The sequence below is a fragment of the Acomys minous genome (genome assembly GCF_964271855.1).
Source record: "Acomys minous genome assembly, chromosome: 18".
Classification (NCBI taxonomy): Eukaryota; Metazoa; Chordata; class Mammalia; order Rodentia; family Muridae; genus Acomys; species Acomys minous.
This window is the reverse complement of record NC_140501.1, coordinates 34,954,926-35,027,014: the sequence shown is the minus strand read 5'-3', so window position 1 is coordinate 35,027,014 and position 72,089 is coordinate 34,954,926. Positions and strand designations below refer to the sequence as shown.

General features: G+C 36.0%; 2 long non-coding RNA genes across 5 annotated transcripts; one reads left to right on the top strand and one right to left on the bottom strand.

The window, feature by feature from the left end:
- Window positions 1–25,832: 25,832 nt before the first annotated feature.
- On the bottom strand, window positions 25,833–41,920 carry LOC311589094. 4 transcript variants are annotated; one of them, XR_014776418.1, is made up of 5 exons: window positions 41,834–41,915; window positions 33,187–33,282; window positions 30,503–30,653; window positions 28,365–28,510; window positions 25,833–26,052 (listed from the first exon to the last, which is right to left on the bottom strand). It is a non-coding gene; the product is annotated as an uncharacterized lncRNA (long non-coding RNA). The 4 variants fall into 4 exon arrangements; XR_014776419.1 differs by having other exon boundaries at window positions 28,365–28,498; window positions 41,834–41,911; XR_014776420.1 differs by lacking the exon at window positions 33,187–33,282 and having other exon boundaries at window positions 28,365–28,498; window positions 41,834–41,895.
- Window positions 28,385–43,200, top strand: LOC311589095. Its single transcript, XR_014776421.1, has 3 exons — window positions 28,385–28,517; window positions 41,841–42,182; window positions 43,078–43,200. It is a non-coding gene; the product is annotated as an uncharacterized lncRNA (long non-coding RNA).
- The last annotated feature ends 28,889 nt before the right edge of the window (window positions 43,201–72,089 follow it).

The window sequence follows — 72,089 nt, the reverse complement described above, 5'->3', positions numbered from 1 at the left end:
AGTGAAGGCTTTCGTGGGACATGCCCCTTGGGCTAATATGCAGATATAAGTGAGTATATACCATTTGAGTTTTTCTGCTTCTGGGTTAACTCACTCATTATGGTCATTTCTAGCTCAATCCATTTATCCACAAATTTCTGGAATTCCTTGTTTTTAATAGCTGAATAGTATTCCATAGTGTATATGTACCACAGTTTCTTTATCCATTCTTCTATTGAGGGACACTTAGGCTGTTTCCATGTTCTGGCTATTATGAATAAGGCTGCTATGAACATGGTTGAGCAAATTTTCTTGCTGTGTGCTGGAGCATCTTCTGGGTATATTCCAAGGAGTGGAATAGCTGGGTCTTGAGGAAGCCCTATTCCCATTTTTCTGAGATAGCACCAGATAGATTTCCAAAGTGGTTGTACTAGTTTGCATTCCCACCAGCAATGAAGGAGTGTTCCTCTCTCCCCACATCCTCGCCAGCATGTGGTGTCGCTTCCAGTATGCTTCGCAGTTACCTCATGGTCACGTTGTCTCTTCAGTGCCTTCTCCCATTTTCCTCAAAGATAGCTAGTGATTAGGTTTGTCTCACAGTTTGTGCCCTTACGAAATTTGCAGTTCAGTGCAGTCCTAGAAAAAGAAAATTGTGTGGTAAGTCAATTATAAGAAAAGATGAGTGTGCTTGGAGGTTATCACACTATTTATGTGACTTGTTCTTTCACATGACCCAGGTCTAGACCTAAATCTCACTTCTTCTGATAGCTCTCTCCTGAGCACTCTGTGTAAGAGCCATCTCTCCTCCTATGAAAAAGATCTTGTTTTAGTCTCTCCATAAAGAAGTTTGATGTTTTCTCCAGACACATTGAATTTCAGTGTCTTATGATTTACACTGGATGTACCACATCTTACAAGTCTAAACACAGTAAGCATTCTGCCAACAATCTAAATAGAAGAGTTAGATAATCAAATGAAGATAATGTTTCAGCAAAATAGAAGCCTACAAGCAAATGTATTCAATATTGTTTTACTTGTTCCAAAATGTTGTATTAGTGACTTCTGTTTAGGAAAAAGGGGGTAATTACTCTTTAAATGTTATTGTTAGTGAAAGAATTATTTGTAATGTAGCTCTAAAATAAAGTACAAATGAGATATGCATCACTTCTGATGCATGTTTTGATAATACGAAACAGGAAGGTCCACACCAGAGGCTGCCATGATGATATTAGATTTCCCAGCCTACATAAAATATTTTAGGAGATAGAAAGATGGCAAACAGAATCCATCCATATATTTAAGGGAATAAATAAGAAGTAAATGGAGAGCTGCTGTTGGTGGTAGGTACTTTTTAAAAAATCCTAGTTTCAGAAGAAAAGGGTGAAAGAAAAATTACAAAACCAGAACAAAATGAAAGTCAGAACATTTCAGAAACCTCAGCAGCAAGCAGAGGATTCTAATCACCAAAGTGTAGAGGAGAGCAATTAATGAGGTGGAAACCCTGACTGAAGCCAAAGAGAAGAGAAAGAACAGTGGTTACAGAACTAAGTAGTTAAGAGAGGAAGACAGAGGGGGATCCAGAAGATAGTACAAGGCAAAAGTCATATACTGCGGGAGGGCCAGAGACAGGGCTGAAAAGAAAACTCAGTAGATGAAGATGCTTGCTATCAAGTCTGATGACTAGAGTTCAGTCTTAGGGAAGCAACTCTGACAAAAACTTGCCTGGCCTCAACACTTAAACTTTTGGTGTGGTAAAACACAGAGAGAGAGAGAGGGGGGGGGAGGGAGGGAGGGAGGGAGAGAGAGAGAGAGAAGAAGGAGGAGGAGGAGGAAGATTAGTGGAGGAGAAAGAAGACAGAGGAAGATGGAAGAAGGGAGAAAGAGAGTGGGAAAGAAAGGGAGAGAGAGAGAGAAAGAAACAGATAGACACACCAGACAGACAGACAGACAGACAGAGAGGTTCAAAATGACAGCTTGGAGTCAACAGATAAGCACCTGTAGAGGCAAAGTACCTTCCTCAAAATTCTTTCTAGGAAATCATGGCAAAGGTCATCTGACTATACCACTTACATGACTGAGACTTGATCATGTAACTCTCTCCTGGAAGGACAAAGTCTTTGCATCAGAATTTTTGTAATTTTCGTGCAATGAAAAGTCACAGCTAACCCATCGAATCTTGCTAGCTCTGAGGAAGATAGATGATCTCTGGCAAGTTCTTGCAGACGACATGGCAGAAAGTAAATAAACAGAAAACTTCCTAGAAATCCCATGAGTTAAATCTAAATGGAAAATAGGAAGAAGAAAACACCCACTGTGTGGCAAGTGAATAAAACCCTCTGGTGGCAGGATAAATAACACAGATAAACATAGAAAGTAAAATGCCACAATGCTTCTGTTCTCAGCAGAACTCAAGAACTCAAATAGCCATGAATGAAAGGGCAAGGCCACACAGAAACAGAGTTAACATCTCATCAGGCAAACGACCACACACAGAGATGAAATGCATCTGTACCCAGGTGAGGGATAAGACAGAAACAAACCCTTCATGACAACCCACTTCTTTATCATTCCTTACATGTTATCTAATATCCTGGACCAGCTTTGTTCTTCTCTATTATATTTTATCTCTAAAAATAAAATGAAAACATGCTTTGTCACAGAGTACAAGTAAATCCTGGGTCTGGTGACCATTTATTCATCAAACAACAATAAAGATAAAGCACTAAGAAAACACAAGTAGAACATTTGACTCCTATGGGATATCATGAAAGACTAAATTTATGGATTATGGAATAGAATAATTGAAGGACATGCAAGCAGAAAGGCATAGATTATAGACTTAACAAAATTATAGCATTAAAAGCCACCCAAACTAGAGAGAAATCACCATGCAAATATAGGAATCCAGTTTTGATTTTGGGATCACTGTGGGACCTTCCTGATGAATAACCTTGGGGTTGTAATTTATGCCTACTGCTGTAACTTTCATTTAATAATTTATCTCTTCTAGATTTAGTATATATACCCTTTTGTTTTAAAATTATTTTTAATTAGATTAAAAACATGGAATGCATGATGAAAAGTAAATGTTAACCAAATGAAGTGTGTAATATAGGTTTCCATGAAATACCTTATATAAAAATAATTTGGAGAAATGTTTATTAATACCTGTTCCATTTCCTATAAAAATATAATAAAAGGGAGTACACGGACACACAGTATAAAAGAAAGGGAAGAAGAGAATACTGAAGGTCAGAAATTTAAATTTCATTTGGGCAGATTGATGCAGGAAAAAAGAGAGAAGGACAGACTGCTAAAACTACAGTTATATGTAGTCTATATGGACTATATAAATATGTTTTTGTTTTGATCCCAAGTGTGGGGTGTGAAACAGACTTATGTGAGAGTGTGGGGTATTTTTCTTCTGGAAACAGACTTGTGACATAACTGGTGATGTTTGTCCACTAGAAGAGGAACCACCATCTTTGCCAACTAATAAAAATCCTAGTACAGACTCTGCGACGGTGGATGGGTGGGTGTGTGCGCACGCGCACACGCACGCGCCCAAAACAAGACACTGGGCATTTTTGGGCTTTTGGGTTTAGCATCATTTCCTGTTGTTTGGCTGTTCATCGCTCCCCCTTTCAGATCCTCCCAGAGTGAATGCTTCTAAGTTCCAGATGCGGTTTTCAGGTTCCAGGGTCTGTGGTTGCAGTCATCTTTGCTGAACTGCTGTTTTGCTGTTTAAAAGGTGTTCTAGAATCCTGATGACTACACAGGTGCAATCACTCCAAGAAACTGAGTCTGAAAAGGTCTACTTCTTGTGTTTCCATTAACCTGCTTTCTCTCCTATCTTGGGTAGGTGGTTTAGAAGGGAGGTAAAAGTATTTTAAAAAACACCAAATAATGTAACTTAGAAAAAGTTCAACACCTACAGGTATATGAGAAGCTTTATGAAAGCCTGTTAATTTTTAACCAATTAAAAAGATAAAGGAATCAAATTGAAGATGCAGACAAAAATCCATACAGCCATCGTCAGAAAATTTCCCTTCTCTAGCAGATGGGAACAAGTACAGAGGGCCATGGGCAGAAGTGTTGCAGAGAATGAGAATTTGGAACACTCATCCCTAAAATGGATCAAAACCCTCCCCTCAGGGCTGAGGGAGTTGGTGTCCGTGTTTGGTTTGTTGTTGGTTTTTTGGTTTGTTTGTTTGTTTGTTTGTTTGTTTTTGTTTTTGGTAGTCTTCAAAGTACCTTCATACACCAAAGAGACTAGAACAAAGGGATGAGGGCTTCAACTTGACTTCTCCATGTTCAAAGAGTTATTTGTAGATTGTCCTCAGCAATGGGGCCCACTTTCAGTTAGCTGAAAGCCGCGTTTTGTGTTAGCAAAAACCTAAGTTGTTTATATTTCCACTTGAATTCCCAAATGACCCTTTTTTGTAGTTATTCTCTCCTTCCCACTTTATCCTACCATATTATTCCCCTCCTATCTTTCTATAGCTATATTTTCCATCCTTTTTTGGTAAAGTATGCTTGCCTGACACTAGTCTATACCTTCTATATCATCTGCTGAGGCTAAATCTATTTTAGCATGCTTAACAAAGGTTTAAATGCTGATATTAATATATATACAATATTTGTCTTTTTCTGGGTTAACTCATTCGGGTTGATTTTTTTATAGCTCCGTCCGTCACCTAAGAATTTCATGATTTAATTTTTTAACCACCAAGTAACATTTTATTGTATAAATATTTCATATTTTCATTATCCATCCACTGGTGAACATCTACACTGTTTTCAATTTCTGACTATTTGAGTAAGCAACAGTGAACTTGGAGAAGTAACTGTCTCTGCAGTAGGACATATAAGTCCTTTGAGTATATGTTTAAGATATAGCTGGCTCTTCAGGAAGATCTTCTCCAGCTTCCTGAGGTACAGTCATACTAATTTCTACAGTTGTTGTACAACTTTGTCGTCCCACCAGCAATGGATAAGTATTCCCTTTTCCCTACATCATATGTCATCTGTTTTACTGAACATACATTTTTTAAATGAAGAATACACTGAGAAAGTGATTTTATAGCATGTATGAGACTCTGGATTTCATCTCCAGAACTAGAAAACAGTAATTATGTTTTTAAAAGAATCTTGATATATACACATAATATAGTACATCTACTATAAGTATATTATATATCATAAATATATTTAATTTTATATATAGAGAGATAGGGAGGGAAAGGATAAAGGGGCAAGGAGGAGGAAGAGAGAAGTACAGGGGGACAGATGAGGACAGGAGCACATGCCCTGTACCTTCAAGTAAATTTCTAACAGGGACACGTTTACGACTTTACTTTTTCTTCTCAGATATTTATATTGCTTCTCATCTCTAATAAAGCTTTCATATGAAAAATGCCTCAGAAGCATTTTTGCTTTTACATGCTTTTACAAAATGAAAAATTCTGTTACCATGTACATCTATAGATTTAGAAATTTTGATTTGAAGTCTTTGTGAAATCGAAAGCCTGTTGAATTCATTGGTATTTTGTCTTGTGGTGTTCTATAGTTAATTATCCTGTTCTCCATTTATTTCTTTAATCAGTTTACAGTCTGAGCCCAGCCATTCTCCCCCCTTTCATCTCCCCTTCTCCTTCTTCTCAGAGAAAGGGAGACCTTCCCATGGTACCAACCCATCCTGGTACCTCAACTCACACCAGGACTAAGAGCAGCCCCTCCCATTAAGGCCAGATAAAACAGGCCAGCTAGGGGAAAAAGATCCAACGGCAGGCATCAGATTCAGAGACAGGATCTACTCCCATTATTAAGATATCACATAGTGACCAAATTGCATATCTGATACATATGTGTAGGGGGCCTAGGTCCAGCCCATGCATACTCTTCGGTTCGGAGTTCAGTTTCAACGCGTATAAATACCTTTCCCCCTCATTTGCTCACTACTCCTTTTCCTCTCCACCTTCTTTCTTCTCACCTTTCTTTTTTTCCCTCCCACCCATCTCCACCTCCCTGTTGGCACCTTCCCGTCTACATCTCTTGGCTTTCTGGCTGTCTAGTGATTTACTACTTCCCAACAACCCCTTAGTGGTAGCCTTGCAGAACTGTAGAGGGGGTTGTTCAGCTATTTACATGGTTTTCTGACAATATTGTGTATGCTGCGAGCCAAATGAGGGGCTTTATCTTCTTAGCCTCTTCTAATTATTCTGATTTGTACTGGTTTTAAGTCAATTAGGCAGAAGCAAACAAGAGGATCAGCTCCAGCTTGTACCATTTTTTTAAAACAGATTGATCGCTTCTTTTCGTCTTACAAGTACACTACTCATCTTATTCTCTTAATGTATCAACAATTAAATATTTAACAACCTTCTCACTGTACATAATCCCTCTTTTTTTTTTTTTTGAAGCTTCTATTCCGAAAGTACTTTATTTGCTGTTTGTGAATACGTGTAAGGCCTTGATCAATCAGGTTTCACGAGAGACACTGTCTTTTTCTTAGTCTTGGTCCCATTCTTTTGTGTGTTTTTCTGTGCTGCATCCCCAGGTATGAGTTTCATTCTTCAAATAAATAGATATAAAATCATAATAAGTGGAGATGGAAATATGTAAACCTAAATATCACCTACAAGGAAGGAAAAGACTCAAGACCATTCAGAAATCTCACATTAACTGTCTCTTTAATATTAAAATAAAAATTTACTTTAAGACTAAGTATGAAAGACAAAATAAATAATTCAAAATATGTATTTAGGAATAGATTGTTAGTTATTGTTCACCCAAAATTAGCATATGGATACTGTGAAAAAATGACAAAATATTTGGTTTTGAATTGTTTTCTTGATTAATTAGTGATTTGCTTTTATGCATTATTCTTTATTTTCTACCACTACCTCATATGTACTATTAGAAAAAGTTTAATAATCCCCTCAGAAGTGTACAGCACATAGTAACTGAGCATCACTACATGTCACTGACAAGGGAGAAAGCAATTGAGTAAGTAAATGGTCACATGTACTTTTGATTTCTCAGAAATATTATAGCATCATTTTATGGGAAAACAACATTAGGCACAAAACATGTATTATTTAAATGTTCCACTAGAAAGAAAAAAACTTCTCCCCTTCGACTAAGAACTACAAAAAAAAACTACAGGTAATACTCTTAAAGTCAATTACACATTGCTCCCGTTCTAATAGTACTTTATAATATATTTTAATCTAAAGATAGTCTTCAAATTTACTGCAGAAAACATTTCTTAAGGAGATTGTAATTGAAATAATGGTATTTAATCAGATATTCCCATTTGTAAATTATTTTGAAACATTTCTAACCTTGAGAGTGCCCAATGCCTCTTTTCACTTAAGCAACAACAAATAAAAAATATATTCAACTACAAATGAAACTCCTACATAATCTAAGTTTTAAAAGGAGGTCCACATTGTGACAATGAGAGAAACATAAATTCTTACCATAAAATATTGCATTAATGGAGGGGAATAAAGCAAATACATTAACAATAAAAGAAAAGAGAGAAAGCAGGTTCTTTGCTAAGGCAAATGAACAGTATTTCAAAAGTGTAGAGGATAGGACCTGGAACTCAGAACTCAGGAATCCCACCACAGGACCTTGATATTCAGAAACCAGGCTCCTGACCTGGTACCCAGGGACTCTGATTACTACAACACATGCCTAACTCCAAAGAAGTGCATAGTCATGTCTAAAATACTGCTATTAAAAAGTGTGACTTGATATCCATGTTACACATTGTCACCATGCAGCCAGCATGAACTTACTCCAAGAAATGTGTGGAGTGCCACACTTTTGTCCAACAATGCCTGTCTTCTCTTTTAGCCCTCCCAGTGTTCCTCTTTCTGAACTCTACATTCAGATCCCTGGCTGTGCTGAACATTGTCTTACTATGAGCACATATTGTCTCTCCTGAAAGATGTGACTAGATCTCTGGCTCCCACGAGTGGAAGCTGCCAGCACCAAAGGCTAGACACCTGCTCGCTCAAACAAGCTTCCTTGTCCACTTGGCCATGCGGAGGGCAGACCCAGCTGCCCTGGCAGAAAGTGTGAGTACTTGACTGCATTTTAGCAAGTGGATGAAAACTTGTGATGCTGATTCCAATCCTGCCCTGTGAAAACTCCCATGTGCATATTTATAAGACATCTTTCCCTGCCTTCCTCTTTTCCCAAGTGGTAATCTCAGGGAAGCTTTGAAAATTACCTGATAAGTTGGTAGTGTTTTCATAGCTGGGAAAATTAAGAAACATAAATCACTTTTTCTTGTGTGGGGGTGGTGGTGACGATCAGGACCACTGATGACTGGGATCATTACATAAGCACAAAATAAATATTTTTCATAACTGGGGTATTCACTCACCCACATTATACCCCCCACTCAAGACTAAAATAAACATTCTGAATATACTTTCATTTTTACTCTAATGTGTTTGGAAAGTTTTTACCTTTTTACCTCAAGTTCCACTTCCTCTTCTCTTTACTTTTTATTCTCAATGCTTCAAATGAAAATTTATTGTTATAAAGAATATTTCTTGCCTGAAGGTGTTAATTTAACCATCCAACTCTCCTTACTGCACCTCTGCCATGGTGTAGATGCTTAGCGGCCCACATTGGTTTATCTGTAAAGAGTTTATCCGTCAGTCTGCCGCTATTGGAAGATACAATAGGCTTTAAGAGTTGAAAACTAATGTGAAATCCTTGGCTATTTGTGGGATATTTCTTCAAAGGAATATTTCTTGCTACTGGTTGGTACTCGCAAAATGTCACACTGCGTGGTGTGCCATTATATATTCCAGTCACAAAACTAACACTCAACAAGCCTCTGCTAAGCCCTTTAGACTTTCTACCCCATTCATATGAACTGAATATGCCTTCTTTTCTTTTTTCTTATTTTTGCATATAGACTTTATTTATTTATAATAAACTATGTACAATAAGAACAATTACAAAACAACCAGAAAAAAAAACATAAGTAAAAGTTATATTCAAAATGTTTAGCACATTTGTATTTGGCAAACTTGAAGAAAATACTATATATCCCATCAAGGCAAGTCTCAAGTTTCGTACCGAAACATTCTGTCATATCTTGTATTTTTTAAAATTTTATTTCATTAATTTATTCATATTACATCTCAATAGTTATCCCCTCCCTTGTATCCTCCCATTCCTCCTTCCCTCCTATTTTCCCCTTACTCTCCTCCCCTATGACTGTTCCTGAGGGGGACCTCCTCCCCCTGTATATGCTCATAGGGTATCAAGTCTCTTCTTGGTAGCCTGCTATCCTTCCTCTGAGTGCCACTAACTTAATAAACAACTTTCTAGTCTTTAAAACATTTTGTTAAATCCTAAACAGCTTAAGCCTAACTATGAAACTATAGCTATATAGTCTTCAATCCCATCAAAGACCTGAAAAGGAATAAAATTGTTACTTAAGTAGGAAGTTCAGGCAAGCAGATTCTAAAACTAAGAGTTGACAGAGACAGTTTACAACCTGTCCTATCACCCATCCTCTCTCTATAATGTTGGAGCATCGTCTTCATCCTTCTGGTCCGTTATCTGGCAGATATAATTGTGAATTAGGAAATATGAAGGACTTGCGTACCTTGTCATGGAGGAGTTTGGCAGCCAACTCAACCTGTGAACAAGTCTTGTTTATTTTGTATTGCATAGTCTGTAGAGAGATCTGGGGCATTTTTGCTCATTGGCTAGCTTGCCATTAATGAAGCTATCTCTGAAAGGAGATTTTTATGATGTTCATCATCTTGATTGAGGTAGGCTGTGGGTATTGACAGGAGCTGACATGTATCAAGTCAAGAGTGCACAAGGGAGGCTGCTTGACTCCCACTCAGAAGGGTATGTAGAATAAACATCAGAAGTAGATTAAGAAGGGTAACAGGGTAGGATAAGGTGTATGGAGGGAAATCAGGTGGATATCAGGTATGGAGAATGGAGGGGTGGGAGGCAAGAGAGCTGGGAGAGAAAAGGCAAACAGAGGAGCTGGGGCATCTCTAGGACCAGCTAGAGACCTGTGACAGGACAGTTTCTGAGAAGAAGTAGGGGTGACTCTATCTGAGACACCTAGCAGCAAGGGACATGGAGAATGAAGTGGTCACCTCCTAGCCAGGTAGGACTTCCACTGGAAAGATGGTGACACTCACTCAGCCACAAAACCTTCGACCCAAAATTGACCCTGGCTACAAAGTGTGTAAGGATAACGATGAAGCAGAGATTAAGAGAATAGCCAACCAATGATAGGCCCAGCCTGTGTCCCATCCAAAGGGAGGGAATCTACCCCTGACACTATTAATGATTCTCTGCTGTGCTTGCAGAGAGGAGTCTTGTATAACTGTCCTCTGAAAGACTCCATCTAGCAGCATATTGTCTTCTTTTCTTAATAGGTAGTCTATTTCAAGGTTTTTATTGTATACAACATTGAAAAATGCACTTTCTTTTAGCATATGTATTCGTTGTCAAATAGTAGGCATGTTATTTGTATAGCATACTCATTTCTTTCACTCTTTAATTTCTTTTTGCTCCCTTAACTGCTCTATCTAGCTTAGATTATGGGTTTAGCACTTCCTTAATCCTCTTCTCACTATTGGCAGCTTCATTTGTCAATTGAACCTCCTCTGAAGATTAGTGACACAAACCTTCAGGGATTGGTACCTTTATCAATGCAAGGTCTCTGGTGTCAATGAAGTCCTCAATGTGTTTAGAAGTAATTCTAATAAACTCCTTCCCCTACTTACTAGAATGATTATTTTAAATCATCCATTTCTTTAATAGAATTCTTCAATTCTATGTCTCTGCCAGATCCAGTGACCTAATTCTGTGAAGGCGCGCACGCACGCACACACACACACACACACACACACACACACACACACAAACACACACTGATGTATACATATGAATATACTTCAAAATATCCTGCTTTCATACTTAAATTTAGGACACATTTTCTCATAATGGAATAAATGTGCTATTGTGACTTTTCTTTCACTTTTGATTGAGATCTCTTAGACTTACTACATAACATGCAGGATGACAAACTAAATTTGAAATTAAGAAAATAGGTTAAGATAATGTCATTCCTGTATTTAAAAGTTAATTGCAACATTAGGGATATTAATTCTAAAAGATTGATCATAGTTTTTGAAGTTCAATTTATGTAAACATCTGTTCTTGGTTTGTTTGTTTGTTTGTTTGTTTGTTTGTGGGATCACAGAGAGAGAGGATGCAGGATATCCAGGTAAGAGCTGATAGTCTGTAGTAAGGGGGTAGGGATGAGGACCCCATCTGTCAGAGGTCTAGGGGAGAGAAAAAGGGTGGAAGAGGAAATGAAGGTGGGAACAGGAAGATAAGAATGAGGGGATTACAATTGGGAAGTAATGTGAAGTAATTATAATTAAATTTTTTGGAAAAAAAGTTGTATATACACTTTCCCCTCTTCATTTTATATTCAGCAATATAGTTTCTGCATCCCCCAACCAACTGCATTTTCTATCATTGAGTTTACATTGATTTTGACAGATGTATGAACACTTAGATTTGACTTTATTATTTATCGCTCAAGATATATTCCTTATTTCTTGAATTGCATCTTTGTACATTCAAAACACTGGAGTCCCCTTCCTTGATTTTGCTCTTTTTATTTCTCTGATCTTGATGAATTTCGATGATTTTTCTGCCTATGTCTAAAAGACAAATGTTGACCAGGCCTTCTGTTTTATAGGTAATCTTCTTGCTATGTTCTCTCTAGGGACAAAGCCATCCTCAGACTTTCTGTAATTATTACCAGCACACTCGCATTTCCACTTCTTTCTTACAGGTTCAAATTATGTTCAACGAATAGTTATTTGTGTGTACTTGGATATTATCAAATAAAACAACACTTACCTGACCTTACTGTCTGTTGCCAAAATGTAACTACTCTCTTACTCTTTGTATCGTTACAAGGAAGCAAGGAACTACATTTTTTCTCTGAATACCTAAAAACCTTCATATTTCTACTGCAATATATTGCCAAATATTAAGACACTTATTCCCTACATATATTTCAATCAATCAAATACCTTTCTGTAACTCGCTGTCTCACCTAAAAGATGTGAATCTTTTTAGAGGTAATTTCTCCATGCAAAGCATTTCAGTAATGCCCAGGGATATAACTATGAGGCCAACTTCCTCATCAGTTTCACTCATCGGCTCCCAAATGGTGAATGGAAAGGCAGGTTTACAAGTTTAAAGAATGTTTGTTGGGGAGGCCCAATGGCACTTGTAGGAAGGATAGCAGACTACCAAGAAGAGACTTGATACCCTAGCACCATATTCAGGGGGAGGAGGTCCCCCTCAGTCACAGTCATAGGGAAGGGGGATTGGGGTAAAAGTGGGAGGGAGGGAGGAATGGGAGGACACATGGGATGGGATAAAAAATGAGATGTAATATGAATTATTTTATTTTTCAATAAAAATGTGTTAAAAAAAAAAAAAGAATGTGTTGTAGCCCTGCACAGCTGATCTGAAAGGGGTTCCCTGGCATGTATTTCTCACAAACTTGTGGAATAAAGCTGTCCTTGGCTCAGAGCCTACAGAATAGGCTGTTTATTCTCCCTCTTTCCTTCCCATGAGGTAGCAGTTTCTTCTAGTAACAGTCCATGCTACATTATCACTGGATGGCCTGTTTCTGATCATGTACTCAATTGGCAATGTGCTCAACTCTCTGCCAACATACAGTAACCGGAAGATCTTCATAAGCGCAGGGCTACTGCAGCACATTTCAGCACACTGGTGGTGTTTCTCAGACTTAAAATATCTTTCAACTAGTAAATTATTTGGTCTTTTTCTTTAAATTAATCCCACACAGGGAAACATTAATTTCCTATTCAATTCTTGGTGGTTGATCAAAACAGACACTTCAGCTTCTTCTAGCCTTTTTACCCAGTACACAAATGTGAGCAGAGAAAGTCCATGATGCTGTTTCTATAGGATGTGGGTATACGATCTAGGCAATGGTCAAAATGTTTATTCTTGAACATTTCTTGTTTTAAAACCTTCTTAAAATAGTCCTGCGTAGAATATATCCCACAGCTTTCTTTTTCTAAGACATGGGTAGTGCTTTCCAAAGATACTACAAACCTTTCCATTGCTAGGAATTTATTCAAATGCCAAAGTAAATTAAATTTAAAATCTAAGTATTTTGATTTTACATACACAGTTAAAAAATTCATTGGCTCAAAACTTTGAAGGAAACAACTTCTGAAGTAACATGTTTCATTAACTGCCCCCTCATTATTTGGGAAAAGGGTGAAGATAGCTGACTGTAATATATAAATGAACTCACAGAAATTTGGTAGAGATATATTATTATATCAAGTAAAATATGTGAAACATGAAGTTCTACCAAAACTTTACACATTTACTTCTATAAATGTGTGAGCGTATTTGTATATGAAATTTAAAAACTTGCCTTGGAACTTGCTTCAAGTGGTTAAGAGGATTCAAGCTGGTTGTCTACACTGTCAATTTTGGGGTCTTAGAAAGAGCAGTGACAAATTGCAGTTAACAAAAGAACTCCTTATTTTAAGCTTTCAGTTCTTCTATATATTAAACTCATGGATTATTTTAAAAATAACAAACAGTTCAATAATAAATGAAAAAGTTATAAAATAATCTTTCAAAGTTTTACAGCAAGATAGGAATAAAAATTCAAATAATCCCTAGATGTGTGTGTATATATATATATATATATGTGTGTGTGTGTGTGTGTGTGTGTGTATCCATGTGTATATGCAATGAATATATATATTCATTGTGCAATGTCAATATTTCTAGGTTTTATTTCATTGTCAAGGCTTCAAAGTATGGCATTTGACATATTAATGTTATCTGTTGTTGCTTGTATTGGTAGATAGAAATACCCTTCTCAGATGGGGTAAATATAACTCAAGGTAACTAACTCTGAAATATGCCTCCTCTCATTTTATGTCACACTTTTTAAAATATTGGAACTATTTGGCAGATATATATATATATATATGTGTGTGTGTGTGTGTGTATATATATATATATATATGAGTATTTGAGTTTCTCAGCACTTCTCTGCATGTCTGAAAAGTTGAGCATCTCCGTACTGTGACATTAGCATTATCCTTGGCCTCTACACACCATATCAAGGGGTAACAGCAGGAGATGGCTACAGACATTGTGAAATGTCCTCTGGAAGGCTACAAGGCCATATGAATTACTCCAGGTTGAGGAACACTGTTTGTGTGATAAGCATTAATGTGTGGAAATGTCCGATGTTCCTAAGGCAGAGCTGTCCTCGCATACTTCAGAAGATTTATGATTTTAGGGAAGAACTTACTTCTCTAGTAACTACTATATGCACCTCCAGATTGATTCTAGGCTTTTAACAATCTGCCACTAACAGAAAAGAACACCAAAGAATTCTGTTATTAATCCAGGGCTGCATCATTTCTCAGGGTAAACACATGGGGGTTATTATCTCTAGTCTTTCCAGGTGACTCTCAGTGCCTCTTTAGAAAAATTTCCACTGGCAGATAATATTATGCACATTCCCTTTATTAATCTCTAAACATAAACACATGCCTATTACAGCTATCAAAAACTTTTACTCACATTACAAACTGCCTAACAAAGGATCTTTAAAAAGCTAATATGTTAGTCCATATCTAAAGTGGTATTTTCTTCACAGAGTTCTTAAATTCCTGGAAAAATGTACCTTCATACTACCTTAATGAGCAGCATATCACATTTGGATGTCATTTTGTCCCAGCTTCAAATCCTGATGCTGTCTTTTAAACTAAAAAAGTATTGAATTTTTCTAAAAAAAATTGATTAGAAATTATTAAAAGTTAAGGTGTATCAAACTATGTATTTGTGTCACCATATCTGATCCTATTCATAGAGAAGTTAAAGAAAAATGTAAAGATATAGTGGTGAATTTTAACTGTAAGATGGACTGAGCTGAATTGCGCACTGGTGTCATAATTTCAGAGATATTTCCTGCTGCTGTTGTAGCGAGCTTAAGTGTTGCCAGTATTCACTTAGAATATCATGTGATGCTAATCAACTCTGCATGAGCAGTTTATCTCCTCAGCAAATTGCACATTACTGTAGGAAGGGCTCTTTCTTAAGTTCTCATGTTTGTATACATATAGTGTATTTATGAATACATATGTATAGACATAAATATGCATATATATGACATATAAAGCATAAGTATACTGTTTACATTATCAGTAAAGCTAGTGGCCAAGAGGAAGACACTTATAACTAGGTTTGAGGTAGTTAATGGTCATACTGATGTTTCATTGTCAGTAATAGCAGTCAAGGAATCCCATACAAAGTGCAGCCACCGCATGGCACTACTTTACTAGTCTTTAATAGATATTTGTAGGGCCAAACTGTTCTGCCAGCTCCAGCCATACTCCTCACACCCTAAGAAGCTATGGGTAAAAGAGTGCTACCTTTACATAATGTAGTATTCCTCAGCTGTTGAGATAATGAAATTTGTGGGTAAACTGATAGAACTAATAATAAATTATCCTAAGTGATGTAACTTAATTCCAGAAAGACAAATATGGTACACATTTGTTTATATGTTGATATCAACTCTTAGCCAACAACAAAAAGGCTACAGTTTGTAGAATCATAGAAGTTAGTTATAGAGTAAAGAACAAGGATAGAGTCATATAGATCTTTCTTGGATTTATAAATAAATTAGTTATGGATGAATGGGGAAGAATAGAAAAAGAGGATAAAGTTGGTAGAGGATGGAAAGAGGGTGATGAGGTAGAGATCATCAGGAGAGATATCTAAAATGAGGAACTATTTCAGTGGTAATGTGAAAATCTAATGAAATAGAAGCATTGTAAAACATACATAGCAGAAATGGTAAGGATATTTTTTAATTGAACAGGTAAACTAACATCTAGCATTGTAAACAGGTCTTGCTAGAAAATCAGACATAATTATAATTAAGCAGTCCCAGATGTGTGCTGTTATCTGGGTCTAAACACTGCTAATATCTCCCACTGCTTTTGTATCTAACTGCTTTCATTCTCTGGGTATCCTTAAGTGTATTTTAATTTTTCTTAATTTATTATTTTGTTGTATGTATATTGGTATTTTTCCTCCATGTATTCCTGTGCACCATATGCATGCCTGGTGCCCTCAGATCCCCGAAGACTCTAGATTCCATACACTAGATTGGCTAGATTGGCAGACAGTTCTGAGCCACTTATGTGAGTGCTGGAAATCAAATCTGGGTTCTCGGAAATATCATCCAGTGCTCTTAACTGAGGAGCCATTTCTCCAGCCTCACCCAAGAATATTTTGATTAAAAAGTTATAACATTTTGACTGTTGCATTGCATGGAAGAGATACATCATTACTAATTAACATACATTATTATTAATGGAACTATTTAGTAGGGTGCAGAATGTTACCATGAGACTAAAGTCTAGAAAAAATCATCAGCTTAAAGGCAGGTATCACTAAACCTGATAATGTGTTCTTGATCATGCATACATTCATAATGCTGGTGGGGCATTTTGAGATGGCCTAACTATAGTTATATTACAAATTGAAAATTGAAAAGTAGAGATAATTCTGGTCAGGATAGAGATAAAGATCAAAGCAGTTAAAGTATGTGTTAGAAGTGAGATTTTTTTTTTAAGGAAAATAATCTTTTAGAACTTGTACAATTATATGAAACTCATGAAGTGAAAAACTATCATGGAATTATCAATATAAGGCATGGTCACATCTCTACCGCCTGGGGATCTGCTAGAACTGCAGATGTATGAACCCCACCCACCCCAGATCTGTTGGATCTGAATATGTATGTGGGCAACAACCAAGTCCTCTTGTGCACACTAACATTGGAGAAGCAATGTTCTAAAGCACATCTCTAGAAGGTAAATGTAGAAAAAAAATGTCACCTTTATAAAAATTGCTGTATAGAATCAACTTTCTATCTCTACTTCAAGTCCACAAAATAACTTTCACGTCTCTATTATTTGTCATACACATACACACACAGTCATGTGCCCAAGCACACATGCATTTCATACACATCCGTACACACGTACATACATTTGCTCACATGTGTTTGCAAGTATGAACAAAATGAATAAATTAATATTCCATAAACATTGTTGTAAGACAAGCAAATCTGGGGATATACTTAATTGCACATCACTTGCCCACCGTATTCAAAACCTTTCTTTTTCAGCACTAAACAAAACAACCAATAACCTAAGGCACGATGACCTGCCATCTCTATCTCTGATATTTAAAGTTTCTACAATTGTTTTTTTCTTTTTTTTTTCCTCCTTTATTAATTTATTCTTGTTACATCTCAATGGTTATCTCATCCCTTGTATCCTTCCATTCTTCCCTCCCTCCCAATTTCCCCTTATTCCCCTCCCCTATGACTGTTCCTGAGGGGGATTACCTCCCCCTCTATATGCTCATAGGGTATCAAGTCTCTTCTTGGTAACTTGCTGTCCTTCCTCTGATTGCCACCAGGTCTCCCCGTCCAGGGGACATGGTCAAAGGTGAGGCACCAGAGTATGTGAGAAAGTCATATCCCACTCTACAATTGTAACCATTGGGTTTGCTTATCTTTACTGATGTGCCCCCTTGTTTAGATGGTAGATTTGGCAAACATGCATTGGAAGCAATAAAGACATTACTCCCACAGTGATTAAACATAATTTTTATGGCTTGTTTGTTTTTGTTTTGTTTGCCTGCTTGTTTTATATAGAGAGATAAAATATCTTAGAGCAGGGTGTTGGGAAGGTGCAGAGGATCTGCAAGAAGGTGGAGGAAGGGAAACCATGGATCAAATTTTTTTCCTTTATTTCTTTTGAGAATGTATTTTAATTAAAAACATTTATGCTTTCCCTTTCTTTTACCCAAACCCATCCAGATACCTTTCATTGTTCTCCTTCAAATTTGTGGCCCCTTTTTCCACTATTATTGCATTCCTATATGTATTAGTATATACATACACATTACCAAATACAACATGTGGCATCCATATAATGTTTTCAGTGCTGAATGTTTAGCATAAGACAACTAGGTGTGTTCTCTTCTCTCAGGAGGGCCACCTCTCCCTTCTCAGCTTTATTCCATTGCCTGTAGTTATTTGTGTAAGGTTAAAGCCTCTTCATGTAGGGCTCAGCTTTTCCTCATGTAGTTTGGCATGTATTTGTATTCTCATGTTTACCTCATATTCGAGTGATTATGTTGGTGGGACTTCTGGGGTGTAGCTCTGATGTTACTAGGAGATACAATCGCACAGCAAAATCTCAGGCTCCTGGTTTAATTTTGGTTTTTGTTTTGTTTGGTTGCTTACTGATCTGCAATTCCTTCTGAGCCTTATCATTGGGAGTGGTCTCCACAGCTCTTCTGTTTTATTCGTTATGGGTTTCAGTAGGGGTATCCATCCAGTGTGAAGACAAGCTTCCTTGATGAGAGCTGAAGATCATGAAGATAATGAAAATATGAAGACTAAGATTTCTGGAAGTGCTAGTCCAACAACAAGGTCATTACCAATGGCAAAGTTTCCAGATACCACCGATGGAGACTTGATGGCTTCTTACAACAGTGCCACATCCTGTGCAAAAGGAAGTGTGGTAGAGGGAGTTGTTAATAACCATGCAGAAGAGCAGACAGACCTGTGAGACAAAAGTATAATGGAGCCTTCTTCTATTATCATTCAAAGGTGCTTCTCATTAAAGACAATCTATAGATTTTTTTTAAATAGGGGAATGAAAATGAAGGCAAGACCCAAGATTGTAAGCCAGCTCAATGGCCATACATCAACCCTCCAATTGCAGATGTGTGTGCCCAGGAGACTCTAAACCACAAGTTGGCATGGACAAAGGTAGCCAACCTGCTAACAGAATTTATCTGCTCAGCATAGTAGGGTGACTATATGTCAACACAGTCACAACCATTATCAGACCACCCAACAAAAAGGTATAAATGTGAAATCCCAGTGATAATAAATAAACAAAAAGTTGGAGCAAGAAACTTACATATGGAACAAATACTTTGATTAACTGATCTCTCTAATTCCAAAGACAAATGTGTTTTAAGGTTTTAACCCCTAAATTTCATCAATATAACCTTTAATTTTTTAATGTTCTGTATCTGGTTGTTAATATTTTAAGGACATTTTAAACTTGAAATTTCCACTTAACAACTTATCTTTTTTCAAAACATGCTCAACTGTATGTTAATAAAGATATCGAATATTATTTTTAAATTGTTATATGAATTTCTTTTACTTTCAAAGCTGTAGGTATACAAAGTCTGGCAATGCTACCTCCATTGCTAGTTGAAGATCATCTGCAGTCTACTTTGCTATGTTTCCTTTATCTTATCCTTAATCATTGGCCTTAAAGACTGGAGTCCTTATTAAATACTCCCCAAAATAGCTGGGGTCCTACAGCTCTGCTTATGTCCACTCTGTTTTCATTTTTATACTTGTATCTCTTTGATAGGGAGTTTGGTTTTTTTCTCCTGGTTTATAACTTTTTTCAACTTTCATTCTGAAACACCTATTCCACCATCAGGAGCCTGACCAGTAAGTCTTATTGGAAAATGACTTGATGTAGTATCTACTGTCTACATGAGGACATTCACTAACAGTCAGGTGAGGAGTTATTCTTATTGTTGTTGTTGTGTTAAGGATGGAACAGAACAAACTACTGACCCTCACCCCAAATTTGGTGATGTCAGGATTAAAAGTGCTTCTTCGTTTTAAACTAGCACCTTAATTTTTCATAGAATTATATAGAATGTAGAAATATCCATATAAATTATGTTGAAAATTGAATATAAGTTCTAAAAATATTATTTCAAAAATTTAACTTAGCATCCTTTAGGTCTTAGTTTAGAATAGACTTATTTTGAAATAGCACTGGTTGAGTTCACTTTTTGCAACCCAGTAGGTCTGGCATGTCATATCTAAAGTGTTTTTCTTCTATGTGGCATTCCACCAGGCCTATACAAATCCACCATATAAGCAAACCACTGGCCTTTGCCAGCTGGGTGTACAGCCAAAACATAGAGTTCACAAAACACAACAAGGTATGTATATTTGCTGCCTTAAACTATCATAGTTCATAGGGAAATCACCAAAATACTGATGGGATAGTGTGCCTCTTTTATATTTACATTATTCCTGCTCCTTTGGATGTCCATGAAATAATTTATTCCTGAGATCTGAAGGAGCCATCTATAGCCAAGCTCCATGTATCCTTTCTCACATCATTTTCCATTCACGGTACTCTTCTTAGTCTCTTGCCTAACCATTATCTGATTACATCAAAATCATCATATCTTTCCACTGACTGCAATGAAGATTCACATTAAATATGATCTCTGGGTTTATCATTTATTCCCTGTACAAAGACCAGATGCTTTTTAATGTAAATTAGATTATGTCTTGTGAAAAAAAATCCCACATTTCCCATCACCTAAAATTAAGTCTAAGTTCTTTGGACAAATATGAGCATACTCACCTGGTGTTTCCCCACCATCCTTTTCTTAGTGCAATAGGTCCAGTGGCTTTCATTCTCTTCCAGAAGCATAGATGTCCTTTGCCTTTCTTCCTTTTCTTCTGAGCTTTACATAGATACATCCTCCCAAGTCAGGTCTCTACCCAAAGTCAACTTTTCAAAAGGCATCTGCCCAGGTGAATCTTTATCAAGTCCTCAAAATTTCCAGCATCATCCATCCCAGGGACTCTAACTTTCTGAGAGAAATTATTACTCTATGATTTGTTTAATCTGTATTAAGTCTCTAAGAAAAAAATATTGTGCCTTTCACCATGTATCTCTAACAACAGAGTAGTTGTTTAACATATGGCAGTGCTTCAATACATATTTATCAATTGAAGAAATGTCTGCCTCCCACTGTGAGTCTTATATTCCTTAAACTTGATGATAAAGCATTCCAAACTCCATGGTCTATATTAAAAAAAAAAGAAAGAAAGAAAGAAATGGAGAGCAATTTTAAATAAAAGGAGTAGGAATAAAATAAGAAGAGGGGAGGAATTTAAGAAGAGGGGATGGAGGGAAAGAGAGTGATGCAAGTTACATATTATACTGGTCACTGTGCAGTTGGGCTATTTATACAAAAATGATGTTCAGTCTCCTAGCCTATCTATAATGCTCTATATTTCAATGTTCTATTTTTGCTATTCTGTGATTTGTAATTGTACAAATAAGCAAACACACATACTCAAACACTAGTCTAAATTTTCTTGCTTGTATTTTATTTAATTCAAAGAAACGAGATTAGGATTATCCTCTGCACCTGTATGTCAGGTTCCATATGGATGTCAAATGTTGAATAAAGAACAAGAAGATCAGCTATAGCCACAATGTATATTAAAGTAACTGGATGAAAGTGGTGGTGAAATACTGCGAAATGGAGTAGAAGAGGAACAATGTGTGCTGTGTAGATGGGCAGGAAACTGATCATGTATGATTAATGCATTCTTAGTGCTTTACCTGAGAAACCAAGAAAATAGTTGGATTATTTCATGGTGGAAAAAGGGAAGGGTGAGACAAAAGGTTTTAAAGGTGTCGTTCAGATTTTATTATGTCTGTATAAATCCTAAGTGGGAATGTTAAGTAGGTGATTGAAAGTATGACTCTTGATTAGGTGTGGCAGCTAGAAATAGATTAATCAATAAAATATAGAACGTTTTGTGAGCTAATGTCATGTGAGATCATTTGTGGCTGTGACTTTCACCCATTATGCCCATTGCCCTCATATTATTATACATCCTTGAGATCTCTTTTTATTACCATAAAAGAATATTCATATATAAAATGGCCTATTGTATACATAATTTTAAAATATCTACAATGATCTAATTAATGTAAAGAAATAAAAACTTAATTTATGATACAATTAATCTTTCTTATCAATACCAGTTATTGAGGCAAACCTATACTAAATGTGCTTTATTATAAGTACCTTCATATTTCAGAAGTAAAACCATGTTTCAATTGATTTGCATATTGTGACTCAGTCAACAGAGTACTTCTTAACATGAAAGGAATCTTTGAATTGATTGTCAGCACTTAACCTATTGGACAGTTAACATATGATAAATGTGTACAATCACAGACTTTGTATTATAAAATCAAGATTATCACAAGTTCATGGTCATTCTTGTTTACATAAAAATATAGAGGCCAGTTTTGGCTATAAAGGCCAGTTTAGGCTACATGAACCCTTAAAACAAAACAAAAAAATAAATACCGCTTTGTTTTTTTTCCAATTTTTATCATTAAATAAGAACCAACAAGTAAAGTGTAATATGGTAATACTCTAAAATCACATTAATGGTAAGCACATAAATGTTTACCTCAAGAAATAATGGCATTGGACTCTGAAATTCTCAGGGAACCATTATCACTTATAATATGTTTGTTTGTTTTTCAGAAATTTTCAAAAGCAAAGCAAAGTAATAAACTGTCTTGTAAAAAGTAACTGTATTCCTAAATTGCTACTATGTACACTGTATAGTTTATTTGGATGCAGGATTATTCCCTCCCCTCCCCTCCCCTCACACCATATCCCAATCTCTCTCTCTCTCTCTCTCTCTCTCTCTCTCTCTCTCTCTCTCTCTCTCTCTCTCTCTCTCTCTCTCTCTCTCCCCCATGTCTCATTATCACCTTCACAGGAAATTGGAATTCCTGGTCAGGCCTACTTAAAGTCAAAAATACTTTTCTACTCACTGGCAATCTATGTCAATGCTTTCAAGAATACTCAACTTCTTTCCCATGTGGCCTCCTTGTGCTACAACTGTGCCCGAATCTAGTGATGAACAGTACAAAAATGAGTTGTTTTGATTTGCATTTCATTGATGACTAAGGGCTTTAACATTTCTTTAAGTGATTCTCAGGCATTTGACATTCCTCTCTTGATAATTCTCTGTTTAGCTCTGTACCCCATTTTAAATGGGTTGTTTTGTTTGTTGCTGTTTAATGTTTTGAGTTCTTTATATATTTTGGATATTAGCCCTTTGTCAGATATAGAATAGGTGAAGATATTCTCCCAATCTACTGTTCTGTACTGCTGTTCCATTCTATTGACAGTGTCCTTGCCCTTACGATGCTTATCAGTTTCAGGGGGTCCATTCTGTTAGTTATTGACCTTAGGGCCTGAGCTAGTGGTATTCTGTTCATTAAGTTTTCTTCTGTACCAATAAGTTCAAGGTTCTTTCGCAGTTTCTCTTCTAATAGATTTGGTGTATCTGGTTTTATGCTGGTTAAAGTTACACCAAGATACGTTATATTATTTGTGGCTGTTGTGAAGTGTGTAGTTGCCCTACTTTCTTTCTCAGCCCATTTGTCATTTGTAAAGAGAAGGGCTACTGACTTTTCTGCATTACTATTGTATTCAGCCACTTTGTCGAAAGTGTTTATTAGCTGTAAGAATTCTCTGGCAGATTCTTCCAGATCACTTATGTATATAACCATATCATCTCCATATAGCCAAAGGATACGGGGGAGAATTTAGCTGAGACTCCTAATAGCAGGGGCCATGTAGACTGAAAAGGACACCCTCTAACTAGATGAGAACTTACCCTGCCAACAAGACATACAGGAAAAAAGAACAGATAGAGCAGAGGTTTTCTTAAGGGGAGAGTATTTATTTTGGTTCATAGTTACAGAGGGCTTGTTCCATGGTGGCATGAATGTGGGCACTTGGGCTGAATGATACATTGGTATAGAATTCAGATTTAAGGTTATTTATCACACATATTATATGTATTTTTACTGTACTATGAAGTATTATACCCATACCACTCGAGCAGAGATTGAGTGAAGGTCCAACCAATGACTGGCCCAACCCAAAACCCACCTCATGGAAGAGATCCAACCCCTGACACTATTAACAACACTCTGCTATCCTTGCAGAAAGGAGCCTAGTAGAGTTGACCTCTGAGAGGCTCTACCCTGCAGCAGTTCTAAACAGGTGCTGAGACTCACAGCCAAATACTGGGCAAAGCATATGGGTCCTAGTGGAAAAGTGGGATGAAGGATAAAAGAATCTAGAGGGGACAAGAGCTCCACAAAAAGACCAAAAGAGCTAACGAGGTCCCAGAGGGGCATGTAGAATCTGAAGTACCAGCCAAGGACCATGAGTGGACTGGACCTAGGTCTTCCACAAAAATGTAGCCATGGGCAGCCCAGGTTTCATGTGGGTCCACAAGTCAGGGTAGTGGGGGACTGACTCTGACCTGGACTCTGTTGCCTGATTTTGGATCACTTCCTGCTGGTGGGACTGCCTTGCCAGGGTGTAAGGGGGTAAAGTCAACCTCAATCCTGATGTGACTTGATGAGCTATGGTGAGTGGGTTGGGGTGGTCCTTTTCTGAAAATATAGGGAGGATGGGACTGGGAGGAGAGGACAGAAAGGACTACAATCAGTATTAAGTTGAACACATAAATAAATAAATATTATACATAAGTATTTGTTTTAAGTGTCTTTTGAACAAAAAATAAAGAAGAACATAGGTTAATGATTTTTTTAAAAAGTGAGTAAAAGAAGACTACATACTGAGAAGTGCAGCAAATACGCATTGAGAAATGATGGTGCTGACTCCACACATAGTGGAAAAGGTGATCAAAGGAAGAATCAGCTACTGTATCAATAAAAAAGATCGAGAGACAAGTATTAAAACTGAGGAAAAGTTATAATTCAGAAAAAGTTAACTTGGAGTTATTGGTGGCTATGAGAATAGATGAAGGGAAGGATAAGTTAAAAACTGAAGCCACATGGTATCTGCTCATTAGCGACAGAGAACAAGGATTTGAAGTCAATATTTATAGACAACTCCTGCTACATTTTCTTAGAAGAAAGCTCAAAAAATATTGGAGCAATGGAATTTTATTTTAAAATCAAATAATCATTTCATATCTGTATGTTCATTTTTTTTCCTTTTTAAAAATTTATTATAATGTATTCAGATTATATCCTGATTGTTATTCCCTCACTTGTATCTTCCCATTCCCACCCTCCCTCCCTCTTCTGGCCTGTTCCTCTCCCCTTGTTCATATTAAATATCTTATAATAAACTGAAAAGTTAGAAAGCAACAGGATAAGCCATTGAAACAAAACTTAAAAGGCCTTCTGTGATGAGTCTGCTGATAAATCTCATGCAACACAAATGTGAGCACCAGAATCCACAGCCTCAGAACCCATTTATGCTACGTGGGTATTTGACCCTATCTGGAACTTTAGAACATATAAGGAAGAAACAAGGGACCACTAGATAAAGGCAGCCAATAGACCAGCAATATCAACAATCCTTGGGACAAAATAAGAGACTTTGCCTCAGTGAACAGAGAATGGTTCAATAAAGTGGAAGGCAATTGAGAATGACTTTGTATGTCAATCTCTGCCTTCCAGGAGACATACATAAGTACAAATATTCTTCACACATAAGTGTATGCCCACACACATACATATTTGAGTATATTTATATGCCTTTATATCACAACACATTCACAAGTTAAAAATATTTGTTAATAAATTAAGGTTTTGAAGGCTTTAATAGTAAGTGTCATGTGGCTACCCTGTATCAAAGGAAATGATGGGCTCCAGACATAAGAATAGTACTCAGCGATTTGAGAAACTAATATATATAGTACTCAGTAAACATGAGAATTAAAAATCAAGTAGGTCATTTCCTCTTCTGTAGCTGTTATGCTGATTTACCACAAAGAATGGCTTAAATTCACGTAGTTTTTATTACTCTTCAGAGTGAATAATTGAAATCAAGACATTGGTAGGGCTGTCCTCTTCTGGGTGCTTTAAGAGAAAATCACTGCCTTTGCTTCCAACTTCTAGAAGTCAGTAGTGTCACTTGACACATGTATGTGTGTCACTGCAACTCTATCTTCTGTTTTACCACAATTTCTTTCTACTGTCATATTTCAATCTCAGACTGACACCTTCTGTGAAATTCCTACCAATGGATTATAGATAGGTTAGCAAGAGAATAAGAAGAGAGTCAAAGGGGAAGAACTTACTGAAAATCAAAAAGAAGTAGAAGAGAACAAATTTGGGAACTTATCAAGTATAAATCATATAGTTTCTGGACATAAGATCAAGAACCATTAAACTGGGTTTTGTGTTGAAAGAAAAACAGTTTTAGTTGAAGACATCCTCTGTAACCTAAATTGTACCATAACACAACAAAATAAATAATCCTTACCAAGCTGCATTAGTCAAAATTATAATACATATAACACATACACCATTTGATGGAATTAGAATAAAATTCACCAAGAAAGGCCTTTCAGAGTCATTGTTTCCTGAAAAGATTGTGTTGAAATTTTTGGTGTGTATGCTTACTCACAAATACTGCTTTTTTTTTTCTGCTCTTTGCTTTTTCTCAGTTTTGAAGCCTTTGTTTAATGGTGACAAGTTGTATAAACATCATCTGGAGGTCCCATGTCACTGTTTTGTCTCCAAAGCTCACTTGGCTTTTACCAACTAGTACATCCTGGGCCATATCAGAATCCAGAGAGGATCTTGTCTCAAGGTGTACGTCTGGTCACACACAGATTATCCTTTTTAGCATGTAAATCAATATCACAGGTTTTAAAGATTAGGACAGCTCTTTGGTGAGATAGGAGCACCATTCAACTCACCACACATTTTTTTCTATCATTTTCTTCTATTAAAATCACAAAATCATCAGCTAAGAATGTGACTATCAGAAGGCTTCAAAGAGAATTAAGGAGGGAAAGAAAGCTTGAAAATGTGGAAATAAGAGTAAACCAGGCAAGTAAGGTATAACTGTTATATGAACCACTTCAAATTAGGTCATTAATTTAGAACATTGACATTACCACAGTGGCATATGCATCCAGCATTATTAATCTTCTCAAATGCTGGTGAATAGTCAGAAGAAAACTGAATTTAATAGGCTGGGGCTTATTTTGATATAGCAGAGGAAAGAGGTGCTGGAAAGAAAGCGATAGATGGATCACATAAACAGCTGGAAAATGATCATGTACTTGGTGGTCTCTGTTGGAGGAAGATGCTTGGAATGTAGCTGCTAAACTGTGTTATCAAACTATGCACCACGAAACATTGCAGTATCCTTGGAAGCAATACAACTACTATATGTCATGCAGGTGTGTATGCCAGCTGCTTTGATTTTTTTTTTTTTAAAGAATAAAACACTGTAACAAAGTAGTAACTTTAGGAGAAATCTATAGAGAAAGAAGTAAATGGGATTTTAGGGTACAAGGCTAGAACCTGGGCTATTACATTAATATTCAAAATAATACAACATTAGATGGGTGCAGTTGTGCATCCCTGTAATCCCAGCACTCGAGTAGGCAGAGGCAGGCAGACCTCTTTGAGTTCAGTCAAGGCCAGCCTATCTAGCAAGTCCAGGACAGCCAAGGCTACACAGAGAAACCTTGTCTCAAAAAAAAAAAATATTGATAATAGTTCTAACAATGTTGTTGATGATGATGATGATGGTAAGTGGTAATTTCCACTGTGCCATAACACCAAGACTCCACACTAGTTCAGAGTAAACAGTGAAGCTGACTTTCATTAGTTCCCAGAAGTTTTAAAAGACCTCTTAGGATATCGAGTCTCTTCTTGGTAACTTGCTATCCCTCCTCTGAGTGCCGTCAGGCCTCCCCATCCAGGGGACATGGTCAGAAAAGGGGCACCAGAGTTCGTATGAGTGTCAGATCTCACTCTCCACTCAACAGTGGAGAATATCATGGTCGTCAGCTAGGTCTTGGTAGTGGTTCGAAGTTTACTGCCTATATTCTCCTTGGCTGGTGCTTTAGTTTGAGGAGGACCCCAGGACCCAGATCTGCCTGAGACTCATATCCTAAGAGCGTATAGAGGGGGAGGAGGTCTCCCTCAACCACAGACATAGGGGAGGGGAAAAGGGGGGAAGTGGGAGGGAGGGAAGAATGGGAGGAAACAGGGGAAGGGCTAACAATCGAGATGTAATACGAATAAATTAATTTTTAAAAAAAGACCTCTTGCCCCACAAAGGCAGGCACAGTTCACCTTTACCATTACTAAGCTGAACTTGGTACTTAAATTTTTTTTTTTATTCTTTCATCTCATATATCTAATTTTTTAAAAGTGACTTGTGAGTAAAGTGGCAAAAAACCAAACCAAAGCAAAAAAAACCTCACATCCAAATCCAGGAAACGAGGCCCTCCGTACAGTAACAAGTTGAGTTCAGACACCATGGAGAGGTAAAGTCATTTTCGCTTGGCTCTTTTCTGCTCCTACCTTGAAGATCATCCTCCTACTTCCGCTTCTTGCCTGGTTAAATAAACACTAGCTACTTGTTGTCTCATCGTCTTCCATTTGAATTCTTCTCTCTTAGGGGCGCAAGAACTAAGACTCCTGTTGATTCAGGTGTCCTAGGCAGAAAACTTAGAGGTGAAAATGTCCATGTAAGGGTGATAAACTGAACTTCGATATTATGTGTGTGAAAGTTTTGCTTACCGGTATCTTAGAATGTGATTGTCTTCGGAGACAGGGTTTTAACATTAAGTTAAAATAAAGTCAGTATAGTTAGGAACTAAGCCAATAGAGTCAGTTTCCTTATCGGGATGTAGACACAGTTTGTGACAGAGAGTAGGTGGCGTGAGGACACAGGAGTAAGTTAGCTATCTACAAGCTGAGATGGCTCAGACTAAACCAACTCTGAAGGCACCATGAGCTCTCAGCTTTTTATCTGCAGAATAGACGTGAAGAAAGCGCCTTTTGTTGTTGTTGTTTGTCTGTTTTGTTTTTAACTTTAAGCCATGCAGTTTATGAGCCTTTCTTTTATTTTTGTTTTATTTGTTCGTTTTACATCACAATTGTAGGTCCCTCCCTTCTTCTCCCATAGTCCTCAGAAAGGGGAAATCCTCCTCCCCTAATAGCTGACCTCAGCCCGCCTATCAAGTCTCACCTTGGCTGCCTATGTTCTCTTCCTCTGTGGCCTGGCAAGGGCGACAAACCAGGGGGAAGAGATCAACATGTAATGAATTTAAAAAACTGACACTGTGGAGTCCAGAAGCCATAGAGGATTTAATGAGTTGATCTGGAGACAAATTACAACACACACACACACACACACACACACACACACACACACACACCAAAAATAATGACAATAAGAGTCAAGTGATACTAAATGGCTTGGACAATTTGGACCTCTTATTTTAACAGAAGAAAATGAAGATGCAGAGTATGCTACAACAGAGATTCGAGGAAATGAAATTACTGGGGACTAGCGACTTTCTGCATCTTGGGTTCGTTCTTTTAGATTGTTCACAGTGGGTAGATCAAAAGTGTCAAGAGCATGGGCATCATAGGATGGTTAATTCAGAACAATCACTAAAAACATTTTTTGGTACAAAAGTATTTCGGATGCCTCTGAACCTTCGTTACATAACTAAACAGTAAGAGACACTGTCAGACTGTAGTAGAGTCTAGGAGCAAACAAATCTAATTTTGTTTAAAATCAGAGTGATAGAGTAGATGGAACCTGGCACCATATAATGGGCTGTTAATAAGTGTTTGCTAAGGGAAAACTCTGAAACAGAGTCAGTCCAACACAGCCAGACTGAACATTGAACAGAAAGCACTGGCACAACAGATAAGTTAGGGTAGCCACTGAATTCATAAGACCTGAAAAGTGGGGCATGCAGAGTCCCTAACAAAAACAGCACAATAACAGAGGAAAATGTCATTTGAAACTAGAGACACATTTTTTTTATAGATTATGAGACCTAGTCTTATAATTGTAAGCCATGTTTCCTGTAGTTTTCTGACGGAATCTCTCTTTAGCTTTTAGCAATTGAGCAACTTTAGCTTTCAGCAAACACTTGGCAACTCATCTCAATAAACAACAAAGATCAACCAATCAATACATTGTGGAATGACCAATATTAGTGATTAATGGTGAGTATGAACTGTAGTCACCCAGGAAGGCAGATGCTTTTCTGGGCTTACCTGCTTTAAGTGCTGTTACTATGCCCAGCCATTGCTGTTAAACGCCAAGTACAATGAGTCTCAGCATACATGCAAAGACCTCAAGTATTAGTTACTGCTCACTACCCTGACCAGTATATAAAACCATGTGCCTTTGACATAAGTAAGCACTAAAGAAATTTGCAATATTTTCTTTTGTGTTTACTGAAGGCCATTCAATTGCACTTGAATATATTGTATCTCTGTTTTACTGTATTGATTGTCTTGTAGAGTGTGCCTCTGCCTTTCTTTCTTCTTTTTCTTGCTGTATATAAATGAAATAATATATAAGAAGAGCTTGTGTTTTTGACTTTTGAAATATTTTCCTATCACATTTATTTGTGTGAGTGTTTGGGAACGTTCACACAGATGTCAGAGGACATTTTGAGGGAGTTAGCTCTCACCTTCCTCCAAGTAGACCGAAGAATGAAAATTAGGTTATCAATATTGACTGCAAGCGTGAGCGTTAAGCAGATGAACCATCTCAGCAACCTTCCGATTTCTCCATGAATTTGTCAATCATACTCATAAAGCAGGAAGTGAAGTTATTCTTAGCTTTATTTTTGTGAATAAATGAACATCAGATTACATATACTCAGTAATAAAATAAAATTAAATGTTGGACTGTTGCAACTGACAACTATAAATATTAGGAATAGTTAACATTGTCGGAATCTAAGCTCTTAATAGAAAAGGAACAAAGTGGAAGAGGTCACTTATTCATACATGACATGGTGAACTTGGTGAACAGGAAATAGGGAAAGCTAATAGTCAGAGGGGACCTTAATAATGAAGAAGACAAATCTTAGAATAGCTAGTCTACCACGTTGTTATGTTCTCTAAATATCTTCCTCTCCAAATGCAGGAAGGCATAAAGCTGATTTGTTTGGCTTTGTGAAGATTAAATGATCAACATGTGAGAAGCATCAATAGAAAACCTAAAGACCTCATGACATCAGTAAATAATAGTAAGATTAGACGTCATTTGATGTTACAATCATGATAAATAATTTCATTAATAACCAGCTCCAACACCATGAAAGTGATTGTAATAAAAGTAAGTTATATATCTTCAGAGTGACAATTGATTTTCAAAGATAAGGTTAAAATTTATTACCCAGTTCTTTGCCCTCCACATTTCCACTCAAGTTTAACTACCTGAATGCAAAATTCTACTCCTCAGCAATTCAGATTTTTCTATCATTCCTTTGCTCATTTTTTCACAGGTTTAAGCTCTCTAATGCTACGAAACCTGCAGACACAGACGTTCATGATTTATGTATGTATTTGATAGCCTCACCCCTGACACCCTAGCCTCAAATCTAGACTCTTAAACTGCCTACTTAGCTCTGTTAACAGATTTTAATCTTGCATATTAGAAAAGCCATTCAAATGTTCTTAGGCATTATCATCTTGGCACTTTAATTGAAATATATCTTTATGTTTAAAAAATGGAACATAACACTGAATAAAAGCAGCCTTTAAAAAAAAACAGTGTATGCTAATGTTGACCCTACTGCTCTTGGCTTTTCACAGGACTCTGTGATTTCCTGGAATTTCCTGAACTCAGCACTTTGATGACCATGGATGTTTTAACTTCATTGCTCTCCCACTTGCAGAGGAGCTTTTGACATTTGGAGTTTGTGTTCATCTAATGGCAAGTGCAATTAAAGCTTTCCCACATCAATGAGCTAACTTTCGAAGGCCATTTCAAAGGGTGAATTCAATATTCAAATTGCATGATGCTTATTGATCTGTATGCAACTATTTGTGTGACTGGAAAAGTATTCATTAGAAAATTTCCTGACACTACAGATAAAAAAAAAATTATAATAGTGAACTAATTCCTCTAGAGAAAAAAAGCTATATCTGAACCACAAATAGTTTATTAATTGCCAGAATATATATACATGTATATATATGTGTGTGTCTGTATATATATATATATATATATATATATATATATGTAAATAATATATGTATATATATATTCATGAAAAAAAGAAAGTAACCTAGATTTCTAAGCACAGGCCTGACCAGAGATTGCTTATTTGAGAGTGAATATACAAGCTACAGAAATAGGTTCACAAATGACCAATCTAATTGTTTCAGAATCCCTTCTTTAAAATATCCCAAGACACTATGGGTGTGTAGCTCAGAAATGGAAACTTATATTGTGAGCCATACAAATTCCAGCAGATTTAGAAATAACCTAATACCCTATTTTACAGGCAGAGATAGAATGAAAGGTTTTGGTAAGTCTTATAGACATTCAAAAATAAGCTTTTATTCTTGCAGTATCTTCAATTTCAATTTAAATTTTTTCAAGATAGACATAGAAAAAGCTAAGTAAAACAATGTACCTCAGAAAACTTAGCAATGTTTGTTTTTATATAAACATTCTGTTGTGTATATACAAACATAAAAAGAATCCATGTGTATGTGTAGTATTATTATAATTTTTTAGATATGTACACTTGTGAACATTTCATTTTGCCAAAATATACTCATATAATATGCACCTGTTTCCTCTCAATATTCCCACAGCATATCAAAGAGAAAATAAAACATGCAAAAAGATACCTTAAGAGATCTACTGACTTCCTGAGGAGCAGAAGGAGTCGTTAACCCAGATAAGTTTGTTTCTTTGGCTTGGTAGCTTCATATTGGCCAAAGTATAACCAATTTAAATTATTTTTTCATGTGAATTTTCATGAGAAAGTAATAGACAATGCAGAGAACGATCATTTGTAAATTCTAGTGTTCTTCTTGAATACTTTTATTCAAATTATATGTAGTAGAAACAATAAGATATATTCAGAACTCCTGCCTTTAACTTGACACAGATAAAATATTCCTTTATATAAATAAAAGTAAGAAGGAAATAAATATTTAGAATAAGATGAGATTTTTCCATATATCGTGGAAGCACAGCTTTGGCCTGAAGTAGCCATGTACAAGCTGTGTTCTCATGTTTTCTGTCTGCTCATACTCTACACAAGTATTAAAGAAATATTAAAAGAAAACAGTAAACACTTGTTTTCAGTGTTGTTAGGACAGATATTTATGAAGTGATTACTTAACATACCATATTTAATTTCTTTTTAATGAAGTTAACCGTAACAATGTGAGTGTGGTTGTCATTATTCTATTTCACAATGAATCACCAAGATAATCTGGCCAGCTGTTCACAAAAAAAAAAAAAAAAAAAAAAAAAAAAAAAAAAGTGGAGGTAGCGAAAGACAGAAAGACAGACAGACAGACAGACAGACAGATAGAGATAGGTTACCACAATAATCATATGCTTTGATTTAGTCACTAGAGAGAAAACAAACCTTCAGTACAACAAAATCAATATTATAGGGTATTGCTGCTTTATAAGTTGAATAGTAATTGGAATAAAACAGTTAATATAATTGGTAACTGAGTGTGTTCCATGAAAAAAACCTGTTTATTCTAGGTTATAATAATGGACATTCTCAAAGCATGTTTTGATTTATCCTGGTATGATTTCAAAAACAAATAACACAAAAAATTGCATTCAACTCAGTGCTGTCTGAGAAGCTCCTGGCAATTGATGACAGAGAAGAAGAGTCAGTTTTCTTGAGATGTGAAGATGCTGGGAGGCTACCCATGCTCCAGTAAAGAGTACTGACATGCAGAGATGCTCCACGAAATATAACCAATGTGAATTTGTTAAAAGCCAAGATCACATAAAGCTAAAAGGAGGAATTAAAAGAGAGTGAACAGGAGATTGGATTTGATCATAACATATTATGTGCACATATAAATACTAAATAAATATTTTAGATCACTTTTAAGGAAATAATTACTTTATTTTTATTTAGTATCCAAATATTATCACAAAATATTCATTTTTACAATTGTTTGACATTATATAGAGTCCATACACATTTATTATATGTGAAACACACATATTATTTAAGACCTTTATGTACCCCTTGTAGTTATATCCAGATTTCTTCATACCATATTTTAAGATGAACAAATCATAAAATGTGAAAATTTCTAAATTCTTTTTTTACTGGTTTGGAACATGGCTTTATTAAGACAGATGCCTTGCTTTGTATATTTTCTCTTCTTTCTTAGACGTACAAGTAGACAACTATAGTCAAATAACCTTAATACCAAGAGAATTAAATAGGCTTTAATGATAATGTGTTTGATTTTTGCTCATTCTAAGAGGACAAGGGTGTAACCCCCTTGACTAAGAGAAAAGAGGAAATTTTTATTTCTTTCATCCTTGTTTGAATCATGGTTTTTAAAAAAATAAATAAATAAAAACGAGTATCACGTTTTATATATTAAATACTCAGAAGATATATGTTGAATATAAACGATTAATAATGAGAACAGCCATCACTCCGAAATTTCAGCTCCATCTCCCTAGTGTGCACTGTAAATATTAGCCATCTTAAAAAGTAATTTTCTAAATTCTTGCTGGATGGTTTATAAACCAATAATTCTTAAAAGTTTACCACAGTATCAGCACTGTACAGGTTTCTAGAAACAACAGAATTTAGAAAAGGTGGTCCTTTACAGAAGCTAGGTAAGTAGAGAATGTGAATGGTAACAGAATCAGATGATGGTAGCTAGCTGTGTATAGTGATGCGAAAGGAAACTGGGGAAGCACAAGGAGTATAGGAAAAGGGGGCCAAGGGAGACCTTGTCAGAAAATGAGTCATTGTGGATTTGCAAGACTTAGCAAAACAAAACAAAATATGTTGCTAATGAGGAAGATGAGAAAGGTAACTAAACCTTGGCAAGGTGTTGCTAGTGGATGTGTTCCAGATGCACTGACTGCATAATAGAAGCTTCTGGATGGTCTTTAGGAGTGTTTGTGTGTAGGAAAGAATCTGTTCAGTATTCCCTGCTTTGCCCTAAAAAAAGATTTATGATGTTTGATTTGTAGTTCAGATTTCGTTTTGAATCATCTTCTGAGATTCTCAAGAAACAAGAGTCATAAATGTGGAGAATCTCTTGTTGGTCAGAAAAACATTTCTTATTGCTCAGCTCTCCCCTCTCCTTCCTACTACAGCCTCCTGTTCCCTGTTGCTTTATCACTGTTGCTTCTACAAAGCTTAGTTTTATGTTCCCAGAAAGACAACAAATATATGTCATAAAGAATAGGGATGGATAATCCTTGTAATTTTATCTATGCTAATCTAACTACAAATGCTGCTCATATTTCTTATACATTGAGGATTTGTCACAACAAAAAGTACATAATACAGGCAGGATATTACGGATGCAGAATAGTCCTTCCCTGTAAGAGAGTTCACATTCCTTTGTCGGTAGAATATTTCTCAGTTGTTTGTCTGAATAATGTGTGAGGTAAAGCATTTGACAGGTTAATTATACATTGCTTTGAAAAGTATTTCCATGCATTTCATTTTAAATTGGTTGTATTTTAATTCCTTTGATTCTCCTGCTATTCTTTTATTATGGAGCCACAAAAACACCTTTTCAAACACCCTACCTATGAGAGAATGAGTCTCATCAACCCCCTCTCCTCTTGTTTCCAAACCTTTGACCATATTCTTTATTGGATCTTTCCCAAAGAAAGAGGACTTACTTATCTAAGGTATAATGTCTTGTGCATTGTGTGAGAAGATGATGATGATGGTGATGATGATGATGATGATGATGATGATTGTTATTACTATAGTCTTAGAATACTTGATCCAAGTACAGCTTCCTTGTCCTGAAACATTCATGAAGATTTTCTACCCAGAAAGGTGTTCTGTTTTATATATATATATATATATATAATTTATTCATATTACATCTCAATTGTTATCCCATCCCTTGTATCCTCCCATTCCCCCCTCTTTCCCGCTTTCCCCTTACTCCCCTTCCCTATGACTGTGACTGAAGGGGACCTCCTCCCCCTGTATATGCTCGTAGGTGTTCTGTCTTGACCATTCGACTTTCATGGCTGTGAGTTGTTCTATGGAACCAGGTAAGTAAGTGTGTTTGTGCATGTGTGTGTGTGTGTGTGTGTGTGTGTGTGTGTGTGTGTGTGTGTGTACATTTTAAACTATTGGAAAAACGAAGTTTATTTTGACTTCTCATTGTTTAAACAAGGTTATCTAATTCACCTTCCATCAGAACTCCAACACTTAAGATGTGTAAGATTTGTCCAATGCTTGGTAAATCAACCCTTCACTTCCTATTTTGATGTGGTTTCGCATAAGTATAATTCTGTCAGACAAACACCAGAGTGGAGAAGTCCTGCATATCAATGGCAGATGACTAGGCATCTTTATTGAATTTATGAAGCACTTTTCTTGATCTGGCCATAATTAAGAAAAATAACATCAATTTTATGTATTTACTAGTGTGTAATAGTTATTTACCACTGTTTCATATATTTCACACACGTCTTCTACAATAGTCCATCATTTTCAAGAATTACTTGACACCCAAACTTCTGCATCTTCTAGAAGTCATAACATGAAGACAACAAAATTCTGACCTTGAAAAGTTGCCATCTCAATCAGTCAGGGACCTTCCTCCCATCATTTATCCCTCCACCAACGACTACTTATTCTTGGATCTACCTCCAAAATACACCCTGATGCTTCCCCCAAGACACACTATCTAACAGAAATCTTCATCTAAGCATGGAAATTTTGCCAGAAGTTTTTGTTTAGAAGAATATAGTACTCTCCGAAAACAATAGAGTTGGTTGCCTTCTAGAACTTGAAGATAAAAACCTTTGCTGAAGACACCACACACTTCACACAAAGGACTTGGATGAAGAGCTGGAAATGATCTGCTCTCTATAGCACTCTCTGTCTTTGTCTCTGTCTCTGTCTCTGTCTCTGTCTCTGTCTCTGTCTCTGTCTCTGTCTGTCTCCTCCCTCCCTCCCTTCCTCTTTCCCTCCCTCCCTCCCTCCCCCATCTCTCTCTCTCTCTCTCTCTTCTCTCTCTCTCTCTCTCTCTCTCTCTCTCTCTCTCTCTCTCTCTCTCTCTCTCTCTCTCATCTCTCATCATGAAAATAGGTTATGTGAGTTGTGAAGGGAGAAAAGAAAGAATAGTTTACCAAACTGCAAAAATTACCAACAGTGACTGAACCAGGATATCCTCAATGATGTAATAGGGACACTTAACATCTGAGGCAATAAACATCAGCTATATAATTTGATTAAAATCTTACTTAAAAGGAGGAATTTATGACTAATACTTTAAACCTATGCTACTATTATTAGCTGGAAAGGACACACACTTGAAAAGTGAACCCACTGTTGTCATTTTCCTAAGCCATGATATATATTGAGCCATGATATACAGATTGAGGCCACAATAGAAATCCACAATTGGCATAGAGGACACCTAGTTCACAGAAATGACATGGCAGAATCCCTGATGTTCTTTGGCTGCCTGTTTAAGTCCCTGATAATCTTTACGACCAGCACAGTCTCACCAGTGTAGCAATTAGTGAACTTATAAATGTATGTGAGACACACACACTCAAAAAGATCAGAGGAAGGATAGCAGGCTACCGAGAAGACACTTGATACCCTATGATCATATACAGGGGGAGGTGGTCCCCCTCAGTCACAGTCATAGGGGAAGGGAGTAAGGGGCAAATGGGAGTGAGGGAGGAATGGGAGGATACAAGGAATGGGATAATGATGTAGATGTAATGTGAATAAATTAATAAAATATATTTTTAAAAATTAAAAAAAAAGAAATCCACAATTGGTCAAATTATAGAGAATAAAAGATGTAGGATGCAAACCCCATTATGATACAGCTTCAACACATATCTCTACACATAAGGTTCAGGGAAACATGACAAAGAAGGGTCCAAAAGACCTTAAACACAAGATTCAGGATAACTGGTACTTGATAGTGTCTTTTAGACATGGCAGGTAAAAGACACCTGTATAATCTCAGCAATATGACTGCCCAATCAAAACTGCCACCTACCAGCTGGCATACCAATGAAGACAATGGAAATTTCATATGATCCTACCTATAAATGAAGAGCTAGTAGTGACTATTGCCTGCTGAGGGAGGGACAATCAATCAGGTTCTCCCAGTATGAGCTCCCACATAGGTTGTCAAATTTCATACACACACACACACACACACACACACACACACACACACACACACACACACACACACCGCATGTACACACACCCGCATGTGCATGTATATATATATACATGGAAAATAAATTTCAGAAGAAAAAAAAGGAAAAGAAAGGAAGGGAGCTAAAATAATAATTACACCATCATTATGTAAACAAAAAATACTCCTGAGATCTATATACTTGTACTCTATTACATGGGAAATTGGGAAATCCTACATATTCTATCAGTCCTCTTCTTGACCTGTGCAGATTGAGAGTTGGTGTTTAATATTCTCTATTCTTTACACAGTAGCAAACACAGCTGCAACACTTTATTGCTAAAACCTCGCCTGCTTCTTCTAATATTTCCAGAATAAATATGAATTCAGCATCTTAGATTAAAATACCCTATAGATTTTTTGCCTTCAAATTTCTGATTGAACACCTTTTTTTTTTTTTTTACTTTTCTTCTCCTTTGTCTTTTCTATCACGGATTTACTGGCTTTTTTGTTTCAATGCATAGGGAAAAAGTAGATTTTTAATCTCTACTACTTACTTAAAGCATTTGTCCATTTGTTGAAAATCCGTTCCCACTTTTTGTTCAATGACTCTTGTCATGAATGAAGCTTATTTGACTTATTTGTATCATATCTATTATTTAATAACTAGATTAAAGTAATGAATTTTGCTCTAAGAAACATCTTTATAGATGTTGAAATGTAATGCACAGTAATCTGTTTTTAATAGTTTTTAATATCTGTTTTAATTTTCTCTTCACTTAATTATTCCTTACATACGTGTTATTTAAACATCCTTCCATAGATTTTCAAGGTTAGAGTAGTGTTTTCCTTTTCTTATTGATTAATTTAATTAATATAAAAAGTAATTATTTGAATCATGATCATAGCCAGTTAGCATAATGCCTAGCTATAATTGGCCTTTATGAAGTTTAGTCTTGTAACTCTATTTTTATGAAATATTTTTGTGTTCCAGTGTCTATGATTTGTGGAGCACATAGACATTCATTATAGCAGTATCTGGCCTAGTGTTCTGAGTCCAGTGTGAGCCACAGGGAGCTTAAGATTTAATGCTATATTATAAAACACTCAGAATGGTCCAATGTGGTGGCCTACAGAGTCATTCTTAGGATCCAGAGTTTACACTGGGATTGATCTGTGGGTGTTTTCTGTTAGGACTCATCCATCAGCTTGTTTCTAGAGGTCATCTTCATCTCCATTTTCTTTTAAAACATATTTACTTAAGCTGGGTGTGGTTGCATACACCTTTAATTTCAGCACTTGGAAGGCAGAGGCAGGTGGATCTTTGTGAGTTCAGAACCATCCTAGTCTGCACATGAGTCCAGGATAGCCAAGGCTATACAGAGATACTCTGTCTCGAAAAAAATGTTTTTTATTATTGGTGTGTGTGTGTGTGTGTGTGTGAGTGTGTGTGTGTGTGTGTGTGTGTGTGTGTGTGTGTGTAGAGAGAGAGAGAGAGAGAGAGAGAGAGAGAGAGAGAGAGAGAGAGAGAGGAGGGAGGGAGGGAGCAGGTCCACATGGGTGCCAATGAGTGCTCACTGTGGTTAGCTGACCTCTTTCAGGAGCTCTTTTTCTCTCCACTGCTTTTCTGGGACTTGGCTTCAGTCATGAGGCTCCTCTGGCAAGTACAGTTACCCTCTCAACTATCTTGCCACCTGCATTTTTTATTCTCTGTTTTCAAAATGTCTGTTTAAACAACAAAAATATGCTTATTCTAATGATAAATGTATGGGGTAGAAAGAGAACTAAAAACAAGCAGGCCTCCCCCTCAATCTTATTTAGAGAATATCACTGAGATATGAGTTCCCAATGATTAATTATGACATCCAATTTATTGTTCAGTACTTTTCAACTTACAAGATTTCTCATTAGTGACTTTTTGTCATGTTTGAATGTGATTGATATCAAAATTAACACTTGGCCAATTTTTAGCCATTGGACACATACATCTTTGTTGATCTCTTACTTTCAACTGTTTTGGTCTGTTTTAGATATAGTTCTAATAAGAAAACTTTACTTTATTCTCCATATTATTATTTAGAAACTTGCAATATTCTTTTGATAGAGTACTTTTTAAAACTGCTGTTACTTTGTTTTAGTTTTTCATCTTATAATCTGAAATTTATGTTTTCAGTTGTCCTTTTAATATGCTTCATTAATATTCAAAAACAAAATCCAAGTGAGTATTTTTTGTCAACAGTTCTAACAAATTTTAAAGTTCCTTGCTTTCCTCTTTCAAAATCCTCCAGAATAAGTTCCATAGTCACTGCTATTGCTGGCCAGTTTGTAGTGACTCTTCAGCTCTACAGAACTACTGTCAACATTTTCCTAAGTGACTATATTTTCCCAAGCCATGTCACCTTGGTAGATGTGTCAAGCATAGACCTTCTATAATGAAGAGAATGTGCTAATCACTGTACACAACTGTGACAAAATATTTGACATCACAAGTTAGGTTGAAAGGATTTATCTTGACTTCTGCTTTCAACCCATGATCAGTTGTTTTTATTTCTGTAGACCTCAGAAGAGGCTAGGCTTCATGATAACAGCATTTAATGTAGCAAAGTAGTTCAGGTCATGGTGACAAAGAAACAGGGAGGGACTGGAAAGAGGGCAAGGAATCATGCCCAAGAACCAACCCCGTGACTTAAAAATGCCGAAGCTCATTCCCAGACGCTTCCAGTGGTTCCCCATTTAGTACTGATAGATAGAGACTAAACTTTCAACACAGAATCCTCTGGCAGACATTTTGTAATCAGGCCATTTTCAGAAGGAATCTTTAGACTGAAAGTCTTTTAAACGTAGTCCACTTGAAGAATAGCCAAATAATCACATTTTAAAGATGGAGTACAGAGCTAAAGAGAAACGTCTCAAAATTACTTAAAAATGTTCAATGTCTTAGCTATCAGGGAAATGCAAATCAAAATGACTGTGAGATTCCATCTTACACCTATCAGAATGGCTAAGATAAAAAAAAAAACACCTCAAGTGATAGCACATGCTGGTGAGGAGGTGGAGAAGGGGGAACACTCCTCCATTGCTGGTAAGGGTGTAAACTTGTACAACCACGTTGGAAATCAATCTGGCACTTTCTCAGAAAATTGGGAATAGCTATATGTCAAGATGCACCTATACTACACCTGGGAATATACCAAAATGATGCTCCATCATACAAAAGGATATTTGCTCAACCATGTTCGTAGTGGTACTATTCGTAATAGCCACAAACTAGAAACAACCTAAATACCCTTAAAGGGAAAAATAGACAAAGAAACTGTGGTACATCTACACAATTAAATACTATTTAGCTATCAAAAACAAGGACAACATGAAATTTGTAGGCCAATGGATCAAGCTGGAAAAAGGTCTTCCTGAATGAAGTAGCTCAGAATCACAAGGACACTCATGGTATATACTCACTTATAAGCAGATATTAGCCATATAATACAGGATAATCACAGTATAATCCACAGGCCTAACAAAGCTAAGTAACAAGGAGGACCCTAGGGAGAATGTTTAATTCTTACTCAGAAACGCAAACAGAGTAGACACTGAGCAAATTGAAGAGAGGGAACTGGATGAGTACCTACCATAGAGGTCCTCTGAAAGACCCCAACCAACAGGGCATCGAAGAAGAAGCTGAGTCTCACATCCAAACTTTGGGCAGATGGCAGCGACTCTTATGGAAGAATGAGGTCATAGAAGGACCCTAGGGGACAGAGTTCCACAATAAAAATCAACAGAGTCAACAAATCTGGACCTGGAGATGGGGCTGGCAGGGACTGATGCACCAAACAAAGACCATGAATGGAGATGACTTAGACCCCTGCTCAGCACCCTGTTCAGTTGTCTCTGCCTTGTTCTCTGTTGCCTACTCTTTGATCACTTCCCCCTCTTGAAGAGAATGGGGAAGAGGATGCAAGCAGTTCTGATGACTTGGTAGGCTGGGATCAGTTGATAGAGGTGTAGGGCTGGCCCTCCCTGAGGATAAGGGGAGCTGCATAGGGGGGAAGAAGGACAGAGGGTGGGACCTGGTGAGGATGAGGGAGGGAGCTCTGATTGGGATGTAAAATAAATAAATTTTTAAAAAGAAATTGAAGTTTTAAAACATAATAGTTTTCCTAGTATATCCATTATCTGTCTTTCAATAAAATTAAGTTAACATAAAATTTGTTCTTAGTTTAACACCTTGAATAAAAAGTTTAAAGTTAAAAATTCTGAAACATTATTTTATCCTGTTTCTTATACCTTTGTCTAACAAAACCCTAGGCAAAATTTTAATGATCATTCTGTGTGGCATGTCTAAGATGTTTAACGCCAATGTATCATGTTATTTATCATAGCTTTTGTCTTCACAGCAGATTAATAGTAAATATTCGATGCCATCTTTGGATCTAGAATGAGCTCCACACCTCATATGTTATACAAACAAATCACACACACACACACACACACACACACACACACACACACACACACTACAACAAAATTTAAAAAGAAGTAAGCTTTCACATTATTAGTGAGGTGTACACGATGGATAGTTATAATCAACACAGTCTGTAGTCTTTTCACATATAAGGTCTTCAGTGCACTCATGAATTTATTCATTCATGGAACGTTTGAACTCTAGTCATACTAATATGTTCTGGGAATAAAAAATTAAATAAAACAGTATTTCTGAGCTAGTAGAACTTAAATAAAATGGAAATGTTGCATTTTAACGAAAATGTTTTAGTGGCAAATGAATTATAAATTGAGAGATGTGTTATTAATAAACTAATTAAATACTGCAATGAATAAAAAATAATTTTATTGAACAATATGCCCTGTGCAGAACAGCCATTCAGATCTTCATCAGAAGCAGTTGTCACATCTCATGGAAGACCCTTGGGATGCTATCTGCTAACATTCTGTCATAGAAGGAAGAGTGAGGTGATTCATCAAACCCTCATTTCAGACCTCACTTACTTCTTCCTGTGCCTCCTACCAAATGTATGCAATTCTGTCTTAGGCCTACACGATCTCATAGTCTCTGATGGTTCTGGAGTATGAAGAATGTGGAAGGTTAGGACTGTATATCAATAGTTATAAGTAAAACATAATCAATGCTTAGGTTAAATTTGCTGTAGTGTGGCTGCTTTGGGAGTCATCCATGCTTTGAAAAAACCCCTCACCAATGTCCTGTATGTAGGCCCAATAAACTAATTCATTTGCCAAGTTGTGCTTTGGTAGAATTGCATGTTGTCAGTACCCTACCTTGGCTGAATAAATATTTGTGTTTCCAAAGTTCATAAAACAAGGAGCTAGAAAGTATCTATATGTGATGATTTTTTTTAAACTCATCCATAAAGAAAAAAGGTATGCACCTTGAAGGAAAACTGTTAAATTGGATGCTAACAAGTTAATTAAAAGCTGGGTAGTGGTGGCACACACCTTTAATGCCAGCACTTGGAAGGCAGAGGCAGGTGTATCTCTGTTAGTTTGAGGCCAGACCAAGTTCCAGGATAGCCAGAGATGTTACACAGAGAAACCCTGTTTCAAAAAACCAAAATAAATTAAAATAAAATAATCAAGTTAGTTAAAAATAAAGCAAACTCAGAAAGATGAATATTGCCTACTTTCTGTATGAGAAACAGACAGACAGATAGTAAATAGAAGATGATGGATAGATTTTAGGAGAAAGAGAACATATGAAAAGTGAAGATAGAAAAGAAAGAATATGAGGGCTGAATATGAGACAAGTCTACTGATGTATACTTAGAAGAATGTGGTAAGGAAACTCATTCTTGTGTGTGCTCTTTCAAAGTGTATAAAACTTCCTTTTAAATGAAACTGCATATACACTGAAAGTAGAAAAAACATTAGAATAAATAAGGCACAAAGGGTCGTAGACAAAGTAATTATAAATCAATGATGGTAACTATATGATCAAAAGTCTGAAAGCAAATCATTTGCTGAGTGTTAGTGTTACAAATGAAAATCTGCAATGTTTCTGGCTGGTTGCAGCTCTTTAGGGGTGTCAGGTGTGGGACTTCTGAAAAATGATTAGATCATGAGAACACTGAGCTTATTCTTGGGGTAATCTTCTAGTGAATGCATACTTTAATGGCATTATTAGGTAGTTGGAACTAAAAGAGGGGCTACAGTGATAGAGAGATGGCTTAGCGGTTAAGAGCCCTGACTGTTCTTCCAGAGGTCCTGAGTTCAATTCCTAGCAACCACCTGGGTTGGTTCACAACCATCCATAATGAGATCTGGTGCTGTCTTCTGGTGTACATGAAGGCAAAACATTGTATGTATGATAAATAAATAAATCTTTAAAGAGGTTTTTTTTTTAAGAGGAGCTACATTGTAGGATTAAGGCCACTGGGGGGAGGCAGTAAGTACCCTGGGATGCTGTGTCTGATCTTTAGCCCCTTTATTCTTTATTGCTTCAGTCACCATGGGGTGACCAGCCTTTTCTTGCAAACATCCCTGGTACTATGACATTCTGCTTCATGTCAGGCTCGAACTAATATAGCCAGAAAGCTAACTGTAACTTTGAAGAAAAATAAATCTTGCTGCATTTTAAGTTGGTTTTTCTCAGGTATTTTGTCTCAATAATAAAAAGTGAGCAACAACCACAGAAAAAGATCCAAAGAGAGTTTATGATTAATATATTCTAAGAGAAATAGAATTCAACTTAAAGATGTTAGGTAGGAATGTGATATACATTAATCAAAGCCTCTTTTACTATTTTATCCAAATATATTTGAAAGCACATGTGTGAAACAGAATTTTGCAGTTGCTCTGGTAACCAAAATGGCAAATTTGATATAAATGTTCACCAAAGAATTTGTGGGCAAATTAAAGATTTAATTTTAGAGTTAAGTATGTACAGTACTCCCGAGCTAGAGTCGTTCTTTTTCCTCATATAATGATATAGGAAGAAACTTCCAAATTGTTCTGGAAGAGGAAATGGAGGATTCAAATTTAGGTCAATTAAACTTCACTTACTATGAAATGCTCAGTTGGAAATGTTGCTTGTCACTTAGCACATGTAACTATAATGAGTAATAAACCTGCGTGTGATATGAATTTATGAGTGACAACAGCATAGATGCCACTTGATGGCATGCACATTAAAAAAAAAAAAGACTGTTAGCAAGAGAACAAAGCCTAAGAGAGGTCCAAGCATCATCATTTGACTACAACGTGGTGTGGGCATTGAGTAAAGAGCAAAGCTGACAATGGGCCCTGAGCAAAACCAGTTGTGAGAAAGAGAGGAATTCATTAAAATAGTAAAAGCGCCACTTTTATGACTTCTCAGGATCAAAGTGGCATGTCTTCTGAATCCTACTGAGATAACAGAAACAGCATACTAAAGCTCTTGGTGATTTTTGAAAATAGTAGGGAAGCCATGTCATAGACAGAAAGTGGTGATTTCTGGGTTATAAGAGGGACAGTGCATGTTTCTTAGAGAATTAAAACTATTGAGAAATGCTCAAGAAGAAAAAAAAATCCCTGAAGGTTGTGTGTTGGCCAAAAATTTCTTAAAGCACCTGGCACCAGAGCTGGACTTACATGACAGCAACTATCTACAGGAAGGAAGAAGCTGCTGGTGCTTCAGGATGAAAGCACAGTTGGACATACAGATCCTTGGAAGTGACAAGAAAGTGGGGAATTGAGAACACACAGGAAGAATTTTGACTTTGCTAGAGTAGTGACCCATGCCCTCATCTTTATAGGAAGATGATGCAATTGCATAAACGAATGGGTTCTCTAAATAATATATAAGCAGAGTGAGAAAGCACAGTCTAGCGGAATTTCAGTGTTAGATGACTACGTATGAAATATAAGAGGAATATCAAACTAACAGAGTCTAACAGCCACAGCACTCATCCATTCTGAGTGTGGTTGTCACTGTGGTTGTAAAATTGCCTTTGCAGGTTAGAGGAAAAACAAATATTGTGGTTTGTCCAGGGTTTGGGTGTGGCTTGACAGCACGGCTGGCAAAGAAAAGAATGAATTATTCGTATACAAACCACAAAATCTAAACTGAAGAATTGAGAAGCAAAGGGACAAATCAGAGATTGTTAGCTGTAATGTTGAAGAATGCAATGTCTTGATGGGGGGCATAGAATCATAAATGTGGAAGCATTTGTGCAAATAAAGAGGTACAGTCAAAACAGAGGAAGCAATTGTTCATGTGACGCTGTACCACGCTGAACTTAGATCTTCCCTACTTCCCCTACTAATGCAACTGTGATTCATTTCTTAACCTCTATTGCATTTTATTATTTCCTCTTTCCCTTAGCTGCCCTAGTCATCTCTATTCTGTTATACTGTATGTATTCTTTTACTTCAATTTAAGGTAACTTTGTGGGACAAAGCAAGGGAATAATTACTTCACGCGTTTCAATATGCTTCCTTTATAGCTTAGCTTCTAGATCTATTGCTATCTCATTTCCCTTTCTCTGAGCGTATTTTATTATTTTATTTTTAATATCTCATAAAATACAGAAATAATAAGCTAGTGATAAATTTAATAATAAGCTAGTGATGTCCAAGGCATCAGCTTATAAGAGAGAGTTTTCAAACCATTTGTTTTAATGTGTAACTATATTGACACACACCCGTGATCTAGTGACTAATTCAAATACTTGCTGAACCTTATTACTTATGAAATACTTAATATCTTACATGTTTACTTTATTTTTTCACAAATATGCAAACTGGGTGGTGGTGACGCGCACCTTTAATCCCAGCACTTGGGAGGCAGAGGCAAGTGAATCAAGGCCAGCCTGGTCCACAAAGTGAGTCCAGGACAGTCAAGGCTACACAGAGAAACCCTGTCTCAAAAATACAAAAACCAAAGCAAAACAAAACACCCCCTTCAGTAAACAAATATGCATATACTATAACAATTTGTCTGTTTTATATACTGGAAAACTGCTATTCAGGAAAACAAACTTTTCCAAAGTGGCATTATTGAAAAGTAATAGAGACTACATCCCAAACATTAAGTTTCCTGAGTCAGCCAGCCTGCTCGTCACTACCTCTTCCTGCCTGCTATACAAAAGTTCAAATTATCTTTGCTTGTCTTAACAGCCACTCACATGCTCTTAATCAACTGGTAATGATATAGAAACCTTACAGCAACTATCACATGTAGTCTGTTAGCCTTTCCCTTACGTACAGTGCCATAATAAGAGCCTAATACATATTTAATCTACTGGAGTTCTGTTCTATCAATAGATTGGAAGAGCTCTGCTTATCAAATCTTTGTTCTAATAATTAATTAAAACATTGATTATCATAAGACTGGAGATGGATGCATGTAGAATCTTTTCTCTCTTCTAACATAAATGTTTAATTGGCAGCGCTCATTTTAGTCAGTATAATCTAGCTACTCTCTGATCCATCATCTCCACAAAACTGATTTGAAAATTTGTCAAAATAAAAACAAAATTAGGTTTTCCTCCCTGAGAACTCACTTGAACTATCTAAATAGGAAGTATAGGCTAATCAAAAGTGAAATTAATTTGATATGGCTAATTTTAGCAAGATCATTTTTTATTCGATTTATTATTGCTATGGGCTCTTCTGAAGCTATGTGGATGAAGTTGGTAATATTTAATCTCAGATTCTTATATCAAGTTTTCCAAAAATCATTCTTTCCTGTTTTGTTTTCCCTTATTGTAGGGTATTATCTTTCTACTATATCTGATTGTTTTGTTTTCTCCGTGTACATATGGCTGAAAACCTATGTATACAAAAGCCACTGGCTGAATTGAGTTTAATGTTTTTACTATCTGCCTAGAATAGGCTAGCACATTCACAATGATATGGGTTAGTGAGGAAGAACCAGGTACTCCATAGATAACGTCCAAGTTTATGCAGACCACTCTTTGTGTTCCTTATTTGGAAAAACTTCCCACCAAATATTCAACACATATGACCAAAAGAATACCTATCTAAAATCTTGGAAATGAGGACTACAATATGTGCTTTGGAGAACTAATCTCTGAAATGAATTCACAATCGTGGATTCATTCAAATATTTTCAGAAGATTTGAAAAAGAATGCAAATGAACAAAATTTTACAGTAACATAAGTAAATGTATTAGCATTATTTATGAGAGAATATCATAACCCAGGAGATGAATATGACTTGGACTTGGTCTCTAAAGAATCAAAGAAAAAAATGGTTCACATAGAAAATAGTCTGTAATACCCTGAAGCTGCAGCTAATGGAGAAATAATGTTTTGAATCAAGGTTCTCAACATGTGGGTCACTATCCCTTTGGGGATCAAGTGACCCTTTCATAGGTGTCACCATCAGAAAACACAGACATCTATATTATGATTCATAACAGTAGCAAAATTATAGGTATAATGTAGCAACAAAACTAATTTGATGGTTGGGGATTATCACAAAGTGAAGAACTATATTGAAGGGTCACAGCAATAGGAAGGTTGAGAACCTCAGAGAATCACTTTATAGAATGATTAATGAATATTTATAAATTGCTATGGAATGTATCATAATGTTTGTGACATGTAAACATTGTGAAATATCTTAATTAAGCTTATTGACAAGTAATATTAAAAACAATTCTTTTTCGAGACAGGGTTTCTCTGTGTAGTTTTGGCTGTCCTCTGTCCTGAACTCACTTTGTAGACCAAGCTGGCCTCAACTCACAACGATCCACCTGCCTCTGCCTCATGAGTGCTGGGATTACAGGCATGCGCCACCACGCCTGGCTAAATACAACTTTTTTTAGTGTGAAACATAACTGTTAGCAACCTTCAAGTAAAAATGTTATTAACTACAATGCTCATAGTTTTGAATTTTTCCTGCCTAACTGAAATTATATATTCTTTATCCAATGCTACTTCCAGTCTTTTCACATGTATCCTCTAGAAGCTTCCATGCTACTCTGTGTTTTTTTTAAAATAAATATGCTATGCTCAGTGTATAAATTAAGCCATGTATGGATTATCCTTTTCCATCTGGCTTATTTTCTTTGACAAAATGAAATACAGGGTCATTCGTGATATTAGAAATGAAATACTTTCTTCTTTCTGTAACGTATAGATAGTGTTCTATTATATTTTATAGCACATTTTGATTGCAAATACATTTGATAAGGGCTAAATATTTGAAATATACAAGAAATAAGCAACTCATTGTAATGAGAGTAAATATAGTATCATAATGAAGAAATTATTGTTAAAAAGATAAAATTGATAGCAATTTTTATAAATTGAGAGACAAATATATTTTTACCACATTTTTGACATAGATGGCTGTATGGTGAGATATTCTGTCATTTAATATTACCACACAAACAAAATTGATTATTTCTCTATTTTCTTCCAAGTGCTTAGTTTATATTTGTAAATATTTGCTGCTTTATTTGTATACACTATTCTTATGTAAAAAGTACTCTCAAAGATAATATCAAATTCAAAAACTGAAATAGTATTACTTCAAATTTTATTATTATTATTATCATCATCATCATCATCATCATTATTATTATAATTAGTATTATTACTAGCATGAACACATATATGCTAAAACACTCCTGAGAGTATCAGAGGACAATTTCAATTACGTAAAGTCAGTACTTTCTTTTACCTTTCCATTGATTTCTGGAACCAAATTCAGCTTCACATGCTTGAGTGACTATGGCCTTTATAGCTGAGCCATAAAGCCAACCTCCTGTTATCTTCCTTTTCCTGATAAAACCATATTTTTATATTCCATTTAGTATAAATGTTTCACATGCCTTTCCTATATCAATTCCACTTTTACAACATTTATTTTAAATTTCCAGATATCAAAGACTACGTCTACCTACTTATTTTCTAACACTATGTCCGATCAAATATATAATACTGATGAGGATTACATACATGTAAGTCTTCACTAGACCTTAAATTTTATGTACATTTTGTCAGATTCAGCATTAGTTATGAAAATGATTGTGTGATATTTTTAGAATTCTTATAATAAGCAGCTTGCAGAAAAACATAAAAAACAACTTTCTGTCAACTTTTTCATTGTTTAATATCAACCTATTTTTAAATTTAAAAGTATCTAACTAATATTAACTGTGTCCAGTGATGTTATACTTGTGAACTTTCCCTTAATCCTTCAGCTCATTAGTGCACCATAAGATTAAACTTCATCATCTCTCTTTGCTCCTTAGCCATGCCTTTGGAGGCCTTCCTGATAAGACTGATGGCCCCATGTATACAGTAGCATGATCCACTTCTGTGCATTTGTAATCAATTCTAGAGTATGATTTTTACATTTTATGTAAGGCATATTACATAGCAATTACATTTGTTTTCCATACCTGGTGATTATAAATAAGTTCCCTCATTTCCTCTCATTGTAGCATCTCATGGAGCTTACCAGAATAGCTTAGCACTTATAGGTACTCATTAAATGTTATATTCAGAAATTGAAAACACATGCTGCTTTTTAATTATAATAAGTGATATCATAGGAAGTTCCTTTGTTCTTTTAGTTTTCATCAATAAATACGCTTTTTATTTGTTTCACTTTTTAAAATATTCCACCTTTAGCTGATTCCACACTTGTGTATGCCCATTGAGTAAATGCACACATTTAGAATATAGGTGCTACTAAAATAGTATATGGAAGCTACCAGAAATGACCTTTTATAGATATAGCTTTTTATTAACCTCATGGGGTCACTTAGTACCAGGAAGTGGAGATGCAGTGGCTTCTAAGACTCGATATTTTGCAAGATACTGTGAAATGACTTACGCCATTGACTCTAACGGCTCTGTATTTTTTATTCTCTTATCTTCAGAAACCTCCAAGACAAGAGGTCAATTTAGTCCCATTTTATCTTTAAAAAGAATTTAGTGTTCTTGACAGGTGTCAGATTATAAGTCCTTAGAGACAAATGGTTTCCTGTTTGCCACCAGAGCATTTACAGTACAGACAACTGGCCATTCATGGTTTTCCTTCCTCCTCTCCTCCTTGTTACTTACCTTATCCAAGACCTGATGTATAGACAACAATTCCAGAGCCAAGAGAGACAGTCACCTGGCTTTTGAATCAATGAATCATCATCACATTCTCCCTATAGGCTTATCAACAGATACATTTAGCTACATCTTTGGTACAATGTTTGTGTGACATCATACTCTCTTATTTTCTATAGATTTGATGTAATTTCTCAGTGCATTATTTTTTAAAAGAGACTGTGAAAATATAAATCCATAGCTCAGTCACTTGTGTTTTATCTGCAAAGTCATAATATGTGCTGTTAAAATCATATTAGCCCTTAGACACGGAGGAAGAGAGATTAATCAGTGGGTGTGAAGAAGTTGGGGTGTACTATAAAAAAGTAAGATAGAAAAGATTTTTATAACCATATTATTTGCTTTAATAATCTCAAAATTTAATTTTAAATTTTAATATATTTTGCTACTTTAAATGTTCGGGTATCTAAGAATGGATACATTAAAGTGCCATGATTTAAAAACATAATGTTCTATCTAAGTATTTCTTTCCTTCCGAAGCATTTGCATACATTCCCATCTTTAGCACATGTTGGGGCAGAAAACTTCAATAGTCTCCTTGTCAATGACTGGAAAAGAGCCCTATGAACAAAGCCTCATATCGTCATTCACAAAGGACTAATTAAGGCTGGGTGGACATAATCTCCACACACAAGGTATTGCTTGGCCATTGATGATGATACCATGGCAACATTTAAATAGTGAGTCCACATTATTATCAGAAGGGGCAAACAGTCTTCTATTAGACAAACAGAACTTGTTATCACACTGTAGAACTTTGTACCCCAGCGTAGGTGCATGACAATCAAAGTTGTGATCTGTATTCCTCAGAATGGTGAGTAGCAAATACAGCTCTCTCCATTGCGGTTCCTTTGATCCAACATCATTGTTGTCACTGCAGATAATTGTATTGACAGCTCATCACACTGAAAACCCATCCTTTCTTTAGGCATTGACAAAAATTCTGCATCTACATTGGTAGACCTTCTTCGTTTGAAAGCCAGAACAAAGATTGTACCATGCCTCGTCTTGCAGATGAATCTGATACAACTCCCCAGTATCTATATTTTCAGTTTTGTAGTCATTCTGGAAAAGCAGATCAGGGACTCCTAAATTGTATAAGCTGGTAGCAGGATAGTCTCCAACACAGAATGCAGCACAGCCTCAGAGGCATTGTGGATCATTCTCTGTTCTTTGTTCCCAACACAGTACATTTTTTTGCCACTAAAACCAAAACTGGCACCAATGTATCTGACTTAAGTTTTGTTTTGTTTTACCACTTTCTTAATGTAGTTATTTAAACTTTTATTCATCTTCTATTACCTCTACTGGCAATACACACAGGTATTATCGTATAAATACATTTTAAAGACATAAACTATGTATAGAAGAGGGACATTTTTAGAGTTGTATCTATCTATGTTTTTTATACTCGCTTCACATTCGTGATTAATGTTAGCAATTAGGTTATGCTTGGTGATAGCTTCACACTATTTACCAGTTTTATATTTTTGTCCCAGAAATTACTATGCTCTATTTTCTTTCATCATGACTCAGGTATATTTTATTCCTAGCTGCTTTCCTACATGTAATGCTCTTCTTAGAAATCCTTTTGCGTTTGTAGATCACATAATTAGTAATTGTGGAGTTCTTTTTCTGTTTAATAAGTACAATCTTGATATACATCACTTATTTCCCAGCTTGCTTTGAGTTTGTACTTGTCGTGGTTCTTAGACCATGGGTGAGGATATATTGTGGAAGGCTCATCTGTGCTTGATATTAAGGAATTTGACTTGTGAGCTGCTCCTGTATAGTGAGTTCTTAATTGTCATTTACTTGCACTATGCTAATAATCAGACTCCATATTATCAAAAGTTTCTATCAGGAAATTTAAAATTTAAAAACAATTTCCATAGGCCATTTTAATTATAAATGAATGAATCAAAATATTCTCCCTAGAACCCTTAAGTGTTATCCTTTACATCAATTTGCAATAACCTCAGTGCCTGTGAACATAGAAATAATTAAATATTTATTGAGAATTGTTCTATATTGCAGATATAGAATTAGTTGTGGGAAATGCAGAAATGAGTAACACATTGTCACCAAACTCACAGCCACATAAGACACATCCAATTGCTTTATGCTTTAGTGAAGTACCCTCATTGTTCTTTTTTTTTTTTTTTTTTTTACAGTGGATGTTAACAGAAGTTATACTAGGGGATGGATGAACAATTGGCAAAAAAAATATTTGAAGTACTTTTTCTTGGGTTGGTTCTTTGCAAATGACAAGCAATAATTACATACGTAAGTGAGACCTTCTGAAACAATTGGCTTTCTCTGACTAAAATACCATGCAGCCAGCCTTTTCTCCTCAGGCTTACTCATTTGTTGAGTTATCCTTTAGTATTGGGTAAAAATACAGTTAAATGCACAAAGTCTAGGGTCAAGTGAAAATCACCCGAAGCTTTATGGGTAATTAGGTTGGGTTATATCAGGCAAGGGAGTACTCATTAGTTACAATGCAAACTCTATGTAGTTACTAGACATTCAAGCCTCGGCATGGTTTCTAGTTCAGCCCATAATTACCTATTCACCAGATGATCAGCTTAGCAGCCGTGTGAAGAGGAATCCTCAGGAAACGCTGTCATGTCACCCTGGAAACATGGTGACTAGCAGAGCAAATGGACTAAGCAAAGCTTCATTATTTCTAGGGAGAGAGAGAAAAGTACTTCTTTGGAATTTTCCAACCCAGTGGGAGAGCCATTGAGAACTGTGGGTATGCAGACTTCTGAGTGTCATTTGAAGGATTTGGGAGGAGGTTACTACTCTAAAGTAGCAACTCCAGCAGTTGCTCATTACAGATTAATTTTTCAGGTGATGAAAGCTTTATAAACCAAAGGGACACAGAGCAAAATCTGAGTTTCTCAGGAACATTGCATTTTATACTCCACTAAGATAACTTCTTTGGTAATGATGTAAAAAGAGTACCTGCCTGTCCCACTTAATACACACATATTGATGAAATGGAAAAAGAACTCTAGCCCAGCAAATGCCTCTTTCTTCATAGTGCTATCTAGAAATAACCTCATATGGCTCTGCTCAGGACAGTCAGAACGGAAAATGGTTAGAATTGTCAAATGTGCTGGTATACCATCCAGGTCTCTAAAGCTCTAATATACAGTAGTAGTAAATATTTACAGAGTTCTCTCTCTCCCTCTCTCTCTCTCTCTCTCTCTCTCTCTCTCTCTCTCTCTCTCCCCCTCCCTCCCTCCCTCCCTCTCTCTGTCCTTCTCATTTCCGAGTGTATAATTCTCATATAATTCTTTGATATTATTGTAATATCATGAATACATTAATTTATCACCTATTTCATATAACTTTGTAAAATTAGAAAGTCTTGCATTGTTTCACATTTTTTTATTTATTTATTTTTATTTTTTAACATTTTCACATATACATTTATATTATTACACATATATACAATAAACTACCTATAACAGGAAGAACCATGACACAATCAGGAATTATATAAATGTTACATTCTTAGTGTTTTGGCTATTTGTATTTAGCAGCCTTAAAGAAAACATCATTCCAATCTTGGTGTGTCTAAAATCACATTTTTTTCACAACTCAACCTTAAAATCGTATGTTCTCAAGTTGTACTTTGATTTTTATATAAAATTTTTTTTCAGTTAAATGGTGATAGCTCTAAAAGAGATAATAAAATTTTATAAAGAACTTTAGAAAACATCAGTGATACAGGTTATATGGGATGTAATCAGGTGCTGGTGAGATCTTTCAGCAGTCAAAGGTGCTTGCTACCAAGTCTAGTGAACAGAGTTTGATACTGATACTCTGAATTTCTATGGCAGAAAGAAACTGATTCCCACAGTTGTTTTATTAAAAAGGTAAAAGATGTTCCATATGATACAAAATATCTTGATACAGGCAGAAAGAGAATCCTTAGCTTCAACTTAGTCTTAAAATACTTATTTTAGTGAGTATATAAAATAAAATGATATGATTCAACTTTATCAAATAAAGATAAAATTCAACTCTAATTTGCTTTATAAAAATCTGATTAACATATGATTAAAAAATGTTAAAACACATATTACAGGTGACCAAAATCCAAAAATTTTCATTTTTTAATGAGACAGACATCAGGTTTTAGAAAGAAAATTTGTCCCCTTAACAAATAACACACTTATGTACCATACCTATAAAATCAGGACAAAGTTATAGTATTAATTCCATATAACCCAAATAACGAATTCAAAGTTGAACCAACTTTCTTTACTTTCAGCAATTCCTCATATGAGCAAAACCTAATAGCTGATGTTCACCCATTTTACCATCTATCTATATAGATAGTTGTGTGTAATATATCATGTTAATATTGCATCCTGCTCTACATTTAAAGGCACGTGACGTACAGTCTGTTGTCAGCTTCATTAGGTTAAGAAATTCCTTGATGACTAGTGAAGCAAACCTTCAGGAATGAAATGTCTGATGTAATGAGAATGATGGTCCTAATGGGCTTTGATACGATTACATTCCTGGTCGGAGATGAAAGGATGTGGGGCTGAAGTGGGAAAAGCCTATCACTTGGAGCCTGATGCTAGCTCTATCTCGGACTGTTTATAGGTGCTCCTTTTCTCTGATTCCTGTCCATAAAGAAATGTGTAACCTACTTCATTATGTGCTTTTACTTCAGTGATGCTCTTCCTGAGCAGATGGGGCCAACCAACTACGGGCTGAGCCTTCTGGAACTGTGAGCCAAATGAATGATCTCTAAGATGTTTCTGCCTGACGTTGCGTCATAGCAAGCAATACATTAAAGGTTAAGTTCACATCTGAAAGGATGAAACAATGGTAAAGGTACCACTGTGGGCTTCGCTCTGGCTCTGGATACTATTAGAAAATCAAGTACATCCTTCATCTCTTCTGCCAAGTCTGTTACAACTATGTTTAAACCTTTCATGTCTTCTCTAAATGTTCCTCCTTTACCACTATACTGTTGATTAATGGTGAAAACCAACTTCAGAGACATATTAAGAATGATTCCTGTATAGATTTTTCACGTTAAAATAAATGTGTAATCACAGCAGGGCTATTTGTCAGTGATCCATCCAAACAGAAGCAAAACATAACGATGTCTGACTAGGCTGCTCGTAAGAGCCTCTGGAAAAAGAGTGGTTGCTAAATGCAATGCGTGGTCAAATAAATAAACAAAAAGAGATTTCTTATAGTAGAGCTGATTCCATCCAAATAGGGTATTGATACGTTTAATGCCAATAAAATTATAAAATTGGAATTCAGTATACATTTTACACGATTTTTAAAATCATATTTAAATAAGATTTTAGACAAGACAACAGTTAAGCACATAGGTACTATAAATGATATGATTTAATAGTATATTTAAGTAAAATTTTCTTCCTTTTTTAGTTTAGTAAAAATGCACATAAAGGCAATGCTAGGTCTGACTTAGGGAACACTTTTTGTTATTTTTGATGAAAAGATAACTAGCTTCAACAAAATATTAGAAATCAGGTTAACGACAAATTCTCCCTAGGTGCTTAAGAATATAATTTGTGGAATTTTATTATATATCCAAATGACTATAACCTCAAATCACATAGGTTCTGATGGATATAGTGATGGATAAGGTAATAAATAGGAATTTATACATATGTGCTACTTATTAAATACCTTTATATCTCTCTTTTATATCTTTGTATGAAGGAACTTCAGATATTTAAACACTGGCCATATTTTCCACTAAAAATCTAACATACAGAGTGGTGTGCTCTCACAAATGACAGAACAAAGATGCTGAACAGTCTTTAGTGCTTCTTGCTGATGTGACCAGTAAAGCTCTCAGAAAAAAAAAAACAACAACATAATTTTAGAATTTCATCAGCCACTTTCTGATATGGATAGCTAGAATATTCTATTCATTAGATAATGTGTTAATTGCATTGTGTAATTACACTGTGTGAGACTGATTATTTGATGGGCTATAATGAATCCAAACAAAAACAACCTAAGAGTAAATCCAAACAAAAACTTTCAGCCAAATAACTTTCAATTAACATATGCTATGCCAAAGCCCGCTGTCCATTTAGTGCTCTCATCCCTGTAAATTTCCAAATAGCCTAATAACTCATCTTACAAGAAATGGATTCATCCTTTCCATTTATTTCTTGACTAATTTAGCACTGAAATTCTATGTTCTCACACAGGATAAAATACTGTCAGTATTCAGGTCTGAAATGCCACTAATAAATAACATAGACAATTAGTGGACACCACACCACATGTACTTCACACAATTAGATAAAAAATCATATTCATAAACTGCGTTGGGCCCATAACAGTAAAGTATCAGTAATTATATATGCATACATATATTTTAAATCAATTTACATTTTACAGAATTTACAGTTTACAATGTACAGAAAATAAATAGTATGTTTCAAAGCGAATACAAGAAAATAATCACTCAACATTTTAGAAATGTATAATAATATGCTAAACCTACAAGTAATACCCTCTAGTAGGTTTAGAATCATGCTATAAGAACTGGAAAATAGCAAAATCATTTTTTCTTTTCATTTGATTTTTCCTATAAGTGTACCCCTCCCTATATGTACACTACCTCTAATATAGCCAAGACTTCCCTCTTGTGGCTGATTGATGTCAGTATATACTTTACCTTTAAAGTGAACAATTTCTTAATTTGTTTCACCAAAGAAACTTTAAGAAGGAAAATTGCACAGTTTATGATGGGAAATCAAGTACAAGTATTATCTAAATTTAACAACCTTAACTTCTCTGATAGATTTAAGATTTGAGATCCTCTTACGTATTTTAGGTTGTTTTCTCTCAGTTAAATTCTCTGTATCCTTCCTGACTTGGGTTTAAGACCACTGCATAGTAATCTTGGTTCTGCCTGGCTTACAGATGGTCCTCATGAAAAACATTTTAATAGCATCTCATATTAAACTTTTTTCTATATACTTTATGCCATTTTCAGCCCCATGTTAAATTGAAAAGAACTGAGGACAATGTGTTGACATTTTTGGTGTTTTTAAAATATTTTTATTATGTTTCTTTTTAAACACATACATTTATATTATTACACATGAATAAAATAAACTACATACAGCACGAAGAGCCACAAGACAATCAGAAATTATATAAATGTAACATTCATAGTGATTTCGCCATTTGTATTTGGCAAACTTGAAGTAAACATCTTTCCAATCCTGTTGGGTCTAAATTTCTGAATGGAGATTAATATCTATCATATCTCATCTCTATTAACTTGCAACATATATATTGATTTTAAAACATGGTAACCACTAACCTACCAAGCTTAATTGAATGTGTTGACTTTAACATTCAAGACTAATACTGCCTTTCCTGAAATTTAGGATTTATGCACAGGATTAAGAAATGAACTTGGTTATTTAACCTTAACTTTGAGTTCAAACAAATATCCCTCTTATGAACAGGAAAGCAGTAAAAACTAGAATCATAAAAGGGATTGAAGAGCAATTTACAGCTTCTATTGTGACACATTTTACTATCAACAGAGCAGGACTCGGAAGATCCTTTGGCTGTATCATTAACTCCCTAATCTGGAGATAAGGAAGTTGTTTTTTTCAACAATTTTCCTGCATGAGAGTCCAATTGAGAATATTACACTTCTCATATTACGTACTTTAACCTCTTGATTATTGTTTGCTAACAACTAGTATTGTTAACATTTTACATGTAATGGCTTGATCAAAATTGTAGACAAAAGATTATGGTTCTATTGGAAAAATAAACTCCATGGATTATTTATCAGAAAGAAAAGATGCTTAAGAGATATCCTCTTTCTTAGCAATAGGCTTTTTCTCTTATTTTAGGTGAGATAACAAATATTGCAAAAAATAAATGAAGTCCAACACAATAGCCTGTGTTATGATAAGAGCATGTTTTGTGACTTTTCCTGCCACAATATAAACCTGCATTCATTCACCACAGGTAGGGAAGCAATGACACACCAAGAAAATGATTCTACCAAAATCCAACATAGTAAATGAATGAGTTTATCAAAGTTATTTACAGGAGTATGGATGAGAGGTTACCTACAGGAGCACGGATGACTAAAAAGCAGTTACAACCCTAAGGAGTTCACGCTGGCATGAGTGATAAATCTTGAAAACCTCATCCCTGAAGCTTCCTACGTAACTTGCAGACAGATTAGTGGGGAGAGTTTTCTTGTCCCCAGAAAGTATTACTGCTTATATGACTTCAAGGAGGAGCCTTTTGAATCCTGTAAGTTTCAGAAACTGAGATTTGTGAGTTTTCTTTCTATTGCTGTGATAGAATACTGATTAAACATTACTTAGAAAAAAAGGATTTATTTGGCCTCCATATCCTGATCATAGCACATCACTCAGGTGAGCCATTACGTACCACAAGCAGGGCATGAAATTGGATACAGGAATTAAAGAAGCCAGGAAAGAGCGCTGCATACTGGCTTGATCCTTATGCCTTCCTCCAGCTATTTTTTACACTACCCAGGACAACCTGTTGAGGGGTGACACCACCCCCAAGGGGCTGGGTTCTCCCATATCAATCACTAATCATAAATATGTCAGGCGATGTTGCCCCCATGAAATCTGGAGATATTCTCTTGGCTGAGATTGTTATTCCCGGATAACTGAAGCTTTATCAAGTTTATCTGAAGTGAAAAGAGGTGCGTGGTGAATTGCAGCGTATAATCGCCATCATTTTGAGAACTTTTCCATTTAAAAATTGTAAGGAACTTGAACATATTTTAAAATGGTTCAATATAAAATGATATTGTTCTTCTGAGAATGTAAGTGTCCTATAGAAATTAGGATGTTTCGTGGAAATGCTTTATTTTTATCCAAGAATTGTGCAAGATCATCAATGATTTTTCCAAAGTGTACTTTCTTTGCAGCAATCTATTTCCACTGATCCATAATTAAAGCCTCTCCAGACATGAATAAATATGTAAGAGAGATTGAAAGTTGCCATTATTTAAAATGTTATTTACTTTTGCATTTTAATGAATAGCAAGTGATCTGTAAAACATTTGCTTAGTAAGCCTGACAGAGATTTGAAGTTGACAGTGAACATCAAGATTTCCTTTACTATGTTAGAGCAAATATACCTTAGAGATTTTGGGCCTCAGAGTAAGTGTGTGTTCTGTGTTTCAAATTATTTGAGTTATCTTTAATTCCATTACAAATAAAGCTTGAGACAGTAAAAACTGATATATCTGAAAAATGGCATCATTCTTAATTCAGAGTTTTAGAGATTCTTTCAGAGAAATAGGAAGGACTGTCAAGTGCTGCTGATCCAATGGACCATATTAGATTTATACTGTGATGTGTGCTCATGTTGAGAGCAGGGCTATATTACTAAAGCACACAATAGACTTGAATGCAGAAGACAATTTTGGCCACATTTTTGTCATAAGTAATAGATTCATGAGGTGTCTATCCCTTTCAGTTGTCATAAAATACCAAATGTATCTTTCTAAAATGTTTAACTAAAACAATAGGCCAATCAATCATACAGTTTAATAATACAGATGCTTTCACAGAACAGATTGAATCACAATGGGAAAAATAGATATTCGGCCAAAAAATGTCTGAATTTTTACTACTGCAGTGGTAATAAATTAGCAATTGCAAGTGTAGGTTAAGTAACTCTGTTGCAAGGAAATAGCAGTTCTGTGTTGAGCTTTGGTTTTGTCTTACATAGTAACCATGTTTTAAGGCTTCAGAATATTTGTTTTCAGCTAATTTTTGATTAGTGGATTTTCCTACAAGTATTTTGGTAGTTAAACCTCCAGATAAGTTAATAAATATTAAATCTATTCTGCATACTATGGCTCAGTCAACCTTTTGAAAAAATATACAATAGAAATAGTTTTGAAAATTGATTAAAAGCAAAAATATAACATATAAACTAAGGAAATAAACAGGCAATAAAAATACATCAGCAAAGCTTTATAAAATAAAACAAATTTTAGGAAATAAAAATACATAAAATTAATAGAATATATAAACTTTTTGAATGTTAATTCGTTGTTCATAATATTCTTCAAGCTACGTTATATTAACTTCATTTTATACAAATGTAAATTTTCATTTCTATAAGCTTAGACATAGTAAAAGACTACAGAACTAAAATACTAGAATGATATTTTTTAGATATAACTTAAAAACTGTTTATGGACAAATAGATGACTACTTTTATTCATATAGATTTTATTTATTTATATAAACTACATACAGTAAGAATATGTATGAAATAATCATTAAAGCCATATGTAAAGTTACATTCAAAATGTTTAGCTCATTTTTATTTGGCAACCTTGAAGAAAATGCTATCTATCCTACTAGATGAATCTATAGTTCTGTACCTAAATTATTCTCTGTCATATTCTGTATTTATTAACTTGAAAAAGGACTTTTAAACCTTAAAGTATTTTCTTAAATCCTAAACAACTTAAGAATAACTGTGAAGCTATAACTCTCTAGTCTTCAACCCCATCAGAGACTTTAAAAAGGAAAACGAGGGCGGGAGAATGGGACTTGAAGGAGGGAAGGGAGCAACTGGCATCTTGATGCAGAGTGAAGAAATAAAAACATCAATGTGGTGAAAAAAAGGAAAGAAAGAAAGAAAGAAGAGAAAGAAAGACAGAAAGAAAGAAACAAAAAGGGAAATATAGAAATATCATAAGAAAATATATATGAACAATAGAAAAGAATAGATTATGACTACATTTTTTTTAATCTACTGTAACACTGAATCCTAATGTACTTGCCCACAAAATTGCATTGTCTAAGTTGAAAGCATATTAAAAAGAAAATGAAACTTTCAATAGATATATGTGAATGGATTGTGATGTGGAACAGATTTGTTCTGGCTTTTTCCAAAGAAGTGAATAATTATCAATACGAATCACTCAAAGGGGAAGAAATATCGCCTCAAATATATAACGTTTCATTTCCTAAAATGGTGAGTTGCACTATACAGGCATAGGAAAGAGACTTCTCAATTCACATTTCTGAATTCAGAACCCCATTTCTACCATAGGAATTGATATATTATTCCTTAGGAACAATAAGTACTCACCTTAGTAGGCAGATGAGCAGTAAATGAAAGAAGACATATAAAGCTCTTTGCTTAGTCCGCTTTTCCTGTATAGTATGATGTAGTATCAATATATTTTAATTATAATTTATTGACTTTACATCCAGATTGTAATCCCCTCATTTTTATCTTCTTGTTCCCAATCTCCATCCCTCTTCAGCTCTATTCCCCTCCCCTAGACCTCCGACAAGTGGTGTCCTCCCTCACCCTGTAACCTCAGCCTATCAGCTCTCATCTGGATAGCCTGCATCTCTTTACTCTGTGTTCCCACAGGGTCTCCTCCAAGGGTCAGTGATCAAATCATAGGCACCAGAGTCCATGTCAGAGGCAGGCTCCAGCCCTTCCCTGCCCGCCTCCCCATGTGAAGAATGAGTTGTCCATTGGCTACATCTGAACAAGGGTTCTAAGTTCTTTACTTACAATGTCCTTGGTTGGTGCATCAGTTTGTGCAGGCCCCCTGGGTCCAGATCTGCTAACCTTGATAGTCTCCTTGGGGGTGGGGTCCCCCATCTCTTCCATATATTTCACAGTGCTTTGCCCAGAATACCAATGCGTTTTAAGTATTATCATTTTACCCAAAAATAAGTATTGAGCCATTTTTAGGCATTTAAGAATCAAGCATTGTGCTTTAGGAAAGGAAATATCGTCTAAAGCATAAAGAAAGCTTAATAAGGATTCACTTTTGCTGAGGCACTTACTGCCTCTTAAATGAAATTCCAAGTCATTTTAATGTGGCCTGGTGTGTGCTAAGCCAGATACTCTGGAAAAAGAGCAGACACCTTCTCAACTGAATGTCTAAGCAGGCTTCATCTGAGCTCCCCAGATACTATCCAGAGGATTCACTGTCCATTGCATTTATGTGCCTATATTAGGTTGGGCTTCCATCTCTAATTCAACTTAGCTGTCAGTTTTCCACCACTGGCTAATAATACATTGTTTACTTTATATGTTCCACCACTAGAAACTATCCTTGTGTCTAGTAACAGCTCCAAACTCTCAGTATAGAAAACTCTAGAAATGAGTCTTAATATTAGGATGGGAGCACTCATCTGAAAACGTATTTGCCTAGAAAGCATGCCAGTTTTAATTATACTTTTCATTGCAATGGTTGGAAAATTTAGAGAGACCGGGAAAATCCGAACCCCTCAAGCTGCCCTTTGGTGTCTCCACTGCTGGCTTGGTATTATTTCCTGAGAAACAAAACTTCAAACCTGAGGTTTGAAGGTAACAATTTTGACAACATTTGCTTTCTTTTCCCACAGTGCACACACTCTGTCTTTAACACGGCAAAGTAGTGCCTCTGCTTGGAGAATGCTATTTACCACATCTTTCACAGCCTTTTGTGTTCTTCATACACCTATCAAATACCATGTCATTGGATTTCTTTCTAAAATTCTCTTCCCTCTCTCTCTCTCTCTCTCTCTCTCTCTCTCTCTCTCTCTCTCTCTCTCTCTCGTGTGTATGTGTGTGCGTGCATATGTATGTGTACATACCCTTTTCTCCCTCTGAACACTCTTCCTTATTTCAAATTCAAGCTTCTTTTTTAATTAGTTGTTGTTACATAAGTTCATGTGTGCATGCATGCGTGCGCGCGCGCGCGCGTGTGTGTGTGTGTGTGTGTGTGTGTGTGTGTGTGTGTGTGTGTGTATGTGTGTGTGTGTTTGTCCACTACAGAAAAGCACAACCATCAAAGAGTAGAGTTGCGGATCACAGTCACAAATGATCCATCTTCAACATTACTCCTGAATCTAAGGCTAAGGGATCACAGCTGAAGAGGAAAAAGAAAAATTCTCAGAACCAAAGAATCAGAAAGTTTGTTGTGAGATTATATCTCCTAGTAATGTAAAAAACTACAGGCAGACAGTCTTACCAACATGGCTACCAAAACATGAGCTAAACAAGGATGACAGCAATAGACATCCTAACATGACAAAAGAAAAGCTCCACCTTATTTTTTTTTTTCAGACAAGGTCTTTCACTGATACTAGAGCTCACTGAGTTGTGTAGATGGCCTTACCAATAAGCCATAGGGATGCAATTGTCTAGCAATGGGACTTCTGGTACATGCAAATTTACCAGCCATTTTATACAGATGCTGGGGATCTGAAATTAGGGTCTCATGCTTACAAAGTGGTCACAGAGTGCTTACAGAGTGGTCATCCTGCCAGCCCACTCTGAATCTTTTTTTTTTGTTTCCCTCCCCTTTTCCCAGTCTCACCCTCACATCATCTCCCCCATTCCTTCCCACATCCCTTTTCCTCAGAGAAGAAGAAGCCTCCTCATGGATAGCAACCCACCCTGGCCCATCAAGTCACAGCAGGATAAGGTGCATCCTCTCCTGCTGAGGCCAGACGTAACATCTCAGTTAGGGGGAAAGATACCCAAAGCAGGCAACTGAATCAGAGACAGCCCCTTCTCTGATTGTTGATGGACCCACATGAAGAACAGCTGCTCATCTGCTACATATGTATAGGAGGTCCAGATCCAGCCCATGCATACTCTTTGGTTGGTGGTTCAATCTCTGTGAACCCCTATGGGCGCAGGTTAATATAGTCTGTAGGTCTTCGTATGGTGGCCTTGATCCTCTGGGCTCTCTCAGTCCTTCTTCTCACTCTTCCACAAGACTGCCCAAGCTCGGAGTAATTTTGCTTATGGGTCTCTGTGTCTGTTCCCATCAGCTGCAGATTGAAGCTTCTCAGAAGAAAAGTTTTGCAGGCTCCTTCCTGCAAGCATATCAGAGTATCATTGATAGTGTCAGGGGTTGGCTCTCTAGCATGGGGAGAATCTCAAGTTGGGCCAGTCATTGGTTGGCCACTCCCTTGATCTCTGCCCCATTTTTGTCCCTGTTCTACTTATAGGCAAGACAAATTTGGGGTTGAAGGTTTTATGTGTGGGTTAGTGTCCCACTTCCTCTACTGGAAGTCCTGTCTGGTTACAGGAGGTGGCCAATTCAGAGTCCATATCCTCTGCTGATAAATGCTAGGGTCAACATCATAGACTCCTGGAAGTCTCCCCCAAAACTGAAAAGTAACATCGCTATGTATAATGACCCAAATTTTATTTTTAATAGAGTTCATATAGTCTTCATTGCTTTCCTTCTGAACATTACTAATCTTTGAATCCTTCACTACTCCTAAAGTTGTGCATTGCCCTCACTAGGTGCTCCATAAACATTGGCACAATAGTGAAATCAAAAAGTCCTTCCATATTGCAGCCTAAAGTAAAAGAAGTAAAGCAAGAGCTACAGCAAATATTAATAATTTTAATATAATTCTAGTTTTACACATCCTCACAATGCAATTTAAACTCAAATAATGTGGTTCCAAAAAAATGACTGGTCTTACATTTCCATCAGGTTTCTTTGTTATGTGATTGCTAAATTGCAGCTCAGTAGCCAATGCTCTGTGTTTCAATTTTGCCCTTTAATAAAGCTTTATAAATATGTGTGGATTGTGGAAAATAAGAGGGAATTATCAAAATCATAGAGCTAACACATGCAAGTAGCCTATTGGAACATGCCTTGAAGACCACACTCATGTTGAAAAAGTCCCCTGTATTACTAATAACATTAATCATATTTTTCCTTTTCATATGTCATTGAGAATTCCTAAAAATATATACTGTGTATAGGTTGTTAAACTAGAAGATGTATAGCAATCAATGAAAAAAATATATACAAAATTCTTCAGACTTCTATCATGGCCAACTGTTTAGGAACCTGATTCCCCAAAAGATTTTTGTCCAGTTTTTATATTTGAATAATTAGTTAGCTACTTATCATTTCTAAATAGAATATCTATAGTTGTGCAGGTGAGTCTCTGATACCTTATAGCCAAAGATAAAGTTTGCATGTTAGGATAAAGAGTGTTTACGAATAAAACAGCTTGCTCCAAACTATTTACTTTGTTTCTTGTTTTTACCCCTCTTCCTAAGCTTTTTCCATTTTTAATTTGCATTCCCTATAAATTTTAGTAAATATTCATTCATGTAGCATTTAGTAAAGTAAGTTTCATGAGACAACTTTATGATATGTGCTCCAGTGAAATGAAACAATTATTCTAGAGGCCTGGAATATATTACATAAGCTATTGCTCTCCTTTAAAATATAGCATGGGTTAAAATATAATGAATATTTAAGTATATATAAATGTATTAAACTATTTATGAAATTTTCTTGTTGTTTTAGATATAAACATGTGCTTGAAAACCATTTATTTATGGTGAGAAAAATAGTAACACAAATTTACTGAAGAAGTTGGTAAATACTGTAATACTAAAAGAGTAATAAAATGTCAAATATTAATAAACTGACAAAGTGCTAAACTGATAAACTTTTTATCCACAGTTTTTTCTGTTTTATACTCCTTATTTACCTCTCCTTTGTTTAAAACATTTTCTCTACCATGTGCAACATATTCCTATTTTTTTAATTTATTTTTATTTTTTGGTTTTTCAAGATAGAGTTTCTTTGTGTAGCTTTGACTGTCCTAGACTCACTTTGTAGACCAGGCTGGCCTCGAACTCACAGCAATCCACCTGTCTCTGCCTCCTGAATGTTGGAATTAAAAGTGTGCGCCACCACTCCTGGCTCAACACATTATTATTAAGATGAGTGCCAAAGAGATGGTATAAAGGTTAAGAAATTATATTGTTTTTAAAAACCTGTTTAACTTCAGGTTAAACTTATCATGTCCCAGAAAGTCATAATTCCTAATACAAATAATACACTTTTAATATTAATAATGGACCAAAATTAACATTTAACTGCGTTATGTCAACCAGCAACCAGTCTAAAAGATATATTTCAAGTCTCAAAATGATAAAATATATGCATTCTTAAGTTAAGAACTTGAGGAAACTAGTAGTTGGTACCCTGAGTCCATCCTTCTGTTAAGTCTGCATTTGCTCTCACTCTAGTTATATGTTATTATAAATGTTTTTAGGTTTAAGAGCAAATGAATGATTGAAAAAAGTAATAAATAATTTATTTTTAATGTTTTTTATATTTAAGATTAGAATAAAATTAGAATAAAAAAAAAACCCTTCTATTTCTTCCCTCCTAACTTTCCCGTATAACATCACAATCGCGATCAACACCATTACTCCATGCTCTCTTTCAATATTATGATCCCTTTTTCTTTTATTGTTGTTAAAGTATAATGTTTTTTTAGAAAATACTGTTTGGCAGAAAGTCAGGGTAAGCAAGGAGAGATTCAAATATTTGTGTATGTTTTCAATGTATCTTGTTACATTGCTTTCTGTGCTATAAGGACTTCTTTAAAATGGGATTGATTTTAACTTTCACTCTTATCATGAATATCTGCATCACTTATATTTTTAAATAATTTTTAATTTTTGAATTTGATATTGTATTGACAATTCATAACAATGTATTTCTGAGTGATGTATCATTGAAAGTCAAACATCGTCTTCTCCTATGTTTCTCTCAACTGATTATCATTTCTTTAAGACCCATTGGCAAGTACTCATGCCGAACATCTAAAAAGACAACTAAAATCAATTTAATGAATTTATATGTTAGATACATTACTGGAGGCTAAAACAACCCTTATGTATTCAGTCATTTTAGTAAGTGCTTGTTTTTTGTTTGTTACATCAGGGCAAAGATTAAAGTAAATGTCTTAGTCAATGTTTTATTGCTGTAGAATGACACCATGACCATGACATCTCTCACAAAGGAAAGTATAGAGGAATTTTAATCTAGCAATATGACTACTTTGGCAAGGGATCAAATCCGAAGACATAGGTCTGTGTGATGCAGCTGGAATAGTGACATGCCCTTAGTACACACCTTTACTCCTCTGTCTGGAATGTGAACCCTTAATCCCTCTTGCTGGAATATAGACACACCTTAAAACCCAAAAAAATGACATAGAATTCAGGGGCACAAAAAGTGACACCTCAGAGAAACATTAGACAGAATGAGTCACAGACATGATATGACCAGCTCTCAGGAAAACAGACAGGAAAGAGAAGCTACTTGAGCGCAGTGCAGGGAAAAAGCAAGAAACTTTGTCGAGACAGTATACTAGAGCTCAGGAGTACAGTACAGTTCAGCACAGTTTGATGTAGTTCAGTTGAGACAGTTGTATTGGTGAATGAGGTTCAGTTTGTGGAGTTCAGAGACCGTTTTCTGAAGCAGAGGAATCCAGTGAGAAGTTAGGAGAAGCTGTTTTAAATTTGTCAGCTTGGAGAGGAGTTTTAAGGCAGAACAGCTGAGTTGAACCAGCCAGCCAGACTTCAGAAAAAGCTAAAAAGGGTGAGCTTATTCAGTAGTAAGCTTCTGAGGCTGAAAACACTCTCAGCCTAGTAGCAGACAAAGGCTAGAAGCTGAGGCCTTCATGATCCAGGCTTGCAGAAGATTAGATTGTATGGAAACTCGAAGCTTCCAGACCCAGGCCTAAGGATATTTAGATAGAATGCTCTGGGTTCAGCCCAAGCCATGTCTTTTAGTAACACTTGGGCATGGCTCTCATCTTATCCCCTTCTCTTGAGGAAATAAAAACATTTACAGGAAAACATTTAATTGAGGAAGGCTTACAGTTTCAGAGCTTTAGCTCATTGTCATCATTGTGCGAAACATGGCAGCATTTGGGCAGACATGATGCTGGAGAAGATAAGAGATCTGCATTAGATCCACAGATAGCAGCGAGAGAGAGAGAGAGAGAGAGAGAGAGAGAGAGAGAGAGAGAGAGAGAGAGAGAGAGAGAGAGAGAGAATATGATGGGCCTGGCTTGAGCTCTTGAAACCTCAAAGCCTGACGCTTGTAACACACTTTCTTCAACAAGGCCATGGCTCCTGATCCTTTCACATAGTGAAAGCCACTCCCTGGTGACCAAGCATTCAATTCTATGACCCTATAGGGGCCTTTCTCATTCTAATCACCATTTTAAGATACACATTGAGTTTCTGGAATAAATGGGTCTACTGGGAGAAATAGTCATATGAATATATATATAGGTAGATATTACTTTCTGATTTTTAAAGGTGGTTGGCAGAGTCAAGAAAGTAAAAGAATAATATGGTTTCCCTAAAGAGAAGAGCAGTAAGAAATCATGGGCATGCAAGCAGTTTTGTATGTATGTGCATTTATCTGTCTGGTGTGTGTTCATATAGCTGAATAGTGAGCAGTCATTATCATGAAGGCATCATTTGTAAAGTGTAAAATAGCCCCATATGAAACTTAGTTGGTAAACACAAAGCAACTCTACAATATTGTGCCAAGACATTTGTCAAACCCATTGAATTATTCCAAACAAGGTCTAAAATGTTTAAAGTTGCATGTGTGTAGAGTTAATGATGACTTTAGACAGTAGCTTTTCATAAACCAAAACAAGAAACGAGACAAAATTAGATTTTACTACGACATTGAGGTAGAAAACAGGAGTGATTGAACTACAATAATGAGAATAAGCTTGTAAGTGAATCAGGCATGTCTTTAGGTAGTAAATGGAAGGCGAAGGTTCTATTTGATGTGTACAGAAAAATGTTGTGAGCTGAAGATTTCTGTTCCTTCACAATGGAAAACCTTGATGGTTTCCCTTCAATGTGACACTTTGAAGATACATGATATTTTGTGGCAATTAGGTGTAAATGAGATCATAATGGTAGGATCCCAAAATAAGATTGGTAGTTCTTTTAAGTATAGGAAGAGAAAACAGAATTTAGGTTCTCTCTACACCACATGTGAACAAGATGAGCACGCGCTGTGTAATGGCTAGGACAAAAGACCTCCCCAAGTTCTATCTTCTGAGCCTTAACTGTGCTTTAGAATCAGAATCATTCAAAGGTGGGTCTATTGTCTAGGCTACCCAAGCTAGGGTGTTTTCATTTTATATCCTGTGCTAAGTCATGTAGAAAATAAATTTTACTCTTGCTTAACTAATGTGAGCAAATTGTTTACAGTGGGAACTGCAAACTAAAAGAAAGATGAGACAAAGGCTGTTTGGAGAAAGATAATGGTTTCATTCTAGGTAAGCTGAATTTCAGGCCAGATTACCTCATGTGCACTTTCATCTGTGCAGGAAATGAAGGAATAATGACAAAAAGGAGGAAAAGAAGAAAAGCTTCTATAAGGTACCAGCATGTGTAGATTCACTCAGATGCACCCCGAATATTTCCAAATAAATATTCTTTCTCTATGCATCATATAAAGTAAGATGAAAGGTAAATTGCCTGGAGCTAGCTGCAAAGTCAATAAATATTTTTGCATACTCAGCCTCTTTTTGTGAACCTTGCCTTCCCAGGGAGTACTTTCATTTCCTGAGGGATGAGTCGTTTTAGAAACGGGCTTATTGATTGTAAGTGAGCACCTAGCTAAAGAATTTAATCTTGGTTTCTTGGTAGTAACAGGGAAACAGGGGGAGAAAGCCACCCCATAAGAAAAACTCATGATAAGGAGCCAAAATTATTTCCAGAATACAAAATCCAGCTCATTATAGCATAAGAGAAATAGCTGGAAGTATTTAGCTAGCTGACATAATTGAAAGAATCGCCATAATCTATCTTCAGGCATTGCTTGATCCAGCATCTTAAGTGGTGTCAAGATTCAATTATTATTCTGTTCCTTTATGCTTAAAATTTTCTTCAGCTTAAAAAAAATCTATTGGAGTCCTCTGCTATCTTGTTCCCTTTCTTTAGGCCCTTCCACTGTCCATTCTATTTCCCCCTTCTGAGTGAGAGTTAAGCATCCTTCCTTGTGTCCCCCTTGTTACTTATCTTACTTGGGTCTGTGCATTGTATTTTGGTTATCCTCTACTATATGGTTGAAATCCATCTAGAAGTGAGGATATGGTATGTACTCACTTTCTGGCATTTGTCAGCAAATTTCATGATTTATTATTTTTAATAGGTGAGTAGCATTCCATTGTGTAAATGTGCCAGTTTCTTTATCCATTCTTTGACTGAGGGACATCTAGATTGTTTTCAGATTCTGGCCTATGAATAAAGCTTCTTTGAACATAGTTAAGCAAATGTCATTGTTATGTGGTGGAGCATCTTTTGTGTATAGGCCCAGGAGTAGTATAGCTGCGTCTTGAGGTAGAACTATTCCCAGTTTTCTGAAAAAGCACCAGATTGATTTCCCAAGTGGTTGTACAAGTTTGCACTTCCACCTGCAACAGAGGACTGTTCCAGTGTTCCCCTTTCTCCACATCCTCATCATTGTGTGTTGTCACTTGACTTTTTGATCTTAGCTAGACAGGTGTAAGATGGAATTTCGAAGTCATTTTGATTTCCATTTCCCTGATGATTAAAGGCATTGAGCATTTCTTTAACCGTTGCCAACCATTTGAGATTCTTCTGTTGAGAAGTCTCTGTTTAGCTCTGTACCCCATTTTAAAATTGGATTATTAGACCTGAGAAGAGTCAGGTCAGGAGGACAGAGGATCTTCAGAAAGAAGATAAACCATGGGCAGAGTCATCTCTGTGACAAGCTGGACACATAGGACAGCCAGGCTTTTGGGAAGATATGAGGTGACTCTAGCTGAGATTTCTAGTAGCAGGGGTCTTGGAGAGTGAGGAGGATACCCTCTAAGTATAAAGGACTACAAGTAGAGAGAGGGGAACTCCAGCCCATAA